This window comes from Ziziphus jujuba, chromosome 2 (assembly GCF_031755915.1).
Source record: "Ziziphus jujuba cultivar Dongzao chromosome 2, ASM3175591v1".
NCBI lineage: Eukaryota > Viridiplantae > Streptophyta > Magnoliopsida > Rosales > Rhamnaceae > Ziziphus > Ziziphus jujuba.
In genome coordinates, this window is record NC_083380.1 from 18,282,521 (window position 1) to 18,354,609 (window position 72,089).

General features: G+C 32.8%; 4 protein-coding genes and 1 pseudogene across 8 annotated transcripts; all 5 read left to right on the top strand.

Annotated features, from left to right (window-relative positions):
• The first annotated feature begins 12,598 nt into the window (after positions 1-12,598).
• LOC112491691 (uncharacterized) lies at positions 12,599-16,639 on the top strand. 3 transcript variants are annotated; one of them, XM_048474412.2, is made up of 6 exons: positions 12,599-13,617; positions 13,755-13,844; positions 13,957-14,124; positions 14,348-14,652; positions 15,293-15,419; positions 15,747-16,639. In XM_048474412.2, the coding sequence occupies exons 1-5, from the start codon at positions 12,880-12,882 to the stop codon at positions 15,405-15,407; spliced, it is 1,416 nt and encodes a 471-aa protein (XP_048330369.2). In that variant the 5' UTR covers positions 12,599-12,879; the 3' UTR covers positions 15,408-15,419; positions 15,747-16,639. The 3 variants fall into 3 exon arrangements, 2 of the variants coding, with proteins under 2 accessions (XP_048330369.2, XP_060670079.1); XR_009635551.1 differs by having other exon boundaries at positions 12,600-13,617; positions 15,208-15,419; XM_060814096.1 differs by having other exon boundaries at positions 12,601-13,617; positions 14,378-14,652.
• Positions 16,640-17,514: 875 nt separating this feature from the next.
• Positions 17,515-24,395, top strand: LOC107418898 (phenylacetaldehyde reductase). 3 transcript variants are annotated; one of them, XM_060814097.1, is made up of 6 exons: positions 17,515-17,697; positions 18,194-18,369; positions 18,866-19,057; positions 19,623-19,785; positions 19,972-20,158; positions 21,229-24,395. In XM_060814097.1, the coding sequence occupies exons 1-6, from the start codon at positions 17,580-17,582 to the stop codon at positions 21,281-21,283; spliced, it is 891 nt and encodes a 296-aa protein (XP_060670080.1). In that variant the 5' UTR covers positions 17,515-17,579; the 3' UTR covers positions 21,284-24,395. The 3 variants fall into 3 exon arrangements, with proteins under 3 accessions (XP_060670080.1, XP_015883079.3, XP_024929679.3); XM_016027593.4 differs by lacking the exon at positions 21,229-24,395 and adding an exon at positions 20,453-20,799 and having other exon boundaries at positions 17,518-17,697; XM_025073911.3 differs by lacking the exon at positions 21,229-24,395 and adding an exon at positions 20,453-20,799 and having other exon boundaries at positions 17,519-17,684.
• Positions 24,396-27,293: 2,898 nt separating this feature from the next.
• On the top strand, positions 27,294-32,163 carry LOC125422279 (receptor-like protein EIX2; annotated as a pseudogene).
• Positions 32,164-35,823: 3,660 nt separating this feature from the next.
• Positions 35,824-36,701, top strand: LOC107418901 (cysteine and histidine-rich domain-containing protein RAR1-like). The gene has a single exon (XM_016027595.4). The coding sequence runs from the start codon at positions 36,017-36,019 to the stop codon at positions 36,689-36,691; it is 675 nt and encodes a 224-aa protein (XP_015883081.4). The 5' UTR covers positions 35,824-36,016; the 3' UTR covers positions 36,692-36,701.
• An 11,583-nt stretch (positions 36,702-48,284) lies between these two features.
• On the top strand, positions 48,285-54,389 carry LOC107418895 (uncharacterized). The gene is made up of 7 exons (XM_016027590.4): positions 48,285-49,075; positions 50,485-50,619; positions 51,165-51,523; positions 52,465-53,209; positions 53,296-53,392; positions 53,483-53,537; positions 54,144-54,389. The coding sequence occupies exons 1-7, from the start codon at positions 48,517-48,519 to the stop codon at positions 54,204-54,206; spliced, it is 2,013 nt and encodes a 670-aa protein (XP_015883076.3). The 5' UTR covers positions 48,285-48,516; the 3' UTR covers positions 54,207-54,389.
• The last annotated feature ends 17,700 nt before the right edge of the window (positions 54,390-72,089 follow it).

Below are 72,089 nucleotides of genomic sequence, written 5' to 3' on the forward strand. Positions count from 1 at the left end.
TGCATGGTGGTGAAGTACTCGTCAATACAAGTTCATAGACTAGCAGTACGTCCAATTTGAACATGTGGTTTGAAAGTTATGGACCTGTAGAGTTTTTCAAATACAGTATTATTTTAATAGTATTTTTAAATATGTGAACAGTGTGTCACGTGTGACTTAATCAAAGGTGCCATGTGTCACAACGGTGAGATGCCACATGTCAACTATGATTAAATACCATCTTATTTTATTATTATTCTATACAATAATATTATTTTAATATTATTTAATTATTTCTTTTATTTTCTTTTTATTTCTTTTTCTTTTTTTCTTTTTTATTTTTTTCCCTTCCCCCACATGGGAAAAACACCCCAGCCCCCACCCCCAGCCTTTCTTCTTCTTTCTTTTCCTTTTCTTTTTCTTCCTCTTAGGTCCTTGCTGTTTATTAAATTCCTGCCACCGGACGGCCACACGCGCTGGCCAGGGAAGGAGCCCATTCCCCGGCGATGCCACCCTCCAAATTTCCAGGCCAAATACCGCCGAACACGCCCAAATCAGGCCGGTGAAGTTGGCGGCGGTGGGTTGAGTTTTCCTGCTATTCTCGCCGTTTCCGACCAACCAGTCCGATCTTCCACGCCTTTCCCCCTATTTTGGGTCTTCTGAGTTCAAATATGGTCTCCAATTGTTTAAATTCGAAGTGGTTCGCGAGTTATGAGGAGGTGAAGTTCGGCCGATACTTCCCGGGTAAATTCCGACCACCACATGCGGAATTGGGGTCAATGGAGGCCGGTAATGCGATCCTCGTTCCATAAGCTTCGATTCGATATATTACTCGCAAATTTTGGTTAACGTTTGTATTAAACCCCCCGGGTACCGAGTATTATTTACCCGAATAAAATATTAATTGATTTGAGTTGTATGATATTGTTGTTCTAGGAGCACGTGTGCGTCATGGAATTGACCCCATGGAGGACCTTGATTGGATTGCTTGCTCGAAGTGCACCACTTTCGAAATTAATTTTGGGAGTCAAATTAATTATATCGTGATATTTTAATATTTGAATGTTTTTATTTTATGTTAATTGTTAGATAAATTGCGAATTAAATTTTGATGCCCATATTTGAATAAATTGAAATATATGATTTTGATAAATTATGGTAATCTAGATTTTATGACAATTTGATATTTAAAGGAATTGTAAAAGTAATATTATTTGATTTATTACGGAATTTATTTGTGAATTTATTTTGATTAATAAAAAATGCATTTATATAAATTTATGCATTGTGGAAATTATTTTATGGTATTGAGGATTTGTGGAATTAAATTATATATGAAATTCATGTGGTTTTAATATTATTTTTGGGCATGAGTTGATTTTTAGTATTTCAAGAAAAATATTGTTGAGTTTGGTGGTTTCAAATTATATAATTATGCCTTTGGAATATTATTTGATTGATTTTATGATTTGGGGAAAAATTATTTTTATATTATTATCGGTGGATTTATGCTGGAAATATTAAGGAAAAATGTGGGAATGTGAGTTTGAAAAATGGTATAATTCCTACGGTGAATTTTGGAAAAATTGGGTATTTTAATAATAAACTTAGTTATTTGTTTTAGACGCACTCATACAGTACTGGGTTCTGTACTGTATATGTGGATGAGCGCGCAAGTTATAATGTCTTTCGTGAGTTGCCATCGGACCGAAGGCAGGCAAGTTTTATATAGTGCACATAAGCCGCCCCTCTCCATGGCTGGATTAATGGTTTAAGCAGTGGCGGTGTCGGGACGCCGAACCGACCGTATGCAAGTTTCTCTCTTTAACCTCCCGCCAAATGGTGCTCGGGACACTGGGTATCATAGGGCATCACTGGTATATAGTGTGGTGCGTCAAATATTATTTTTCTGATATAAATTTCAAATCCTAAAGTTTTAAAGCAGTATTTAAATTAGAATGTATTTAATATTATTTTTATTATTTATTTCAATTGAAGATTCTAATACAAATTTTATGAAATTTTATTATGTTTTTAATTACCTATTTATATTAATGTTTTAACAATGCATTTTATCTTGATTTTACTATTTACATTGATTTGATGATTTTAAAGAGATCTTATTATGTTTTTACCATTTATTTTAAATGGAGGTTTTAATTTGGTTTAATTATTCCTTTATTTAATTGTTCAATTAATTAATTCATTATAATTATTTTAATTATTTCCTGAATTGTCTTAATGTAAGTTTCATTAATATTTTTGTATTATTTGTTTATAACATTATCAATCATTTAGTAATTGTTACAAAATTATTTTTATTCTGTTTCTATTTTATTTTCATTATAAATTTTGGATCTTTGATATATTATACTTTATTTGATATTTAGTTGACTAATTGTTTCCTTGATTTTTGGGGCATAAAAGATTGAGTTTTGGAAAAATGTTTTAAAAGGGAAACCTTTCCAACGGAGTGAATGGTGAGGGTTTTGAGAGAAAATATTATTTTCAATTAATTTTTATTTATTTATTTATTCTTAATTAATCAAATGTACTATAATTATCGTTGCTTTATAATTGTACAGTAGATAGGGTCACTCACTGAGATGATTAGCATATCATATTTCTAAATTCCATTCCCCTAGGTACAAGGATTGGGAGACGTTGATCGTCCGGGGCAAGCTCGACGTCTCAGTTCATTGCCGAAAATCCAAAAAGCATTTCCTCCCTTTTTCCTCTTTATTTTGTATTGCTTCTTTATCTGACATTGTATTAATTTCATATTTATTTGTATAATGCTCTGTATACTGTATTGGACACATTTTATTAAATACTGCATTAATTCCCTGTTATTATTTTGGAGTGCTGTAAATTTGTGGAAACAAATTGTAGTAAGATGGGAGGAATAAGGTGGTGTTTGTAGAAGTGTGTTTTCAGTGCAGGAAATTTGTGGTAAGTCCAACCCTTAGGGGAGGTTCTGATAAATTTTCCATTGGAAGGTCCGGTAGGGTTTCCCTAGGATCAGGGCTTGTCTAGGGTTTCGGTGAGGAATTTTAGACAGGTCCTGACACCATCAGAATCGTTAAGCTAAATATGGCCATATATTTTGAGGATATTTCAATTTTTGTGAGAGCTAAGGTCCAAATGTGCTATTTTTTAGAAAGGAAAGTGTATTGATTCCTACTGTTGACGTTCCTATCAAAGATACTGTTGAGATTATAGTTGTGCAACTAGTAGTCAATCAAGACTAAACCCATTGAGATAGAATAAAATATTTTGGTTGTAGCTGATACTGATGTGTGTCTTTTGAGCAGGTCACAAAGGGTTCAAAGATCTATTATGTAACAGCCCAGTCCACCCACATGCAATATTATCCGCTTTGGGCCCAGCCCGCAAGGTTTTGTCAAAATGCGTCTCAAGGGAAAGGTATCCACACCCTCTTTTAAGGCATGCTTCGTTCCCCTTTCCAATCGATGTGGGATCTCACAATCCTCCCCCCTTGGAGCCCAGCGTCCTCGCTGGCACACTGATCTGAGTACTGGCTCTGATACCATCTGTAACAGCCCAATCCACCCGCATGCAATATTGTCCACTTTGGGCCCAAACCACACGGTTTTGTCAAAACGCGTCGCAAAGGAAAGGCATCCACATCCTTTTCTAAGGCATGCTTCATTCCCCTTTCCACCCGATGTAGGATCTCACATATTATACCTGATGACTATTAGGTTTATTTGCAAGACATGAGTTTGATATAAGTGATAGTTGAATCTAGTCACTTATAGGAAGCCATAAGTTGGTTAGTGTCTAATTTTTTGTTAGATGCCATGGAAGATGATATAATGTCAAATGATATGTGGATTTTGGTTTAGTTACCTGAATATAGCAAACCTATCGGATGCAGATGAGTCTATAAGACCAAAGAGACTACAATGGTCAAATGAACAAGTACAAGCCTAGACTTATTACCTAAAATATTAGCTAGAAGGAAGGGATTGACTATAAAGAAACATTCTCTTATGTATCCACAAAGGATTTTTTTTGAATCATTGATATGATTGTGGTTAATTATGATTTAGAGTTACATTATGTGGATGTTAGAACTGCTTTCTTGAATGGAGTTTTGTTTAAGGATGTGTATATGGTCTAACTATGGCTTCCAATGAGTAAGGAATGAATTTGTAAGCTTAAGATGTCTGTTTATGGTCTTAAGTAAGCGTCAAGCAGTGGTATCTCAATTTTTGATGAAGTTGTCACCTAAAATGGTTTTAAGGGGAATGTTATCGATTTATACATGTATTTTAGGGTATATGGGAGCAATTTAATGGTATGTTGAAGATATACTGTCGGCTTTCGTTGATACTGATCTAATGACTAACATAAAAAAAACTATTGTTGTATAGCAATTTTCATATGAAAGATCTAGAAGAGATTTCATTCGTATTAAAAACAAAGATTTTTCAAGACAAGATTAGTTGTTTATTATAGTTGTCTTAGTTAGAGATCATGGTAATAGGATTGTGAAAAGTTTTAATATGCACAATATTGTCCTAACATGGTATCTATGGTAAAGGTGATAAACTCTTTAGAAATCCATGTTCTAAGAATGAATGAGTAATAAACGGGACAAATAAGTATAGTCCAGTATTTTTTTGTATTTAGTAGTTTAATGTTTACTCATGAATGCACACCACCTGATATTTTTTATGTTGTGGGTGTGTTTTAATGAATATTTAAGTAGTCTCAAATATGTATTATGTGATAACTATATTTGCTTTCAGAACAATACTCCACTATTTTGTTATAATGGGGTTTTATAAGCTGATTATCGTGGCTGTATGGCCATGTTTATTGTAAGATCAACACACTATTACTTTGACGTAATGGGTTTCGTGAGTTAATTATAATAGCTATATAGATGTTTAGAACGTTTAATATTGGAAATGTTATTTATCATGGCAGTAAAAGCTATTTTATGAATTAGTACTGGATAAACACTTATAGTTTCATTTATTGTAAAGCTAGAGTGTATGACGTGTTTTAAAGCTATGATACATGTTTTTGGATGCACTTGTGTTATCAAACCCAACCGTTTATTTAAATATTCTAAAATTTCAAATCACGATTTCATGCCAAAATATAAATACTAATAGTGAAATATATATATTTATACATCACGACAAACCATTTTTAAGCACTTTGCAATTCCAAAAGTATCAAAACATTTTAAATACTAAGATATTTAATAACTAGAACCGTAGATTTATTATGAACTCATTAGAATCTGAAACAATTTAAAATCCTGTCAAAGTAACATAAAATGATAACACTTATATGTAAAAGCAGGTATTCATATATGTATAAAATAAACATTTAACTCAAGCCATATATATAAATTATTAAAACCATATATATTTTTATATATGTATATATTACACTAATATGTCTAAAATCATTTAAAAGTATAAATCACTCACATATACCATTGGTACACTTCTACTTCTCCATAGGGTAGCTTCTAGATAGAGTATGGGTGCCTATAATATAATAAAATAATTTTTAAGCTCCAAAAATCAAACCAAAGACACTGATATATATCAAATGTTTTTAAATAATTTATTCATTATAAAATTACATAAATTTGACATTTAATGGTCCAATTATATTACAAACCGTTAAAATTTGGTATCCAAAATGGGGATTTTTTATCCAAAGGCTAATTTTATGAAAATGGACTTTCCAATAGATCCTATTAATATCTAATTACATAACACCGGCTCTAATTTGGTCCTAACTTGTCTAAACACAGTCCAAATTTATCTAATATTAAAATAATTGATCCAAAAATGAAAATGATTAACGATATCCAAAATTCCTAAATTATATGTTAATGGAAAGCCCATTAGATGAGGAATGCATTGGTGTACTGACCTTGGTCCAAAAGTCTTGCTAGTGGCTAGAAAAACCTTCTAAAAATTTCGGCCGAACTTAATGTTGATGGATCTGCTAACTATGCTGAATTTGGACAAATAGAAATGAAATTCAAGTTCAGATGGTAGAAATTAGGTGGGAAGGACTTATGGCATGGATTGAAATGGCCCAAATCTAGCCAACTCATTAACGACACATGGCAATGCCATCACGGCTTTACATGCCCGATCTGGGCATGTCATTGGCAAGATTGCTGTGAAATTGCACAACGAAGGTCCCTGGAATGTGGGTAATCTTAAAGGCTAGTGTGTGTAGCTTTATAGTGTTCGGAAAATGAGAAATCTAGCTGACCTAGTTGGTGCTTAAATGGTTCCAGCATGCTTGGTTTTTTAGAGATTTTGAGACTTTTTAGATATTTTTCAAATTGTTTAATGAAGCCACAATTCCCCATATATATATAGGCCCTCAGGTTTATTACAGAGAAAGATCTAAGACTAATTTGAATATTAATTGATACTTAAAATTTTTCAGAACCATAACTTTTTTACTGTAACTCCAATTTAGGCATTCCACCAATCTATGAACTTGTATCAATGAGCTTTATGCAATGGTATACTAATTAAATCCAAAATTTGACCATACAAAAAGTCAAACCTATGACTCATAAATGATCCAGTTGGTCAAACTGAGCCAAAGTTTCAAAAGTTTAGGGTGTTACAACTTATGGTTCTAAAAAGTTTTAAATATTTTATTTGTATCAAAACCAATCCAAATTTTTTATTTTAAGTGTATCCAAAGACTATAAATACAATAGAAACATGCCCTCATTAAAGGAATTTGAAAATATTCAAAAAGTTTCTAGAAATCCCATTAGACCTGCAAAACTTGATGGACCCTTCCTGACTTGTCTGACCACTAAATCAAGTCAAGTTGATTTTCATCATTTTACAGCTAGCAAAAAGCTACACACATTGACCACCTCTTAAGCCCACTCACCTACAACTAAAACTATGGACGTGCACCAATCAAACCAGATCAAACCGAGCTAGTTCGGTTCTGTTTGCTCTGGTTCAATTTGGAAGTTTTGAATCCAAACCAAACCGACCATAAATGTATAAAAAATAATTTGCATTTTTTTATATATTATTTTATTTTTAAATTCTTTAATTTAAAATACTAATGATGTTAAAATAGAATTACTAAAAAAAAAATATTTTTAAAAAATATGAAAAAATAAAATAAAATAAAAAATCCTATATTGGGCCAAAGCCTAAATCAACCAAACTAAACTAAACCGAACTAATGTTGGTTGGTTCAGTTTAAGTTGGGTTTCCAAAATAGTTTAGTTTGGTTCTATTTGCACAAAAAAAAGAAAAAAAAATGCGAAGAATCGACTGAACCAAACCAATGTCACTTCTAACCAAAACCCCAAAATCCTAACCCCATCCATCCCCAAATGTGCCTAGATTGGGTCATTAGAGTTTGGCCATTTCAAGCCACCCTATAACCATGTCCTCCTTATTCTGGACCTCTTGAATCCATTTCTGACCTTTGTTTGTTAAGATTCCTAAATGTTTGAGAAATCCATCAATATTAAATTTGATCGGAATTTTGAAGGGATTTTTCCATCATTGGTAATGTTTTTGAACCACTATGGGTATACCAATGTGATCATTATCTCATGGCCTTTCTATTGATATATAATTTGTAAATTTTGTGTATCGTTTGATTAATTTTCTATTTTTAAATAAATTAGTTAATATCAGATAAAATTAAATTGTGTTCATATAGTACGGACTTTTACACTTTCTTAACATATAGATATTTGTAAATATTATGATTTTCAGAGAAGCTATCATCTTTATCAACATCCATATAATAAAAAAAATATAGAAATTCATACCATAGAATAATTATTCATTAATATAATAAAAGAGGAATTTAGTTTCTTTTCTTTTCTTTTCTTTTTTTTTCTTTTTTCTTTTTTGGGGAAAAAGGGGATTATAGTTTCACATAATTCTAGATACCTAATCGAAGATTGAGACATGTTTGCTTACTAGTTAGTCTATGGCTAGCTATAAGTTTCCACCGTAGAAGAGAAGGTCGAAGGGGTCTTGGACAAAGAGTTTTAAATGGTTCAAGGAAAGGTGCTCAGGTAGATATGGAGAAGCCAGACGTCAAAGCCATGAGGGAAGGAATGGCGCTCGAAAACATTTCACCTTTCGAGAAAATTAATAATAATGATTTTTATTTATTTTTTATTTTGCAGAAATAAACAATAAAATAATAATCAAGATGATCTAATATGCAATTTGTAAAATAAAAATAAAAAAATTATTAAAACTTTAACAGATGGCATGTTTTAATTGGGATACTTCAAAAGGAAAACAGTGTCATTCGAGGCTTCTTCAACCTCTAGCCAGGTCATGGGTACGACCCTGTTTCAGTTCAAACAGGTCTTAGACCCGTTTTCGTCAACCTGGATAGAAAATGCCATTCAAGCCACCGTTTCCAACAAAATCAGTGTCATTTTCTTTGACTCGTTGTAGGCAACAAAAACCTCACATAAACTTCTCTAAAACACGTTGGAAAACTAGTGCTGAAATAAGAAAAGGAGCGGCCACGGGGTTTCAAGAGTTCAAGTAAAATCTGCGGTTCCAATCTAAATCAAATGCTTGAAATTGTTCCATTCCACCCGAAATATAATTTAGAGCAAAACCTAAGTCTCGTATCTGTGCGAAAACAAGTTTCACAAAAATTTGCATAAATTGGTTTAACAGCATGTTGAAAAACTCAGTACTGTTATTTCAAGAACACATCTTTTTGCCCAATGTTTAATTATTCTCTTTGCCAACTTTTTTTTATTATTATTTTCATTATCTATTTTTCCACAAAAATTATGATGATCAAATGGCTTTAAGTGTTCAATAAAAAAAAAAAAAACAGAAGGTTCAATTGAGAAGAAAGTAATGAGTGAGAGAAATGAGGTTAAAAGACTAAAATAACCCTATTTCAGTTAATGGGAAGGCACATACACGGCAAATGAGCAAGAAAACAACGAAATTAAATGAAGATTTACGTAATGGGGTACTGGCCCAATGTTTCACCGTATATATAGGCATCGTGGTTAATTTCATAGGTTAGAAAATAACTTGTAACAAACGCCTAAAATTGGGGCATCAATATTTATAAATCTTTATTTTAAACATCAGGTTTTTATTGGGGTCGATAAAACTAAGCTTTTGAGCGTCAATGGAAATAAATGACATTTTCTGAATGATTGGGAATTCTAGTTCCTCATTCATGTTTTGGTTTCTTACAAAGAAATATCAAAAAGTATTAAAGATGCAACAACTTCCAACTATACGCCAAACCAAATTTCATTATTAAAGGTAAGCCTTTTCTGGAATAAATTGCAACAAGTTTTTAAAAGTGAATCTGATGTTCACTCTTACATATATTAATTTAATGGAGTGATATGTATGAATGGTTATGGTCATTGCTTGTAGCCATTTTATTATAGTCTATTATTTTTTGCATGAATATGGTAGCAGAGACTTCTCACCAAGAGAGCTAAGAAAAAAATGGAGACATTTTCTTGCTTCCTCGACTTGAAGAAATTAAAATCTACTTGTCCCCCAAGTCAGTAATGAGTCTATCATCTATACTAGTTGTCATCACCATGGCACAACAATGGAGAAATTGGTTCTTACAGGTTTTTACTGGGGTCCATAAAAGCTATGCTTTTGACAATATCCTCTTAGATTAAGCAAGATCCTTCCCTCGTAGTTGGCATGGATCTCTGGGAAATAATTTGAGTTGAGATCTTCCAGGAGAAAGAGCAAAACTGTTGGGTTTGGCATTTCTAAACTTGTCTAGAAATCTTATCAATGGGCCATATTCCCGACAGCATTTCAAAGTTGAAGCAATTGCCATCACTTGGTCTCTCAAGCAATAAGTTGTCATGTGCTATTCCTCAAAGTTTTGGCACCACTCTCCGTTTTCGGATAAGCAGAGGACTAGAGAGATCACCAAATGTCTGTTTTCTTCCTTCAATCCAACTTTGAAATGCATACACTGCTTCTTTTACTTAGTTCATGTTGCTTTTTTCACATTCCCTTCTCCCAAATAGTTCTAATGTTTCGTTCCAAAAAGTACTCTGTTTCTTTGACATTGTGATTCTCTTCTGTTCCCCCTCTCTCATAGGAAATCTTCGATGAACAGTTTATTTTTTCTTGGTGACCACACAGAATGAAAAACAAGAATACTAGACTAAGAAGCCTAAATAAGTTTTCTCTGTAGATTTTCTTGGGTAAGAAAAGCTATGTAGATATTTCTAGCTGGTATTAACTAAATGGGATTCTAGTATACACTTTTGGCTACTAACTTATTGAAATAAATTTTACATATATAATGGTGCTCAAGTGAGGTTATCCTTAAGTTTTTAAACTAAGAATAAATGAGCCTAATTATTTAGAACCGTTGTATCATATGTATTAATGTGCAGGTTTGATATGACATATACTACCATTGGTTCTAAATGATTAAGCTACTGCTCATTTGAGTTGGACTGATTATGTATATTATTTAGAAATTATAAAAAGGAAATTTTAGTTTTTTTCTTGTTAGAATTTGGATTTTAATTTGAAAAGTAAATAATTAATGTGAGAAAATTTAAAGGAAAATGTTGTAAAATTTAAATGGGTTATGGTGATGATGCATACCTTTTACTTGTTTATATGTTATATCTAAGTTCCGAACAGCTTATTCCTCTATTGCTATATATTTCTTCCACCGTCGAGTAAAAAGTCCAATACTACTAATTTCAGTTTGAGCTACAACATTTTCTGGCAGTAAATAATAATAATAATGATAATAATAATAAAAGAAGATAATCTGATCTTTGAACATGTTAATATTTGGTAATTCCATTGTACACATTGAGCTTGAACCCCTAATTGAATTATAAGTGTTGGTATGTAATTAGCGTACATTAATGTTGGTGATGTAAGAACTTTTGAGCTTGACATGTAGGTTTTATTATTCATACATGCTGCTGATATGTTATGGATTTTCTAGCTTGAAATTGTTATGTATTTTCTTATAAAGATCATAGAGGGATTGTAAAGCCTTAAACATAAACATTGCTTATAAGAAACAAGCTATCCTTATTCCAGTCTTAAATGTTTCTGGTTAATATAACTCTCAGATTAAGTCTATTAAAATGATACATTAACTTGTTATCTTGCTTACCAAAATAAAGAGTATTATCTCAATCTGACCTTGCTTCCACCAAATCTGATTTGGCGATCAAATTCCCAACCAGTAGATCATACTTTTATCTGGTAATGCTAATTTTAAGTAGGTTGAATCTTATAAGAAGCAGCATTTTTCCAGAGCTCTGTGTAATCAAAATTTTACTAGTCAAATACCATTGAAGATTAAAGGTTGGTCTATTTGACCCATTTTTAAAGCATATTAAAGTTATTATATTGATGGAACAAGAGACACATATGAAACTCCTAAAAGAAACATTATAATAAGATAACCAATGGGCCAATCAACGAGAAAACAAATCCAAGCTAAATTAGTAAAAATGAGTAATTAACAAATGGCATAGGTTAGGAATTAGTATTAAGTTGTTACTTTTTATGCGTGTGCATGCCAAGGAGAAATACCAGAAAACAGAATTTCCAAAGAAACGAAGAGATAGAAGACCAAGCTCTCTTCACCACTTTAAAAGACTTATCAGAAAAGGGAACTTTCAACTCAAGACATAACTCCAACAAATAAATAAAGGGGAAGAAGAAGTACGAGGTATTAGAGAAACATTGTTGAGAAAGTTTACACTTCCTTAACAACTAGAATTCAGGCAAAAATATCAAACCAGACCCACCCACTTTAACGAAAAGAATAATATTATACCAAGTTTTACCCTCTTCAGACAACATGTTTAACATAAGGGGCAACCACATTTTACCTCCTTTTGGCTATCTTGCCATTTTCATTTTGTCCTCCAAATTACAAAATTCTTCACATTACCCCGCTAAACTACTTTCTAAAGTCAAATCTTGGAATTTTGCTTTGTAAATTTGGAAAACATAGTTATGGATATTATTGATAGAGTAAAATAAAGTATGATAAAATTGTTTTCAGACATAGTTATATAAGTGCCATTTATTAATGTATTCAGTTTTTATTTTTTTCTTCTAAATTGTGAGTAATTTATTTACTTTAATAAACTATTTATTAACGTGTTCAGTCTTTATTTTTCATTTTTATTTTTTTTTTCTTATAAATCGTTAGTAATTTGTTTACTTTAACAATTTATGAATAGTTGCCAATAGCAGTTAGACATTTCTATTTATTGGTTTTTAATTTTCATCTTTATTTTTGTTTTTGATTTTGGTTTTATTTTTTTTTATCACATTCATAATTAATTGATATATTTAATAAATTTTAAATATCATTAACCAATTCGTTTCTATATGGTTGTCTATATTTTATTAAAATATGGATATGTTTTAAATGACAATTTAAAAAAAAAAAAAACTGTTATTAATAATGACATTTTAAACCATAATTATTAATAATTAAAATAAACAAACTATAAATAATTAGATAAAAAACAAAAACTTAATACGTTAATAAAACCCACCATCCAATCTGTAGTCAAATCCTTTCCTAAATTAGGTCGGTGAGTAGTCAAAGTCTTACGCTAAATTTCAGATATTTTTGCCTGGAAACCCTGGCTCTCTACCTTCTCAGCTTTTTTCCATCCGTTTCTTCCATTTCTCTCTAATCTATATCTTCCAAACCCCAAACAAGTTCTCTTTGCTTCAAGCTCTCTCTCCAGTGGTGCTGACCAAGGTTAGTGAACCCCTGCTCTTTGAGCTTCTATGAAGGAAGGGATTTTTGACTATATTTATCTCCGTAAAACAAGGTCAGCGAGTACAGTTTCATAAAATCATTATGGAACAGCGACCGCGACGAAAATCAAAACAAATTGATTTTTTGAGCGAGCTTGCGGATCACATTTTTCATAAAATTATTTCTCTGTTAAATATTGATGACGTTGCACGTGTTTCTACGTTGTCTAAGAGATGCAGAAAGAATTGCTTGTCATCTCCATTCTTGACCCTTAGTTTAGAAAAGATCTATAATGATAAATTTTTTTATAGGTTTTGCTTATTTCTACAGCGGTTTTTGTACTTGCGTAATGGGATTGATATTCATACTTTTAAAGTAAAAATTTATAGTCACTTTTTTTATGATGATATTGGATTTCACATTGGTGACTGGGTACTCGAGGCAAGCAGGCTCCATGTTAAAAAGATTTGTTTGAACTTGATTAACTTTAACATCTTTACTTTGCCTAGTGGTGTCTTGAATTCTGCTTGTTTAAGAGATTTGGAGGTGTGCTTGGGTCTCAATGGCTTGCGTGCCCACCTCTTCATCTGGGGGCTTCAGAATTTGAAGTTGGTAGCTTTGCGTGTTTCACTTAAGTTTGATGAGTGGATTTCGAGCTGCAAGTCGCTGAAGAAGCTATGCCTTGATGTAGTTTCTGTTCAAAATGGGCTCAACATTAGTTCTTCATCACTTGAAGACTTAATACTTGAGGATATTGTTTCCAGTGCCCGTGATTTCAATATCAAAGTTTCAGCGAGGAGACTTAAAAATCTGCGTATATTTTGTCCGCCTGATTTCAAAGTTTTACAGTCGCTTACATTACATGCTCCAAAACTTGAATGGCTTTTTTGGGATGGGCCTGCTTCTAATTACGCTTGTGAAGTAATTTAGAATCTTTGTGCTCTGCTGATATATCTGTAGTTTTTACTCCAATCCAGCATGAGGCCTTGGATAATGGAATTATTGGTAAAGTTCTTCGATCAATGCACCGGGTTTCATCAATGTCTATACATGACTGTTCTATTAAGGTTTGCTTGTAATCATCAACAAAATTGTATTTGTGTTTCCAATTCTTCTTTCAGCTATTTGAATTTATTCCTCTCCGTGTAAATCGGGCATTTAACATTCTTAACCTTGTAGGGAATTTCTTCGCAAGCATTGCTGCCGGAATTTTATGACTTGCATTCGTTGACTATTATTGGCACTGATTTTGGCAACAAAACACCTTCTATAGCGTCCTTACTCAATTCAATGCCACATTTAAATACTCTGAAAATACAGGAAACTCACAATGGCCTTTTTGAAGGGGTAAGCAATACCATGTCTTATGAGAATTTTCATCACAAATTGATTATCTTGATATTATATTCATATGTCATTTAGAAACAGTGATTTTTAATTTAGTCATATTTGGTATTTTTTTCCTTGTTTAAAATTTACCTTTAAGCTCATGGGTGTACATAGACCGGTATTCCTAGCTGCTAATCTGCACATTTGTTATTATCCATGTTGTGGTTTTCTTTCTTTCCAGCATTTCATGTCTTTCTCAACATCATCACAGGAGAAGATATGTTATACTGCAGAGTATTGGGAGTCTCAAAATCTGAAATTTGTCCACTCATTGAAAGAATTAGAAGTGGAGATTAATGGAGAGCAGAATGAGATAGAGCTGATCAAGTACCTGCTCAAAAATGCAAAAGCAATGAAAACAATTTCCATTCATTATTCACGTTATGCATGTTCTGTACCTCGTAGACTGTCTGAGATTAGTAGAAAGATCCAGCAGTTTGAAATAGCTTCTTCCTCTGTTACCATATATTTCTTCTACAGAGACGAGTAAGAAGTCTAGTATTTCTGATTTCAGTCTGAGTTGTAACATTTTGTGACAATAAAAACCCAGAAATTGTGTTGTTTAAACATGGTAACTTTTGGTAGTAGCATTCTAGCTTGAACTTCTTATAGGTTTGTAGCTGTAGGCTTGTAATTGTATGTTAATATTGTTATAGAAATTGGCGATGAGAACTTTTGTAGCTTCACATGTGGTAACCTCATGAACCGGAAAAAAGGCAGCCTAACTCAAGTCATTAATGACTCCATACTTGACTTGCTCATTGAATTCAAATTTTTCTATTTTTATCTTTTTGTTGGTTGGAATTTGTTCTGATATTCTACCCTGCAATAACTATTAATTCCCTGTCGTATAGTACGAAAGTAAAGCCTTCTTCTTCTACTTCTTCACCATAAATATATTGGAATTCAACTGATAGTTTCTTGCTTAAATATTATATTGAGCGAGTTGAGGTGATGGAGAAATTATTGGTTTAACTGATTCTATGCATTTTTTCTTTTTTCTTTTGCTAACTTTACCAATTCTATGCTTTATGACAATAGGACTGATTCCCAACACTGATGCTTATTTGATGAATTGCTTGGATTTAGAAAAAGAAGCTTTTATTGACTTCAAGAATGATAACAGGCTTTCTTCATGGAATGGAAGAAACTTCTGTAAATGGTGGGGAATAAGCTGCGAAAGCAATGCAGGAGCTGTTATTGCAGTTAACCCCCATAACCCTTATCCACAAAATTTTTGAATCTTCTGATAGGTATGGATTCTGGAACCTCAAGTGGAGAAATTGGACCTTCACTGGAAAAAATGAAGTTCTTGAGGCATTTGGACTTGAGTTTGAACACACTCAATGGAAAACAATGCCTGAATTTTTTGGATTTTGAAAATTTTGCTGTATCTAAACCTCTCAAATGCTGTGTTTTATGCTGCTGTTCCTCCAAATTAGAAAACTCTCTAGTTTGCAGAATTTCGATTTGAAGTACTCTTAGAGTTTACATGTTGATAATCTAGGGCAGGATCAGACTGGATTAGGACACTTAAGTAAGCTCCCATCATTAATTGAGTTGCATCTTTCTTATTGTAGGTTATCTGGTTCTTTCCACCTAAGCACTAGACCTCAAGTAAGAACAATTTGTCAGGAAAAATTCCCTGGTTCCTTGGATCAACTAAGTATGTTTTAGACATTGCACCTAAATTACAAAAAGCTCTCTGGAGAGCTTCCATCATCTTTCCGGAACTCATGGCTTGGAAACACGGGATCTTGGAAACAACAGATTCCACCTTGGATTGGAGAAGGTTTTGAAAGTCTGAAGATTCTTAGCTTGAGGGGCAAGGCATTCTCCAAAGATCTTCTACCAGTTCTATCAAATTATAGTTCAATACAAGTCCTGGAACTAGCAGCAAATCAGTTTTCTACTTTTAATTACGAGTCCAAAATATAAAACCATTATCTGGTTGAATCCCATGTGAAGCTCATATGTCTACATTTGATGCATCTTCTTTTTTCTAGAAATCCAGGTCTTTTTGGTTTTCCACTTGCTGTAAAATATTGGGGTAAGGATTCAGATAAGTAGGCCCCTAGGTAAGGATTCAGATAAGTAAGCCCCTAAGGATAATAGTAGTGGTGATAGCTTTTATTTACAAGTTGTTTTACTTGTGTTGGATCAGGAATTACAGCAGGAATTATAGTTCCTTGTTTCATATTGGCATTTAGAAAAATCTTGGAAGCCTACCTTGATGTTGTGGATGATGTTCTAGAAAGAATACTATTTATTTTGTTGAAATATAGAACCATGTAGCAGAGAACTAGAAGGCAACACCAGAGAACATAAGAGTGTTTTCTTTCTTCAGTTTGTTTCCTCTATCATAGATTACTTGTAAAAATTATATTTCACACTTCGAAAATGCATGCCTCATGTACTTATTTTTATTTTGACAGAAACCCTTTTAATCGGAAAGGAAGAAAAAGTTTGTGAAGAGCAATTGACCCCTGATGTTAGCTTTTTCTTCACCTTTTATCAAGTTTGTCTGATAAGAAAAGTAATGCTTTCATTAAGTTTACAAAATCATATCCCCCAGTCTTCCTCTCAAGATTTAAGAATTCATAGAACAAAAATCTTAACTTCCAAGAACTTTTATTTGATATTTCTGAATGGATTACAACTCCTCTGTAGCCACGGCTAGATATTGTATTAAGCTGACTAAACTGAAAAAGGAATTTACATAACATCTAACAGAAAGCCAGCAAACTAACTATCAAAAGAATAGCTAAAACAATGTGTTTTCCATCCACGTTGTTACATTGAGAGATGATTATTTAAAGGTTCCTAAAGTACTCATGCAAAATCTGAGAGGAAAAGGAAGCCCACTGCTTTCAAAGATATCAATTTGAATTAGATGTACAATTTATGTTGGTAGAAGCACTTTTGAAGACGTTTGTGCTTTTTTACATATTATGAAACTTTGGAAAAAAAAATTAAATTAAATTAAATTTCCAGCATATTTTATGTATGTTAGTGGAAGAAAAAATCTTTATCCAAAGATATTTTCAACGTAATTAATCATATAAACACTCTTCATTGCTAATGATTTGATAAGAAAAGGTTAAACCATTAGAAGGTAGCTCTGTGTTGTCAAGTTCCAATTTAATACTGACAGTTGGAATTTTTTTGTTTTTTTCCCCTCTTTTGGGCTTCAATTATTAGTCTTTTGGGCCTCAATTTTCAAAATAAATAAATAAATAAATAAGAGCAGTAAAAAAAATAAATAAATAAATAAAAATAAAAATAAAAAAAGAAAGAAAGAAAGAAAGAAAGAAAAAAGTCCAATTTAGTAATTTATATTTTAAAAAGAACAAATTTTTGTGAAGCTCCTCAGCCTGCGGGCAGAGAGAGAGAGAGAGAGAGAGAGAAAGAGGATGAGTGGAGAAGGAAAGGTGGTGTGTGTAACAGGAGCTTCTGGGTACATAGCGTCATGGCTGGTGAAGCTCTTATTACAAAGGGGATACACTGTCAAAGCCTCTGTTCGTGACCCAAGTTACTCCTTTTACTCTCCTTTTTAACAAAAAATTGTATGGAATAGTTCTGTGTGGATAGTTTTGAATTCCAAGTTCTGGGTTTTGATTGTTGTTAAATTGCTGAAAGAAATATGTAAATCCCAGAATCTTAATCCGAGTAGCAACATTCGGAATTCGGGTAATGCTGATGTTGCAATTTTGTTGATAAATCCTTGTTTGTGTTGATTATAATGAGCAAAACCTACCACTTAAGCTGCAGATAAAACTGCAAAACACCATAGCACTGTGAAATAAATCTGGCGTTTGCTAAATACTTTTAGAAGTTTAATCCAATTAGAAGATGAAATTAGGGCTTGGATTCAGTGAGGTTTGTGGATTTTGATATTTTATAGAAAATGTTTGATGTTCTATATGTTAAAGCAGAAGGAAAGCATATGTTAAGTGTAGGTTCCATTGTTTTTTTTAGCTTTACGAATTCTCAGGTGAAATGTTAGTTCTGTTTATGTATGTGATAGATAATCCGAAGAAAACAGAACACTTGCTTTCACTGGATGGAGCTAGGGAAAGACTCCATTTGTTTAAAGCAAATTTATTGGATGAAGGAGGTTTTGATGCTGTGGTTGATGGCTGTAGAGGTGTTTTCCACACTGCATCCCCTGTATTTAGTTCAACTTTAGCCACTGATCCACAGGTTAGTAGTTATACTGTTAAACCTGTCCTGAAATTTTCCATACATGGACAATTCCAATTTTAACCAAAATTGCAATGACTTGCTCTTTCTTTATGTTGATTATTCAAATTCCCTAATCAAATCATTGATTTCCATTGACGTGAAGATGGTGGGAATGAGAGGAAATGACAAGACAGAATCGGAATTAGTTGGAAATACAGCCTTCGTTTGTTGAGAAAAATCATCAATTAGAATAAAAAACAAAAATGGAAGAAGAAAAGAAAAGAAAAGAAGACGGTGTCATTATTGTCATATTTCCATCGCCATCTGTGTCATTTTTAGATTATTCCTAATCATAGTTGTTTACTATGTTTCTCTTAATTCACTAGAAAGCATGTGGATGCATAAAAAAATGTAAGATAAATTAACAGGCTCTACTTAAGAAAGGATAGTGCTTCATATTTTCTTGTACAGAATTAATATGCAAACTGCAATTACTATTTTCTCCATATTTCAGGCACAGCTAATTGACCCTGCGGTGAAGGGGACACTTAATGTTCTCAGATCATGCGCAAAAACTCCTTCTGTAAAGAGGGTCATTCTAACATCTTCCATTGCTTCAGTTTCCTTCAATGGAAAACCTCTGACACCTGATGTGGTAGTTGATGAGACTTGGTTTTCAGATCCAGCTTTTTGTGAGGAGTTGAAGGTGCACATTTATGTGATAATTTATCCGTACTTGAATCTCTTTTCTATTTTCTTTTCGGCAAAATTATCAATGATATTTTTAGAAGAAAGAAGATAGAACAAATTTGAAATGGCACCTAGCCATTGCCTAAATCTGATTGTATAGGAGTTCATTGAATGTGTAAAGTGTAAATTCATTTTTTCTTCAACAATATACTGTTCTCCCGTTCTGCTTTCTGATAGAAAGTTTCTTTGAAGTTGTCATGCATCTTCTGGTGTTCAATATGTCTCTCTTGTCGCCTTTTCTTCTTAATGATAATTTTGAAGCTTCTGTAGCTCCGCTTGTGGTGTTCTTTGCTGATATTATAATGATTTTGCTTTCCTGAATATCACTACTCCCAAGTTTCCATGGTTTCCATTCTCCGTTATAAGACCAAAATGATTTTTATATATATATATATTTTTCCATGGTTGCTTATGCATTTCAGCTTTCACTATTGAATGCTGTAGCTGTTACGACTATGTCAATTTAATTCTGCACTACTGTACTCCAATTCCAACTATAATTGTTTCTTTTCCTTTTCCAGTTGTGGTATATGCTTTCAAAAACTTTAGCTGAAGAGGCTGCATGGAAATTTGCAAAAGAAAATGGGATTGACTTAGTGACTCTAAATCCAGGACTTGTGATTGGTCCTCTCTTACAGCCAACTCTTAATTTCTCTATAGAATTAGTTCTGGATCATATAACTGGTATAGTTCGGAAACTCTTTTTCCTAAACTAAGTTCTGTTATTAAATATGTTTCTGTTGTTATAGGTAACTAGTAATTTAAGTAGTCTGTTGAAACTGTAGCCTAATGAAGTGACTTTCTGGCATATGTTAACTAGATAAAATGTGGTGCGTATAATTTTTATATATGCTTGTAATTGTACTGCAGGAGCTCAAACCTTCCCCACCGGAGTGTATAGATTTGTGGATGTCAGAGATGTTGCAATTGCACATATTCTGGCATTTGAAGTTCCATCTGCAAGTGGAAGATACATTTTAGTTGGAGATGTTATGCATATCTATGAGGCTTTGAAGATTGTACAAAAACATTACCCTGCTTTGAGACTTCCAGAAAAGTAAGTTTTCATCTGCTCAAGAAAAGTTCAATTTACATTTCTTACTGGTTATTTCAGGTCTTGTTACTTGTTGATTTCCCTTTTTACCTACCTAATAATAGTTCTTCTAAACTTTCATTTCTAAATAGTAATATGTTTCTTTGACAATGTGTTTCTCATCTATTAACTATACTATTCTATTATATACTTTCCAAGATTCAAAACCATGACATAATTTTTATAGAAGAAAAAATTTGATGATATATAGTGATATGATTGAGTGTTAAGAATGTTTCTGTTTTTCATGATTTCAAGATGGGAAAGTGGGAAGCCTCACCAAGTATCCAAGGAGAAAGCAAAAGGTTTGGGTGTGAACTTCATTCCTCTGGAAGTGAGTCTTAGGGACACTATTGAAAGCCTGAAGGACATGGGGTTCCTTAACATTTAGATTATTATATAACCACAAATAGACTATGAGATTCACTATCCCTAGCTTGTCTAACTAATTATTTATGTAAAAGTAGTTTTCAAATCAACATTGTTGGAAATGACAAGTTTCTACAAGTTCTGTAGCCTTATGGAAATTATAGTTACTTGTTAACTGATCAGAGGCATGTAATGTCAAACATTAATTAAAAGGTGGGTCTGTTAGTCATGATTCAGTAGTAGTCTGATGATGGGTGTTTATTTTTTTATTTTTTATTTTATTTTATTTTTTTAATTTTTTAAGAATTAATGTTGTCAAGTGGGTTAGAAGAAATTGGCTATGGAGGAGATTTTCTTCAGAAGTCTTCTTGTCTACAAGGACATACAACTCCAGATGTAGCATGTTAAATCCTTTACCAGTAATATGATCTCTTTCCATTTCATTGACGCCTTTGTGACGATTCAGTAGTCCGCAACTGTTCCTCATTGAATTCAATCATTCAAATATTTCATTGCTCTTATTTTCAATAACCATTCCTCTTATCTTTGTAATGTATTATGTATAAATAAAGTTCTTCCTTCTCTTTACCAAAACAAAGTTTAGATTGAAATTCCATCGATAGTTTCATGCATAAAGATTACACCTCTGATCATAACAATTACAGGGCTTCCATTAATGATACTGATTCTCTGCTGTCTGACAAGACAATTTCTTCCTAATGCTGATGACGAATTACTTGGAGGTAGACCAAGAAGCTCTTATCAACTTCAAGAATGGTCTTCATGATCCTGAAAACCAGCTTTCTTCATGGAAGGGAAGCAACTGTTGTCAATAGCGGGGAATAAGCTGCGAGAGCAGTACTGGGACTGTTATTGCAGTTGATTTTCATAATCCATGTCGAGATGGTTTTGATTCTTTTGACAGGTATTCATTCTAGAACCTCAGTGGGGAGATTAGACTTTCATTGACATAGCTGAAGTCTTTTGAGCCATTTGGACTTGAGTTTTAAGCTCAACACATTCAATGACAATCCAATTCCTGAATTTTTTGCCGATCTTTGAAAAATTTGCAGTACCTAAACCTCTCAAAAGCTGGGTTTACATGTGCACTTCCTCCAAATTTAGGAAACCTCTGTAAGTTGCAATATTTTGGTGTCAAGATCCTGGGTTCTACATCAATAATTTTACTAGTTGATAATCTTGAATGGGTAAACGGTCTGGTCTCTCTAATGCATCTTTAATGAATAAAGTTATTTTTCAGTGGTAGGATTAGACTGGCTTAAGACACTAAAATCAGCTCCCTTACTTGTTTGAGTTGCATCTGTCTGATTGCAGTTTATCTGGTTTCTTTCGATCTCTTACCTTATGTAAATTTAACTTCACTTGTTATCCTTAATCTTAGTTTTGACAATTTCAATTCAAAAATGCCTCATTGGCTATTAAATATTAGTACCCTCGTTCCTTTGGACATAAGCAATAGTGAATTGCGTAGCAGCATTCCACTTGGTTTTAATGACCTGCCAGATTTGATGTTTTTATACCTTGATAGAAATTATGATCTAATAGCAAGTTGCCATCAATTGTTGGTTGGGCAACAGAAGAAGATACTAGTCCTTGACTTTACATACAATAGTCTACATGGGAAACTTCCTGCTTCCATTTCTCAGTCACTAAGATTTTTGGTCAAATAATGTCGAGGGTGGGATTCCAAGCTCTATTGGAAACTTTGCAACCTGAAATATTTTTCTTATGGTAAGAAATTACTTGACTGGATCTTTACCTAAATTCGTTGAGGGAACAAAAAATTGCCTTTGTAGGACGCCATTGCCTGGTTTGCAATATTTGGACTTGTCAGGCAATCACTTGGTTGGTAAATTACCAGAATGGCTAGGTCAGCTGAAGAATCTTGTTCAGCTTGGTTTGGATTATAACTTTCTATATGCTTCCATTCCATCCTAGCTTCTTGAGGATTATTGCAAAATCTTACTGATCTGAGACTAGTAGGAAATGAACTAAATGGGACTCTCCCTGAATGTTTGGCTTTCTAAGTTGTCTTCATTTGATGTTTCTCTCAACCACTTGATGGGCAATGTTACTATCTTTAAACTCTTTCACCTTGAATGTCAGTTCCAATTGGGTTCCTGCATTCCAAGTCTAGGAACTTCATATGGGTTCATGTCATTTGGGTCCTCCATTTCCTGCTTGACTAAAGTCACAAAAGGAAGTTTACTATGTGGATTTTTCAAACGCAAGCATTTCTGGTTCCATACCCTATTGATTTTGGGAATATTCATCTATCTTAACATGGTTGAATGTTTCCTTTCATCAATTAGTAGATCGTCTATCAAGTACACTAAAGTTTCCTTCATGTGGATTTGTTAATTTTGGTTCTGGTGCAGTGGTTGATTTCAGCTCAGACAACTTCAGTGGGTACACTTCTATTCCAAATGGCAATGTTGTATCACTTGATCTACTGAAAAATAAACTTTCTGGTACTATTCCAAATTACATAAGTGATTCCTTGAATTTCCTCTCTATTTCTGAAAACCAGATAAAAGGAGAAATCCCAAATTCTACAGGTCACAATCCTGATCTTGAAGTTGTTGATCTTTTTTCAATAACAACTTAACAGGAAGTCTTCCATCAAGCATTGGAATTGTTTCCATCTCAAAGTACTAGATGTCACCATGAATCATTTGTCCGGAAGAATTCTTGCCTCTTTGAGTCGGTTAGGTAGGCTTGAAACATTGCACCAAAATGACAGAAAGCTCTACGGAGAGCTCCCATCATCTTTCCAGAACTTCTCAGGTTTGGAGACACTAATGGAAACAACAGATATGGGTAGAATTCCTCCATGGATTGGAAAGGATTTTGAACAACTAAGAATTCTTAGCTTGAGGTCCAATTCATTTTCTGGAGAACTTCCACCTGGTCTATCAAATTTAACTTCAGTTTAAGTTCTGGACCCATTGGAAAATCAGTTGAATAGGAGTATTCCTGCTAGGTTTGGAGAATTCAAAGCTATGTTACAAGTGCAAAACATTAACTGTTATCTGTTATATGTGGCTTTCCGAAGTTCCATATATATATGCTACTCTGAAAGCTTTGTTGTGAATGCAAAAGGCCAGCCTCCAACATACACCAAGACCCTTTCCCTTGTAATCAGTCTAGACCTCTCAAGTAATAATTTAAGTGGAGATATTCCTAGCTAGACCGATAGCAAATTTGTTGGGTTTTGTGGTCCTTAACTTGTCAAATAACCATATCAGTGGACACATTGCTGAAAGCATTTTGAAGTTGAAGCAAGTGTCGTCCCTTGATATCTCGAGTAATCGGTCCTCCAGTGCTATTCCTCAAAGCTTGGCAACACTCTCAATCCTGGGGTATCTGCATTCTTTTTTGCTGGAAACCTTAGCCTCTATGGTAGTCCACTTTCTGTAAAATGTCCAGGTGATTATGGTGATGATCCAAGTAAGTGATGGACTACTCCCAGTGATAATACTAATGGTGACAGCTTCATTGATACAAGGTTTTACAATGTTTTACCTGAGTGTTGTATTGTGGATTTGCGGCAGGAATTCTTGTTCCTTTTCTGATAATGGCAATTGAAATCTTGGAGTGTTGCCTACTTTGATGTAGTGGATGGTGTTTTAGACAAAATATTATATATATCGTTGAAGTATAGAACCATGAAGTAGAGGACTAGAGGGCATCAACAGAGAAGATGGTATCTGTTTTCTTTCTTTAATTTGATACCCTTATCACAGACTACTTGTAGGACTAATTGTCAATCCTTTCATTATGGAGAAATGAAGAAATTTGGTTCTTGACATCTCCAGTTAATTTTCTCATATTTTAATTTTCCAGTTTAAGCATTTATTTATTAGCATGTGGTGTTCACTGTCTTAGTAATCAGCATGGACATGAGTCTAAAGCCACAATCTTAAGAACTCTCTTGTTTTGTTTTTCGTGTTTGTTATTTTTCTCTTATAAATTCATTTTTAGTTTAGAACTTCGTTCAATCCCTCACTTTTTAGGTGGGCTTCACAACTTTGTCATATTCACATAATGGCTTGTCGAATTTGTTAAAAAATTTAGTAAACAAATTTGATAATTGTAGTAGTGCTCTCTTATGTTGTTATTTAATGATTTAAATCATCTGCCTAGCTTATTATTATTATTTTTTTGTTTCTAAATCAAAGTGATAGAACTTCTACAGCTAATATAGAAGAAGATAAACAACTTTTATGATGTTTTTTCTACCAAATTTTGACCAGGTGAAAGTAGAAGTTAGAGTGGTAATTTAAATTGGATATAATATAGCTGTGGATCACTCATTTTCAGTAAAAAATTGCAGAGACGTTGATTATGACCCAACTCCTGAAATACGCTTCAGATATCATTCTATGAACTATGGAATGCTTTTTAAAGGAACCATCTATATTTACTCATTATTTTAATCAAATTTTCTACCTGTTTTCTACCGTAAATCACTCTGTGGGGCTTTCCAAATCTCTTCTATTTGAATAGGGATTCTCTGTTTTATCTTTTTCTTTATTTTCTAATGTGTACCATAAAGAAAACTTGTATGAAGTATGATTGGTGTTAAAACAAATACATATGTATATTTGTATATATATGTATGTATTTATATCAAGAAGAAGGGAAAAAAAAAAAAAAGAATATTTTAATATATTTGCAGGGAAAGAAGCGAGAGAAAGCAAGATTGAAGATTCAATTGGTATGAAGCTAGGATGCATAAAGTTCAAACAATATGACAAATGTCATTAATAAAGTAAGCCTTTTGTGTAATAAATGCAACAAATTTGGAAAAGTGACGGTGATGATCATTATATCCATATTAAAACAACTATATACATAAATTTATGTATATGTATGATTTTCTTCATACATATATATAAGACAATATCTACAGGGCTTCCATTAATGTTACTTATTCTCTGCATTATGACAAGAGAATTTCTTCCCAGCATTGATGCTGAGTTGATGAATTGCTTGAAGTTAGACCGAGAAGCTCTTACTGAATTCAAAATGGTCTTCATGATCCTGAAAACCGTCTTTATTCATGGAAGGGAAGCAAATGTTGTCAATGGCGAGGAATAAGTTGTGACAGCAGTTCAGTAGCTGTTATAGCAGTTGATCTCCATTATCCACATCCCGATGATTTAGATTCTTCGCGCAGATACACGTTTTGGAACATTAGTAGGATATAAGACCTTCATTGACAAAACTCAAGTGCTTGAGACATTTGGACTTGAGTTTCAACACATTCAATGACAGCCCAGTTCCTGTATTTTTTGGGTCTTTGGAAAATTTGCAATATTTAAACCTATTAAATGCTGGGTTTAATGGTGCAATTCCTCCTAATTTAGGAATCCTTTCTAGCTTGCAATGTTTTGATGTTGAGGCTTTGAGTTTAATTGTTGATAATCTTGATGGGCAATGGGTCTTTGTCTCTTTGAAGCAACTTGTAATGAATGAAGTTTTACTTTCTATGGTAGGATCGGAGTGGATTAGGACACTGAATAAGCTCCCATATCCTTAACTGAGTTGCATCTATCTAATTGTCTCTTATCCGGTTCCATTCCAACTCTTACCTTTGTTAATACAACTTCTCTTGATGTCCTAGATCTTAGTTTTAACTACTTCAATTCAAAAGTACCTGATTGGCTTGTCAATATCAGTAGCTTCATTTCTTTAGAGATAACCAATAGTGCCTTCTTTTGGAAGGATTCCTCTTGGTTTAGGCGAGCTGCCGAAAGATTTAAGTTGGTGACGTTTCTCACCAACTTAAATCTTTTTTGGAATAATATTGAAGGTGAAATTCCTAGCACTATTGCAAAACTTTGCAATCTGAGTTCTTTGTTGATATCAAGTAATAACTTGACTGGAAGTTCACCCGAATTTCTAGAAGAAACAGAAAATTGCATTCTAGAATGCCAATGCCCATCTTACAATTCTTGGAACTTGTCAAGCAATCACTTGGTTGGTAAATTACCCGAATGGCTAAGTCAGCCTAAGAATCTTGTTCTTCTTGATTTGTCCTATAACTTTTTGTATGGTCCTATACCAGATTCTTCAAAATAATAATAATAAAATAAAATTTATTAGTTTTATTAGTTTTTTATAGATTAGTTTTAAACTAATTCGGTATTTATTAGTTTTGTTTATTTAAAAAAATAAAATTTAACATCATTTATTAGACAACGTAACTCATAAATTCAATATTTTTTTCCTCCTTTATCTTTATCAATCTACAACATTTTCTTTCTTCTTTCTCCTCTCATTATTACTCTCAACATAGTAATTTATTTTATTTAAAATTCTAAACATATGATTGATTAAAAATAAATAAATAAATAAACATTGTGCCATCCAAGCTTTTTTTTATTATTATTATTATTTGCATATAGTATTTTGTAAAATAAGGAAGAAAAATATCTATAAAAAGATAAAATGGTATTATCTTACTTATATGTATTACTATTTTATGCAAACATTCATTATTTTAATATTAGTATTTATTAAAATTTTGGCATTTTGTTTGTAAATGTTTGTTTTCTAGTTTATTGATCTGTTTGTTTCGTGTTTTTTTTTTTTTATAATTATTATTAATATTAATATTATTGTTTATCAGTGTACTTTTTAATTTGAATAAATATACATTTTTCTTGAGCTGCTTGAACGTGGCTAAATAAATTCATCATCTATCGTTATAAACCAAAACCGTCACAACTGCTTTGGAGGTCACCAAAATGGCCACCACACGACTATCTAGTCTTCTTCTCCAAAGTTTTTGTTGCTCGTATGGTGGGGCTTTCTCTCTTCGCATCTCTATTTTATGGAACAAACTTCGTCCCAAGTTTCCATTGTCATTACTTGCCTTCGCGCCAATGGGTATATATAAATACTATTTGGCTTCTGTTCCTTGACGCAATTTCGAAGCTTCAAAGCTTCAAAAACTCCATAAAGCTTGAAATATGCTTGCTTAGATTCTTATTTGCCTGACCAACCCAACCCAAATGCGCTTTTTCAGTTTGATTTTGTGGGGTTTGAGTTTCTTTCAAGTTGATTTGGGAATCTGAATGGCTCTAAATTGTAGCTTATCTGAATGTTTCTATATTAAGCTTACTGTCTATTTCATTTTTGTGCAGAGAAGAAGATCGCCGTGGATGCCACTCATGCTGGTATCAGTTGTGGCATGTATCTCGGTTTGTGAGTTATTTAAATTATTTTATTTTATTATTATTTTTTTTTAAGTCCTAAATTCAAAAGGGTATATTTTCATTCAGTCGTCTATTGGTGTCGGTGGGGGCATGAAATAAAATTGCTTTCAGGTTTGCAACAATTAAGCTGATTATCAGACATTCCAAAATTGTCTGTATTACAAGGTCACATGACTTGCAGGGGAACCAAACTGACATGTAATTGGAAAATGGAAAAATATATTTACATTATCATGATGGCTCTCATTGAACTCTCATTTTTCTAGTTTTTCTTTCTTTTTGTTGGGTTACTCCTAGTGGTGTAGATAAGAACCAAATTGACATGTAATTGGAAAATTTCGTAACTAATTGATCAAATAATTAATTAACCTATGCGAAAATTATGTAATTATTTTGCAGTCTTGCAGATATTTTTGCAGACTTGCAGATAGCTGGACAACCTCCATTATCTTCCTTGAAAGTCTACCACTTTAAACATGGGTAGGTAAAACTTCCTTATATGTGACAGTACTTCAAGGTTGGTAGGACAACGGAACTTTCGTAGTGATAAGGAATAATTATGCAAAACAATGTTGATGGCCCAGCCCTCACTGTTTAATTGGGTCTGTCTTGGTCTTTCAATTCATTCACGCAATTTTAAACCTTTTGACAATTCAATGCTTGCTTGGAAAACTTTTCCTGGATAGAAATAGTACACTTGGAATAATGCTGTCTCTGTGGGAATAATACTACTTGGAATAATGTGGCTGTCAACATCATATACAGAGACTTCTTGGTTACATCATTTTCAAGTAACAGATATTTACGTTCTTATGACTTTCTGATTGTTGTTTCCTCAACGACTTGGAAAAATGGCACAGTTGCTGGAAGTTGTTGTTCTTTATCTTCTCCAAGTCTTTATTAAAAGAAAGTTGAAGTTTCTTCTCACAAAAGCACAGTATCATTTGAATTTTGTTTACGCTTTGATGGAAACAATTAAAGGGCTTCATTAAAGTTAGTGATTCTCTGTTCTATAATAATAGGAGATTTGCTTCGCCACGCTGATGCTGAGTTGATGAACTGCTTGGAGTCAGATCGAGAAGCTCTTATTGACTTCAAGAATGGACTTCATGATCCTGAAAACCGGCTTTCTTCATGGAAGGGACGCAACTGCTGTGATTGGTGGGGAATAAGCTGTGAGAACAGTACTGGAGCTGTTATTGCAGTTGATCTCCATAATCCATATCCAAAAGCTGGTTTTGATTCTCCTGGCAGGTATGGATTCTGGAACATTAGCGGGGAAATTAGACCTTCATTGACAAAACTCAAGTCCTTGAGACATTTGGACTTGAGTTTCAACACATTCAATGATAACCCAATTCCTGAATTTTTTGGATTGTTGAAAAATTTGCAATAACTAAGTCTTTCAAGTGCTGGGTTTAGTGGCACCGTTCCTTCAAATTTAGGAAACCTCTCTAGCTTGGAGTATTTAGATTTGAAAGACTCTTGGAATTTACATATTGAGAATTTTGAATGGCTACCTGGTCTTGTCTCTCTAAAGCATCTTGTGATGAATATGGTTGATCTTTCAATGGTAGGATCAGACTGGATTTGGACACTAACTAAGCTCCCTTCTTTAACTGAGCTACACATATCTACTTGTAGCTTATCTGGTTCCATTCCACCTCTTCCCTTTGTCAATAGATCCTCACTTGCTGTCCTTGATCTTAGTTTCAACCTCTTTGACTCAAAAATTCCAGATTGGCTTGTAAATATTAGCAGCCTCGTTTCTTTGAATATAAGCAACTGTGGCTGGTTTGGAAGAGTTCCACTTGCTTTTAGTGAGCTGCCTAATTTGCAGGTTCTAAATCTTCTTGGTAATGAAGATCTTAGGGCAAGCTGCTATCAGTTGTTGAGTGGAAGATGGGAGAAGATACGAGTCCTTGATTTAGCATCCCTTCAACTACATGGGAAACTTCCTGGTTCCATTGGAAATTTGACATCTCTCATTTATTTCGATATTTTTTCCAATAATGTTGAGGGTGGGATTCCAAGGTCTATTGGAAAACTCTGTAACTTGGTGTTTTTTAGTTTGTCACGTAACAACGTGACAGGAACTATACCTGAATTCCTTGAAGGAACAGAAAATTGCCTTTCTAGGAGGCCATTGCCTAGCCTGCAGAACTTGGACTTGTCAGACAATTACTTGGTTGGTGAATTACCAGAGTGGCTGTCTCAGCTCGAGAATCTTGTACAGCTTGATTTGTCAGAAAACTCTCTATATGGTCATATCCCAGCTTCTTTGGGATTACTATAAAATCTTTCCGTCCTTCGGCTAGATGGGAATGAATTGAATGGTACACTCCCAGAAAGTTTGGGACAACTTTCCGAGTTGTCTTCATTCCATGTTTCTTCGAATCATTTGACGGGTGTCCTTACTGAAACCAATTTTTTAAAGCATTCTAAGCTAAAAGATTTATATCTGTCTTCAAACTCTTTCACCTTTGATGTCAGTTCCAATTGGGTTCCCCCATTCCAAGTCGAGGATCTTCAATTAGGTTCATGCCATTTGGGTCCTTCATTTCCAGCTTGGCTTAAGTCACAAGAGCAGCTTCGATATTTGGATTTATCAAATGCTAGCATTTCTGGCTCCATACCCGACTGGTTTTGGGAACATTCCTCTAATCTATCACTGTTGAATGTTTCCTACAATCAAATGGAAGGACAACTACCAAGTCCAATAAACTTAGTTGTGCGTGCAATGGTTGATTTCAGCTCAAATCTTTTCAATGGGTCCATTCCTATTCCAAGTGGCAATGTTGAGTCACTTGATCTATCCAAAAATAAATTTTCTGGTACTCTTCCAAACAACTTAAATGGAGATTCATTGAGTTTCCTCTCTATTTCTAACAACCAGATAAATGGTGAAATCCCAGCTTCTATAGGTAACAATCCTCATCTGAAAGTCATTAATCTAGCGAATAACGAGTTAAGTGGAAGCATTCCATCAAGCATTGGAAATTGTTCTATCCTATTGGTATTAGACCTTAGTAAGAACAGTTTGTCTGGAAAAATCCCTGGCTCCTTGGGTCAACTAGGCATGCTTCAAACATTGCATCTTAGCGGCAACAAGTTATCAGGAGAGCTGCCATCATCTTTGCTAAACTTATCGAGTTTGGAGACAATGGATCTCGGAAACAACAGATTAATGGGTCAAATTCCACCATGGATTGGAGAAGGTTTTGCAAGCCTAAGGATTCTTTGCTTGAGGTTGAACGCATTTTCTGGAGAACTTCCAACAGTTCTATCAAATTTAAGTTCAATTCAAGTCCTGGACTTGGCGGGAAATCAATTCCATGGCAGCATACCTTCTAGTTTTGGGTATCTCAAAGCTATGACCCAAGTTCAAAACAATAACAGTAATCTGTTGTATGGTAGTTATCCTGGCTATTATGAAGAAAACTTGGCTGTGACTATGAAAAACCAGTCTCTGATATTCAGCAAGACCCTCTACCTTGTAGTCAGCTTAGATCTCTCTGGAAATAATTTGAGTGGATATCTTCCAGCAGAGATAACAAAATTGCTAGGCTTGGTGTTTCTGAACTTGTCCAGAAACCATATCAGTGGACACATTCCAGGGAGTATTTCAAAGTTGAAGCAATTGTCGTCACTTGATCTGTCAAGTAATAAGTTGTCAGGTGCTATTCCTCAAAGTTTGGCAACACTCTCATTTTTAGGTTACATGGATTTGTCAAACAATGACTTAACTGGTAGGATCCCTTATAAATCTCATTTGACAACATTTGAAGCATCCTCCTTTACTGGAAACCCAGGTCTTTGTGGTAGTCCACTTGCTGTAAAATGTCCAGGTGATGAAGATGATGATGATCCAGATAAGGGATGGACAACTCCCAAGGATAATGGTAACGGTGGCAGCTTCATTGATAAGTGGTTTTACCTGAGTGTTGGATTGGGATTTGCAGCTGGAATTATTGTTCCTTTTCTGGTAATGGCAATGAGAAAGTCTTGGAGTGTCGCCTACTTTGATGCTGTGGATGATGTTTTAGACAGAATATTATATTTGTGGTTGAAATATAGAACCATAAAGCAGAGGACTAGAAGGCATCACCAAAGAAGATAAAGAGTGTTTCTTTCTTCAATTTGTTATCTTGAAATGCATACTCTGCTTTCTTATAGTTCATGTCAGGTCTAGTTCCCCTCTTGTCTAAATAGTTCTTCTAAAGTTTCGTTCTAATTAGTTTATCGTTTATTTGACGACAATGTGTTCTGCATTGCTATCTGTACTAAGTTTATGATCTACTTTCGAAGCTTCAAAACTATTTGCATTTTATTTGATTTTATTGTTATTATTTATGTTTTTTTTCTGTTGGAGGGAGGGAAGTTATCTATATTTCTACAAACAAAAACTGATTAGATTTAGCGATGTGATAGAGCTCTAAGCAAAACATTTCTGTTTTATCTAATTACTCATAAAACATACATATCTGTTACTCTGTTATATAAAAGTTATGTTCAATGAACATTTGTAGGAAACTATAAGCTGCTATAACTTTTTAGCCTTAAGTTGTAGTTCCTGGTTAACTAAACAGAAGAATATTGACACTGCAATTGCTTTCCTCATTTGAATTTTCTTTTTATCTCTATATAGAAATGCTATGTATACTCATTTTACATTCAAAGGAGAAATTCAACCAATTGTCCAAAACTCAGCCTTTCCAAAAATATTGAAGTTGATCCATTCAATTACCATTTCGTTGCAAGTTTATTAATAATAAGATATGCTTTCAACCAAAAAAGGATAAGCTCATATTAAAACAAATAATGCAATAAATGCTACAGTAACATCACACTTTGTACAGTGGCCTAGCCATATTAAGATAGAAAAAGTAAAAAAATAAAGAAAAACCTTATTTGTCCGTGTTAGAGACTATCTCATTGATGATATATCAAATATTTCATTATATATAGGATCTATATATATATATATATATATGTACACATATATTCAATAACAGGGATAAATTATGCTTTGTTTTTCCTTTTTGGTCATCTGTAATTGGTTCTTACATTTCAAATAGGGGATTAGAAAATGAGACAAACCCCACTCTTCAGTCTATCCAGTCATGATTTTCAAACACTCTACCTGTTTTTAGTTTCTATTGCATTCTCTCATGGATTCTACGCTTCATAGACGGGATTAGAACAAAAGAAAGAAGTGTACATGAAACCGATTGAGGTGGGTTTGTTTTTTCATGATACAGTCATCTGATTATTATAGTTGATAAAAATATTCGGCTATAAAAACAAAATTTGAAGATCTGTTGTCAATCAATATTCATCAGATCAATAATTTCCAACTGTACGCCAAACTTTCAATGTTGTATACAGAGATTTCTCAGCGATTACATCATTATCAAGTAAATATATTTACATTGTCATGACTTTCTGATATGTAGCTTCCTCAATGACTTGGAGAAATGCATACTTGTCTGCCTCAGTAATCTGTAACTAGTTGAATCATGTAATTTGTTCTTATCTTACTACAATTTTTAAAAGTATATGATGTTTTAGCTTGATAATACATATTTTTGCTAGTTCCTATTAGCTTAAGATTTTGGAATCGGCAGTAACTTAGAAATACTGTCAATAACGCATTATTTACAGCTATCCTTGTAGTAGGCAGATAGTTGGTTTTCTGCTAGCGAGTTGTGCAGAGGGTATTCATGTAAGTTCCAATGCAAGCTTAGCACTATATATAGCCAACGGTTATAGATGTCACCTTCTAAACTCACAATGCTTAAAAGCTTTACTAATTGGTCAACACTCACTTGAAATTCCTTTGATGGTTTTTGGTATAAAGGTTGGACCTTTGATGGAAACAATTATAGACAGTCCATTTAGTATTACTGACTGATGCTATGCTTTGTGACAAGAGAATTTCTTCCCAATAATGATTCTCAGAAGATGAATCGCTTGGAGTCAACTTTAGACCTTCGACGTGCTCCACTTGTTTTAAAATGTCCAGGTGAAGAAAGCCATTTACCAGGATCATGAAGGTGGTTTTACATGATCGTTAAATTGGGATTTTCAGTACGAGTTCTAATTCCTTATTTCATATCTACGATGAGAAGGTCTTGGAATCATTCTTACTTTGGTTTTGTAGATGCTGTAATAGAATTTGGATTAGGACATAGAAGAACAATAAATCAGAGGACTAGTTAGATTCTCCAGTTTGGACAGTTTTATTTTGTTTTATCTCCTGATCAAATCTTGTCTTCATTGCTTTTGAGTGTAGTATTTTTCTTTTCTTTAGCCAGCACCATTATATCAGAAGCTTTAAAAATATATATATATATATATATAAAGGGTGGCAAATCATTAAGCTGATGTTGTTTACTTTCATATAATGTGATTATTACTATATATTTTTATTTTCCCTTTCTGCATATCCTGGTGGAACCATTTTTTATATTTTTTAAGTTGCTTATTTTTGATTTTGTGTTTCTATGAAAGTATGGAAGATGCAAAAGGAAAAGAATAAAAAGGAAGATCACTACTTTTATGGCCGCAAACAGTGCAAATAATATTTTTTTTTTTTTTTTTTTTTTTTGGGGCCATAAAAGAATTTGCATAGAACAAGAAAACAGAGAATCAAAAAGAAAAACACCAGCTCAGGGACTACTACACCGGAGCATTAGAAACTGGAAAAAGTTGCCTTTCATTGTCCATTAAATCACAGGGAAAGGGACAAGAAAGCAATTTAGTCAAGGTTCCATAGACTTACCGAAGGCAAACCAATCAAGCTACATTATCTGCAAGAAAAGATAAACAGATTTTGGAACAGTAGAAGATATGTAGCATTTTGCTACATTATCTATCTCCATTGATTTCTTATATTTGGCTTTTGTTTTTGCTTTCATTTGGTTGTTTTACGGTTGCTTTTTTTATTGCTTTATCTATTTTATTCAAAATTACATCTATAGTACTCCAACCGTAAACAGATATTTTTACATTATCATAACATTCTCAGTGGTTACCTCAACAACCAGGAAAAAAGACACTCCTAGCCTGACTCAAAAACTCATTCATGAACGCCTATTAAATTCAACTTTTTTTTCTATTTTTATCTTTTTGTTGGTCGGAAGTTGTTCTGTTCTTTTTCTTTTCTCTTATTTCCAATAAAATATTAATTCCTCGTCTTATTGTATGAAAGCGAAGCCTTCTTCTTCGTGACCATAACACTCTATATATTGGAACTCAATTGATGGTTTCTGGCTTAAAAGATTGTATCTTGTCAGTTGAGGTGATGGAGAATGTAGCTGGGCTTCCATTAATGTCACTGATTCTCTGCTTTATGATAAAAGAAATTTCTTCTCCACACTGTTGGTCAGCTAACGAAAAGCTTGAATCAGACAAAGAATGGTCTTCTTGATTTAAGATTTAATAATCGACATGGGAAGCTACCTTCTTCAGTTGGAAGCATGATATTTCTCACTCGCTTAGACCTTTTTGTCAATAATGCTGGGTGGGATTCCGATGTCTGTTGGAAAACTTTGCAGCCTGATATATATATATATATATATATATATCAAGTAATAACTTGACATGAAAGTTACCTGAAGTCATTGAAGGAACAGAAAGTTGTTGTCAGTCTAAGAGGCCACTAACTAGTCTGCAGTACATGGAAACTGTCACACGATCACTTGGTTGGCACATTACCAGATTCTTTAATTAGGGACAACTTTCTGAGTTGTCTTCATAACAACAATATTATAATAAAATGTATAGAAATTTTAGTACTCAAATATTAAAATATAATTTTTAATGTTTTTCACAATTTTTAAATAAACTAATTAACTTAAAAAAAAAAAAAAAAAAAAAAAAAAAAAAAAGGAGATTCATATTTATAGAGGGGGGGAAAAAAAATAAAAAAACATTCACTTGCAAAGTCTTTTCTTTTATATATTTTTCCAATAATTTACATTTATTCTTTGGTAGTAAATTTTGACATTATTAATGAATGTACAGACTTGTGTACTCCTTATCCTAAGTGGGCTGGGAAACCTACTATAAATTTAAGAAGTATAAAACCTCCTATAATTGACGTAGTATAAAAAAGTTAACCTTAAAAGTCATCCTTGTTATTCTACCTCTATAAGGGAGAGAGAGAGAGAGAGAGAGAGAGAGAGAGAGAGGGAGAGAAAGAATGGCGGACCAGGAGGCTGGTAGGGTTCGATGCCAGCGAATTGGATGCACAGCAATCTTCTCGGAGGACGATAATCCTGAAGGTTGCTGTCAATACCATGACGGTGCGCCAATATTTCATGACGGGATGAAAGAGTGGAGCTGTTGCATGAGAAGGAGTCATGATTTCAGCTTATTTTTAGAAATTCCAGGATGTAAGAAGGGTAAGCACACACCAGAAAAGCCAGTGCTTCTGGCTAATCCCAAGAAGGTTGTGTCTCCAACACAATTAGCAACTAATTCAATATCATCATCCAAAGATTATTCTTGTACTAGGTGCCGACAAGGATTTTTCTGCTCGGATCATGGTTCTCAAGCCAAACAAATAAATGCGACGCCTGCAAACTCCGTCGCAAACAATAATATACAAGTCGTTGAAGACATAGCTTCTGCTCCACATAAAAAGTATATCGTCGATATAAACCAGACCCAGACATGTAGAAATAAGGGATGTCGCCAAACATTCAAAGAAAAAGATAATCACGCGACTGCCTGCAATTACCATCCAGGGCCTGCTGTTTTCCATGACCGAATGAAAAGGTGGAATTGTTGCAACATTCATGTAAAGGAATTCGATGAGTTTATGAGCATTCCTCCTTGCACCGAGGGATGGCACAATGCTGATGCGCTATCTTGAACAACAAAAGGAAGAACAATATTTTTATTTAACTTCTTTTCATTTTTTTCTTTTTTTTTCTTTTTTTTTTTTTTTTTTTGATATTGGGTATGAGGTCCGGGATCATTGCAACTAATGCTGTAATTGTTGTTGTTGTCTCTCTCTCCCTTTTTTTTTTTTATGTGAAACTTTTTTTTTAAAACTTTGCCTCCAAAAATGTTGGAACTTGCCTTTGTTAATTATGAAGGGAAAATTTGGACCAATAAATAAATAAATAAATAAAGTCTAGACTAAGGTTTTGATTCAATCGTTCAAGTGGTACTCAGATCAAGTATCATTCAACCTCCGATGCATGGAAGCAAACCATAATTATATTTTTCTCTAACAAACAAAAGGTTCTCTAAAGAATGTATAAGGACAAAAAATCCTTTATTTATTTATTTGTTTTTGTAAATAAAAATCAAGAATCCTTAATAATATGATCTCTTTCACAGTTTCAAATATATATATATATATATATATATATAAAAGCTCTTAAATACAGGAATTTAATTTTAACCTTTATATATCATAGATGGTCAAAATTAATTTTGGATTTAAAAATGTGACTTTTATTTCCCCTTCTCTCATTATCCTTCTCTACCGCTTGTGTTCCTCTGGTGTAAAAGGTGAAACGAGCACAATGACTTCCGCAGCCTTTCTCCTGTCAAAACTCCATAGCCATTTCCATTGATCGAATCGGCCCAAAAAAAAAAAAAATCCCATCTTTTTTCTTTTGCACATTTATATAGTTTTCACCTGACTTTACTAGATTTGAAACCACTTTATTCCTCCCAACCATGGGTTCGCTGCACTAAGTAAACAACTCGTCTTATCGTCCCTTAATTGGAAAAGCACACCACTTTTGAAGTTGATCTTAACCATATATTTTTTTAACTGGTATTTTTGTATAATAAGTGTTTCAATTTTTGAATTTTTCTTTGTTGGGAGGGAATGTTGTTTCCTCTTGTTGACCATGGAAACCCCTTAAGACATGGTTATACCATCGCTCAATCTCTTTTTGCTGGAAAAGTCTCAATCTTTTCATATATCAATAAGTTTCATGTGTCAAGTGATTTTGAATTTGAGTTTTGGGCATATAAGAAAAGTAAATTTTTGTAAATTATAAGCTTGAAAAGGAAGATTTAGAATATCAATTTTAGTTGAGAAGGATCTTATTTATGAACACAGGACTATATTTACTTTGTGAAACAGGTAAGAAAAAAAGAAAAGCGTATTGGGAGGTCGAAGAGCCTGAGAGTGAAGTGGGAGGGCACGTGAGTATTTTAAAGTTGGAAGTTAATTTAAAAGGCCATGATTAAATTTTTCGATTTTAATAAAGTCCAAAAATCTTTAATAGAAGCCTTTTATATCATCTCTTTCACAATCACACACATCTATATATTAAAAAAATAAATAATAATAAAATTATTTGCGTCTCCCAATAAAAAAAAAGGATCGTTTCTAAAATGCTTTTGGAAATTGTTCTTTTATCGTTTAAAACCAATTTTTGAAGCCAAATGGCTTAGAAAACATATTTATATTTGCAAAAAATAAAAAAATATATATAATTATACTTTGGTATCCTCTAAAATCATATAATTTCATTTTAGAGCTTTAAAATTAATTTTGTTATATTGATATTTTTTATCTTCAAAATTCATTCAAATTAGTCTAGTTTAGTTAAAATTGACAGAAACCATCAAATAGGAATTATATACAGTGCATATGGCTTCCAATTATGATTTTTTTTAATTTACTTTTCAAATTTTCCCATTGAAAATTTTTCAAAAAACTTCAAAAACCAAAAAAAAAAAAAAAAAAAATCAGATGGTAAAATAAAATTTCGATTGTACAATTAAAAATACTAGATATTCAAAAAAAATTAAAGAACTTATTAGGAAAAAAAATAGAAAATTAAAAAATTTTTGAGAGCCCAAAAAAAATAGATATTTAAGAAAAAAATTTCAAAGCCCAAAAATAAATAATATGTTTAAATAAAAAAATCAGAGAGTCCGAAAAATTATCACATATTTAAAAAAAAAATTGAGAACCTAAAAAAAATAGTAGATGGTCAAAAAAATTTTGAATATTCCAAAAAAATACCAGATGATAAAAAAATTTTTAGAGCTTCACAAAAATTCAAGATGTTTGAAAAAATTCAGAGAGCCCCAAAAAATAGCATATGATTAAAAGAATTTTGAGTACGCAAAAAAAAAAAAATCATATGGTAAAAAATAATTCTAAAAGCTTGAAAAAAAAAATTAGACATTCAAAAAAATTTTAAAAGCCTAAAAAACATACCTGAAGATTAAAAAAAATTTCAAGTGTAAAAAAAAAACAAATGGTAAAAAAAAAAAAAAAAAAAAAAAACTCCACAAGAATTTAAAAAAAAAAAAAAAAAAACTGAGAGTCCAAAAACATTTGGTATTTTATCAAGCGCTAGGAATTGTTTTAACTACCTCTTTTTTTTTTTTTTTTTTTTTAATTGTACTCTTGAAAATTTTTTTAACCATTTAGTTCTATGTTAGGCCGCCAGAATTTTTTACTATATTGTAATGTTATCATGCTCTCAATTTTTTTAACTATCTAATATTTTAAATATCAAGTATTTTTTTGGGGCTCTCAAATATTTTTTGAATATTTGGTATTTTTTTGGCCATTTGGAATTTGTTTTAACCATCTAGTATTTTTTTATATTCTTTAAACTTTTTTTACCATCTGATATTTTTGTAAGCTCTTAAATATTTTTTTTTTTCAATATTTGATATTTTTTTGTAGGCCTTAAGAATTTTTTTACCATCTAGTATTTTTATCGTGCTTTTGGAATTTTTTAGCAACTGATTTTTTTTGACTTTCAGATTTTTTTGTTTTTACATCTGATAGTTTTTTGGACTTTTATAAATTTTTTTTTAATATTTGGTATTTTTTTTAGGCACTCAAAATTATTTTTAATCGTCTATTATTTATCTGTGATCCCGGAATTTTGTTAAACATCTAGTATTTTTTTCGTGCCACTAGAATTTGTTTTACTACATGCCTTTTTTTTTTTTTTTGAACACTAGGTTTTTTTTGGACTCTTGGAATTTTTTAAAACTTTTTTAATGGGAAAATCCAAAAAATAAGTTAAAAAATCAAATTTGTAGGTCGCATGAGCCGTACATAACCCATATTTGACGGTTTTTGTTAATCTTAACTAAATTGATCAACTTTCAAGAATTTTAAAAATACAGAATCTCAATATAATAAAATTGATTTTAGAGTCCAAAATGAAATTAGGTAATTATACACGTACCAAAGTACAATTATCTCAACAAAAAAAAAAATTATAATTAACAGTTGAATATATAACACCTTTTTATTGTTCTATCTTTGTTACTGTATTACGATCATGGCTTTCTGACTTGGTTGGAATTCAAATTCTTGTCTTCTCCATTATAACTATGGTATAATACATGATGAAAGAAAATCCCATCAAGAAAGAGAATCAAAAGAAAGTTATACATAATAAAATAAATGACAATGTTTTCCTTTTGCACAGAAAGATAATCCATGTCCTTATGACATTAATAGTGGAAAGAGACAATCCATGTCCTTATTGTATTTTGGAGTTGAATTAACTAAAATAATAATTCAGTAATAAAGAAATATGATTGTTACAAATTAAAAATAAATTTAGTATTGAATTGATAGATAAAAGTTTGAATCCTTAGATGGATCATGTATCCACTTTCTACCGTCCATTTTTATTTTTTTATTTCATTATCTATTTATTTTTATCTAAAACTTTTATGGAGTCTAAACTTTTAGGAACAAATTCTACAAGGTTTTTTGTTAAGTGGACTAAGTTTAGATATACCATATTTCACAGTTTGTTGATCAATATTTAATTGTAGCTTTGATTTCGATATACAATAATGCAATTGTGAATCATTGTCATGAATTACAATATTTTTTAAGAAGTGTGTATATGTCAGAAATTTAAATTTTATTATCATCTTTTTAATTTTCTTTTTCCCCCCTTAAGCACTAGGTTTCTTCACCAAATCTTAATGAGCTGAATTACAGTGCCATATTTTTTAAAAGTAAAGTTCCCATGAATAATGAGTGAGATGACATTGTGCATTACCATAATATAAGTTATATGAAAGAAGATATTCAAATGAAGTACCGGCTACACGCCTTGGACATATGACGTAGCCATTCGAAGACAAGCACTCTCAGGCGTTTCCCATTAGCGCGACCTTGACACGATACCTCAGTGAGACCAAGAAAAAGGCTTGGTTAATTCGAGGGAGAGATTCAGGAAGTCTGATCCTCATGCTCGAATTCGATCAAATGATTCCTCATCCATTACTGAGACATATGTCCATGATACCAGCAAAGCTCTAGCAATGGCCCGACGTATAGCTCGACCACATCCATTTAGTCGGTTACTTTCGGATGATAATGTAGGAATTCTATGAATAGAAATTATAAATAATATTTATTTATTTGGTTGTTAAATTATTTAAAATATTTGGAATTCCATTTAAAAAAATAATAGGAATAAATAAAAAACAGTATTTTAGTGAAATAATACAATTTCAAAATGGAAAAACACTTATTAATAAAAATGCGATAACTTTTAACCTTTATATATTTTGAAGAGTATCTTTATAATAGGTGTTATCTTTTTTATAAATAATAATGATTTTGTACGATCAAGAGAAAATAAGAAAAAGAAAAAATATTCTTTGTTTTATTTTTACCATTCATTTATATAGAATAAAAAGAGAGTAACACAAAAATTATTGATTGTTTTTGAAAATTTGAAATGCTCTATTATTATAAAATAATCGTTGTAGTATGGAAAACATTCATCATATTTAGATAGGTGAGCACTAGTGCAAGGTGAAATTAGTTTAAGGCCAAAGAATTAAATTCTTACATAGACTAAAACTAAAAAAAAATATTTATCATTTTCTTTTTATATGTGTTTATGTATTTTTGCAGTGAAAACCTTTGTTTCATAACAATCTTAAGACCCTTTTTTTAGTTTATATTGTGATTATTTTTCTTTAAATTAATTCGGTTGGAAATTCTATTGATTTTAAATTCCTTTTATCTGTTATTCAATTTTCTATGTTGTTATACTGTTTCAGTTGAGTATACAATTCTGTTTAATCTACTATTCACATCTAAAACTTTATGGGTCATAATTTTTATGGTTATCGGATAATTGGTTTTCGATTTCATAAACAATATACTGATTCAATTCTATTATTCATTGTTTTATAAGTTGGGCAATTGCATTTTTAATTTTCAAAGCATCAGTGTTTCCATATATATAGATTTACATATACTGCTTTTAAATTGATTAATTTATTCATAAAGTTTTTCTTTCTTTATTAATTTATTCATACAATTTATTCAATTCTTTCTTTACTGTTCGACTTTACCTATAAAGTTTTAAATTGATTAATCTATTCAAGATTTATGCTTTCTTTCCGTAAATCAAGTCTTATTTGTACTCTATTTTTCTTTAAATTGCCATTTAGTGGTCAATTGAAACGTGTTATATATACATTATTAAAGTTTTTTGTTTCTGTTTCATTTAGTCCGATTCATTTATCATAAATAGTTATATATTTTTAAAAAATTTAAATAATTTCTTTACTTGTTCTGATTTCGATTTTTTATATACATATATTTATATGACCCTGTATCTAGTATGATGAGAATTCACCTCTATCCATACAACTGACTACCCATTAGAGTGCTGATCCTTTACGAATGAAGACGAGACCAATCATTAGAGCACAAGATAGAAAATTTAAGGACAATCCGGTTAGCTTTATCCGAGGAGTGATTCCATCTCAAGAGGGCATGATATTTTCCGAAGACCCAACACCCGCTTTAGTACATTTTTGGACCCCAGGTAGCAAGGAATGGATTCAATACTTTGTGAACTCAATTAATATCACCAAGAGGCCATAGAATCATGTCAAACCGAAGCAAAAGCATTTAAATTCCACTTGTGCGCATGACTCCTCTTGTTGGCCGAAAATGCTTATTTTAGTACTGGCTTTGACTTATTTTGTTGTTCAAGTAAGTTTGACTTATTCCAATCAATGGACAATGCATAGGAATAATTATTAATCCTATTTGGCATCCTACATGGCATGGGAGTTGATTTGGAGCCTAAACTAGTTAGTGATTGAATAAAGACAGCTTAGTTGTCAACTAGTCAACTACTTTCCTAATTTGAGTTTGACTTTTTGTTTTAGGATACTATCTTTTATTTTGGTTTTTATTTGTTTATTTGATGGACAAATTGACTTAGAAAACTTGATATTTTATTATTTCAATTGTAAATTAATTAACTCCTAACTCAAAATAAAAGAATTAATTAAGATTAGGAAATGATTGAAATTCGGCCAACACCATTATTTCCTTATCTCTATGGCCGATTTTAACCTACTGTTTTAGGATATCATTTTGTGAAACTTAGCCTATTTAAAAGCTTATTTTCTCAACAAAATTCAGTACATTATTTATACAGAAAAATACTTGTGAGAAATAATTCTCTTTGTTATCTTTGAACACCTAAAATGCTTTGTAGAAATCAAGTATTTTAGTTTGAGTTATCAATAGAACATCCATCACCTATTGTGGCGTCTTCATCATATATCAAGGTTTCTAATCACAAGTTGATTAAGGGTTAAGGTTTCCATTAAAGTTTGAACATAATTAAGACATGGACTAATATAATATGAGTTTAGGAGCAAATTGACTTAGGTTGTATATGAGTACCATTTGATTTTGTCTGTTATAGAATTTTCTCATAGTTATTTTTTTTTTCTTTTATGCACACACACACACACACATATATATATATATATATATTATTAATATCTGTTGCAATATATTATAAATTGCAATTTCATTTAGTTTTATTTGTATCCTCTACAGACTTCATTTTGTTCAAAAATATTGATTTTGGTTCATAGACAAAGGATAAGTATCATTCTATGTATATACAATATACCTTTTTTCCTATTACAATTAGTTTATATAATTCATTATTGTTATGGATATTAATATCTGTAGGTGATTTTGGTTTTTATCCAATTCTTATGTTTATATATATATATATATACACATTGATTTGGGCCTTTGCTCAATGCTTATATTTATATGTAACTATGGTTTTTGATTACTTAATCCTTATTACATTCAGTTAATTCAATTGTATATGTGGATTGAGTTATTTTATTCTTGTCTGACTTTCATACTGTCAACGTAAAGACATATATTAAAATTTTAGAATAGTTGAAGATATATATTAAATTTTTAGAATAATTTCTTGCTCTGGATTTGATATTTTATATATGTATCAGTTATTTATGCAAAGACCAATATTATTCTTGATTCTAATTTTGTTATTAACGGTGTTTGTTTCAAACTTTGTTTATTAAACAAAGTTTGATTAAAGATTATTTTTTATAGTAGCTGGTCTGTAACTTAAATTAAAGGACAAATGACAAATACAAGCCAAAAATCTATCCCTGCTTATGTGAATCATAGAGAGAAGTTCGCAAAGTTCAATGGTGCAGATTTTAAAAGATGGAAATAAAAGATGCTCTTTTATCTCAGAACTCTGAATTTGGCAAAGTCTTTGAATGAGAAGGTTTCCATCCTTAATGAGAATGAAACAAATACGACATTTGTAGCAGCCGTGGATGCATGAAAACATGGAGATTTTCTATGCAAGAACTAAATCCTCAGTGATTTGGACAACACATTATATAATGTGTATAGTTCAATTGAGACTTCTAAAGAGTTTTGGGAATGCTTGGATAAGAAGTATAAAAATAAGGATGTTGGCATGAAGAAATTTGTGGTTGGAAGGTTTCTTGATTTCAAAATGGTGGACTCTAAAACTGTTATGAACCAAGGACAAGAACTCTAATTGATTATTCATGAAATACATGGTAAAAAGATGACTTTGGGTGAATTCTTTCAAGTTGCTGTTGTTATAAAAAGTTGTCTTCTTCTTCGAAAGATTTTAAGAACTATTTAAAGCACAAACATAAGGAAATGAGTCTTGAAGATCTGATTGTTCGTCTAAGAATTGAAGAAGATAATAGAAGCTCTGAAAAGAAGATTAAAACTCATTACCTAGAAGTCAAAACCAATGTGATTGAGAATGGACTGAAAGATGGTAAAAAGAAAAAGTATTCTAGGTAAAATAATAGCCAAGGAAATGCAAAGAAATTTAAAGGAAAATACTTTGTGTGCAACAAGTAAGGTCATCGTGCAAATGAATGTAGAAATTGGAAAGCACAAAATGACAACAAGAAGAATAATCCTCAAGCATATATGACAAAGGAAAATAAATTGTCAAGAACCTTGCTACGGTGATTTCTGAACTGAATTTGGTTTGTAATAACAAAAAGTAGTGGGTAAATACAGGTGCTACTAAACACATATGTTCTAATAAGAATATGTTTACTATTTATCATAGTGTGGACATAGGAGAACATTTTCATATGGAAAATTCCTCAACATCTAAGGTTGAAGGCTAAGAGAAAATAGTTTTGAAGGTGACATCCAGTAAGGAACTTACTCTTAACAATGCTTTTCATGTACCTGAAATAAGAAAGAATCTAATTTCTGGATCTTTACTTAGCAAAAATGGATTTGAGTTAGTTTTGTGGTTGGCAAATTTGTATCCATTAAAAATTGGATGTATGTGCGAAAGGAGTATTTAACTGATGGTCTATTTAAAATGAATGTACTAACTATTGTACCTGCTATTAATAATAATAAAGTTAATTTTTCTACTTATATTATTGAGTCATTTAATTTATGGCATGGTAGGTTGGGATAAGTAAATTATGATGCATCACACAAATTAATTAACATGGACTTATTATCTAAATTTGAGATCAACTTTAATCATAAATGTGAAACGTGTGTAGAATCTAAATTAATTAGAAACTAAACACAAAAATTGTTCACTTTTTCTAAGAATCTGGAATGCCATTATTCTCAAAAAATAATCGTTGTAGCTTGAGAAACATTCACCATTTATTAGACCATTAAACACCAGTACAGGGTGAAAATTGTCTCTAAAGAATCAAATTTTTGTTTCCACTAAAATTAAAAAAAATTTCTATCATCTTCTTCTTATATGTATTTATTTATTTTTATAGTAAAAACCTTTGTTTCATAACATATAATTCATCAATGTAAATGAATCATCCTCTCTAGTTCAAAATTTTCATTATAACTTTTGTTTCATTTTAGCGTTTTTACATGTTATTTATCCCTAGTCAAACTTATTAGTCAACTCATATATTCAACTTAAACAATACTTTTAGCCTTTTACTATAGATATAAAATCAATCCATTTATTATTCTATTTTCTATATATATATATATATATATATCTTTTTTATTTTCTTTCAAATAATAATCATAATTTCATTCATAATTTTTTTTCAGACGTAAATGCTTTAAGAAATTAAGGGTAGTTAGTAACTAAAAAAAACTATGTTTGATCTTTGTGTATATATATATATATATTGTATATTTGAATATAAAAAGGGTTAAACAAATTGTTCCTCTTTTATTAAAATATATTAGTTGACTAGAATTTAACAAGGAAAAAAGGGATTAAATTGAAACAAAAATGAAATGTGAAGGAATTATAGTGAAAATTTTCAAAATAGAGATGTATTTGTGAAATAGATATCTATATATATACAGGGCCAAAAGCACTTATCCATTAAAAAATACATTATATAAATATATCTACTAGTAAGATAATTATAATTTAATTTATTAAAAATATAAATAATTAACAATTAAAAGAGTACAAAATAAAAAGCTTTTTTATACGTATTTTCTTATGTTATTGAAAAAATGAAAAAATAATTAAAAGAAATATATATTTAAAAAATGTATTTCTTTTACTTGTATAATTTGATAATATATTTAATACATATTTTAAACTTTTATTAAAAAAAAATCATTTTTTTTTCCATATAGTTGGATTTGACATAATGGAAAATGATGTATATATATATATTTTCTTTTTTTGAAATGCAAAGAATTCGATTCAAAATTTTATGAATTTTAAAGAAATATTATGAATTTTGAAGAAATTATATATTTTAAAGAAACTTATAAATTGTTCTAAAATTTCATAAAGTCTACATAGATTTTATAGAAATATTGAGAAAATTCAATTAAATCTTTGTTTAATGTGATATAGACATCTTATTACATATTTGTCCATCGACAATTCCATTAAATCTAGTAAAATTTATAATTTTCTATTTAAACTCAATAACTTTTTAAATACTATAAATTATTTTAATTTTTCAAAAATAATTAATTTTTTTGGTAGAAAAAAGTCATATTAATATGTTGGCACTGATTACTGATAATAAACCTTTAATGATAAAAATTTCCCTTTTCCAGCCTAAAAAAGAAAAAAATTGAATACTAAATTTTAATAACCTTTAATATAGAATCTATTTAAATCAAAATTGAATATTTTAAACTTTTATAAGTTTTATTAGAATCTTAATTAAATTTATGAATTTTAAATTCTTTTAAAATTCCTTGAACTCTTAATTTTTATAATAAAAAACACTCTTACTTTTTAATTTTTTTTAATAAAGTAACTCTTAATTTTTATTTGAGTAAAATACATATGCATGCTCAATTAATTTTTTTTTATTTTTTATTTTTTGATTACAAGGGAGAAAGGAAAGAAACTACAAAAGGGCTTCATGGGAAGATAATCTTCCCATACAATCTAAAGGGACAAGATTATCAATGCCTTTCGGAGCAGTAACAAAAATATGCATATCAATACTATAAGTATGACTAAAGTTAGTAAGTCTATCAGCAACAACATTATTTTCTCTGTAAATATGACGAATTGAAAATCCTGGATTGTTGTTAAAAAAACTTGTCAGTTATTGACAATAGCATAGTAGAGATGATTAGCCTGAACACTCTTGAAAATAATAGCATAGTAGAGATGATCATCCTTAAGAATCCAAAAGACAACCAAAGTAGAATCCATTTCGACAAGCACATTACGATCATTTTCATCCTCGATAAATTTAAGTCTATACTATAGATCCTAGATTTCAGCTAAAATAATTAATAGAGGCTACGCTCCACTCAAAAATATAAAATAACATAAAATATAAAACTGACGTTACATACTTTCAACAATAATAATAATAATAATAATAATAATAATGCCACATCAGGTTATATTGAAACCTTTTGGAACAAGTAATGTTATTACAAAGCAGTAAATGAAAAAAAAAGAAAAAAAGAAAAAAAATAAAGATTATTCAAATTTCATATTTTTTGGGGACTCAAGAAAGTCAATATGGTGATTATTAGTAATCGGATTAAAAAAAATAAATTTTCATAATTAATTTTAAAATGCCGAACGAAATGAAAAAAAGAAAAAAAAGAAAATTAATTCTTAGGGGAAAAAATTAATAAATAAATAAAAAAGAGTAGAGGAAAAAATTTGGAAAAGTATGTTGGAAATGTCCAAGAGACCGCCAACAAGCCGTAGAAAAATCGTATATGTCTCTCACGTTCGCTCGTCACTGTCTGCGACTCCCAAAAATCTTGCATACAAAACGCTAATAATAACAAAATGGAAACCCATTCCGAACCCTAAAATATTTACTGAAACCCTCTCATGGACTTCGAGCTTCTTGTTCTTCACTCGCGGAAGAATCAACCCTACCAGCAACTCTAGCGATTGACTACCACGCTTCATGGACGCGCGTCGCGGTTCCCGCGCCGTCATCGACCCCAAGGTCCGCCATGTCGGTTTCTTCACCGCCGCACCTCATCCAGGTAGAACACAGTCCAGTCCTGCCGTCCCCTTTTCACCTCCTTTAGCTGACTCTCCGGCTAGGAGCTCGCTATCTCCGGTCATGATCCCGCCTCCGCGTCACCTCTCCGACCTCGCTTCTCGTACGGCCGCCTTGCCGGTGCCGGAATCGGGGTTTAGACGGCAGGTTGCAGGAGAACAAGTGCCTGTCGGGAGCTACAACCCGTCTGAGTCGCTGCTGGGGACCTCGCCCGTTCCCTCTCCTTCGAGTGGGGTTGGGGATGGAGAGTTGGATTTCTCGGAGGAGTCTTCGGCCGGTTGTTATCGACGGAGTAATTCGGCGAAGTTTGCTTCGAGCTTTCCAGGCAGCGGTTTCGAAACGACGATGGTGAAGTCGTCCGAGAATTTAGCAGCGAAAGCAGGAAAGGCAGAATCAGAAGCTAAAAAGCACAGAAATGTTGCCGCCGGATCAGAATCTAGAAAGCACGCTGAAGTAGCTGGTAATGATTGCTACTATCATCATATCTCTTTTTTTGTTTCAATTGCTGTGGAATGATAGGAATTGTAATAAATTAGTTCTTTCTATTTTGCTACTTGGATTGCAATGCAAATAAGGATGACTTGCTATATATAGTTTCATGACGAAGATATACTAGAAATATAATGAAGGATTGTACGTAGGTTTAGGAATCGGTGAATTATATGTTAAGCTATAGAAAATGTTTGAAATTTTCGTTCTGCTTTAAAGACTATGAAAGGAAGGATTTGGACGTGTTTGGATTGGGAGACTAGATTTTTCTCTTTTTTATATTTTTGAAACTGTAAATACATGAACTTAAGAGCTAAACCAATCTCACCTAATTGGCTACTTCCTTTACTACATGAGTAATGGAACTCTGGGATAGAATCCTATATAGAAATTGCATTTTTTTTTTTTTAATTCATAATAAAAAATCTGAAGCCTGCTCCGTACTACACTCTTTTTTTTTTTTTGGAGAAAGAAATCTAAAGTGATAAAAAATGGAAACAAATAATAGAAACTTCTATTTTAGAAAAAAAGGGGAACGCAATTTGCCCGACTGAAAATAATTCAAGAAATCCTGTAGCTGGCCCTGATGCCCTGATGGTGCTTTTGAGGCCTATAGTTTAGAAGCAATGCATTCAATGAATTAGGTCCTCTAAGAGAATGCACAACATCTACTGGATGGAATTTGACCAACAGAAATCAATTTCTATATTTAGGCTGCAGTTCTTGTTTTCACCACTTGCCACGTATATGATCTAGACACAAAAAAAAAGTTGAAATGCATATTTACATTTGACACGAAGTAGTTGTATGCCACCACATTATTGCATTTTGGGGCTTTCAGCTTTTTCATTGTTGGAATATTATTAAATGCTGACAACAAAGTAATTTTCCATTCTGAAGTATTTTCAACATGTTATGTAAGCAGAAATCTGTTTAGCATTTAAGATACTTTATGTTAATCTACAGTGACATGTGACTATTGTGTAAAGGATATAACTTTTAGCTACTTGTAGCAATAATTTTAACTCGTGGAAGTAGACGATCATTAGGAGCTGAGCTCTGGTTATCTATGGGTGTAAATATCTAAATAACAGGAGTGATGACTGTTGGCTTCAGTTATCTGAGCTATGCAGTGGCCTTTCTCTAATTCAATTTTTAGTTAGATTGACTAAAAAATATATTTTGTTTTAAAAGAATGAGTATGCGACTTGTGAAACTGCTGTTCTATGGTTAGACCAGCCTTTATTCATAATGAGTTTGACAGGCATTTGCCGCATATGCATAAGATAATTTGTGTGTTATTTAGTCAGGTTGGTGAATTTTATGCTGTACCATACCATATGTCTCTCAAGTTGTTTGATCATATGTTTAAACTTGCAGAAAAGAGTGCGGGAAATGTTTCAGAGGTTCAAAGTGTTCTCCAACCTAGTTCAAAGCCTTTGAAGGCTAAAACAACAAAAGCTGAAAGACGTGCTTTACAGGACGCTCAACGTGCTGCTAAAGCTGCCACAAAAGGTTCGAGCTGTATACGCTGTTATCATTGTGTTTGTGTGTGTTTTATCAGTCAGAACCATGTTGACTGCTTAATATTTTTTAATTTGTGGTTTGACTTGCTTTTTATTTCTGTTACTGCTTATTTCTGGTTTCAGCTTTGGCTCAATTGTTGGATGTGTTTATTTAGTTTGTACGACATACTTTAAAAAAATTTCCTTGCTTAATTTCAAGAGATCAAGTAATATGTTATGTAATCATAGCAATATTGAGTTTCTGAATATGTAGATGACCATAATTAACTGTGGTTTAGGCAAAGTTGGACGAGCTTATTAACTTTTAGAAATGGCTTATTTGCTGCCAAAGTCTTCATTTGCTATACTTTCTACTTATTAGTTTTACATAATTTCTCGTGTAACAAGTTTCGTCTTTTTAGTAAAATTAAATGATGTCTGTGCTAAGGTGAGGTGTAGTTATCTATAGTTTTGAACTCGTCATGTTTGCATACTTTCATGACACTCCTTTGTTACTCATTGTTCTTATGATTTCCTTCCTCATATCTGTTATAGCTGAGGGAAGTAAATCTGTTGCTGTATCTGGAGCAGTGGCTCCTAGTAAACCTGTGAAGCAGCCACCACAGAAGAAGAATGCTCCTCTTGTTGCATCTTCTGTGGCTGCTTCTGACAAGAAAGGAGGTGATCGTCCATCAGAGAAAGAGAGGAAGAAAGATGTTCCTCCTCCTCGCATGCAATTTGACGATAAGGGCCGAGTGGAGAAGGCTAAAAGGCGTGCAATGGTTAATCAAACTGAAGCTAGAAATAGGGTTGAATTATTTCGGCATTTGCCTCAATATGAGCGTGGATCTCAGCTTCCCGATCTTGAGTCAAAGTTTTTCCAACTGGAGTCGATGCATCCTGCTATTTACAAGGTATCTAGAAACCTGCAAAATCAGTCCATTGGTGGACTATTTTTTATTTTTTATTTTTTATTTTTGGGTTAAATGTGATTGTAGTTTAAAACACGAAAAGCACTAGGTTAAATTTTGAGTAATTTGACTTTTCTTTATGGAACATTCAAACAGATAAAATTATGGACATAACTCACAATGGGGAATATGAACTTGGTTTATTTACTTAATTCTAGTCTTGGAAATGACATAACTATGCATCTACTTGATTGAAATTATTGTTCTCATGTGACAGTTGCTCAAACATTTAAAGGAATGTGAAATGGTTGTTTTATATGGTTAAATTGCTTAATATAAATATTTGACTTTAAATCAAACACAGGCATTGACATGTACAAGTGGATAAGCAATACATATATTTCAATTTGGTTTTATGCAAGTTTTCTGTTTATTAATGTGCTCACAGTTAGAGATTCTTAAATATAGACACATGTAACGCTTCTGACCATCTCCAAACATATCAAGGTAGGTTGCCATTTAACAGCTGTCCATGAAACCTTGGCTTCTTTCTACAATATAACAGTTTGATGTAAATATTTCCTAATTTTCTTTCCAGTTCTATAACCAGCATGCATGTATTGGCCTATTGTTCCAAGCAGATCTGTCTAAGCTTGTATCAATGTATAGTTATCATCTTGAGCTGGATTTCTATGGAGTATTCCCTTCCGCCCGCCCCCCCCCCCCCCCCCCCTCCTTTTTTTTTTTTTTTTGGTTCTTTTATGCAATTTGTTTGAAGACTCTGCATTGAATAACGTAAGGTATGAATGCAATAGTTCTCTGAACAATGATTCTGCGTATGTTGAACACTTAATGAATTGGAAGAACAAAAAAGAAATATAAAGAAAAATAGAACATAGTTTATGATCTGCTTGTTTGATGATGTATGTATGGATTTTTGTCAGGTTGGATTGCAATATTTGGCTGGGGATATTGCAGGGGGTAATGCCCGATGTATTGCAATGCTTCAAGCATTTCAGAATGCCATTAGAGACTACTCCACACCCCAAGATAAAACTCTTTCTAGGGATCTAACTGCAAAAATCAATAGTTATGTTTCATTTTTCACTGAATGCAGGCCTCTTTCTATTAGCATGGGAAATGCAATTAGATTTCTAAAGACTCGAATTGCCAAATTATCTTTAACTCTCTCTCAATCAGAAGCAAAGGCAGCACTCTGTGCAGATATTGACTTCTTCGTAAATGAGAAGATAATACTTGCTGACAAGGTGATTGTTAGGCATGCTGCTACGAAGGTCAGGGATGGAGATGTTCTTCTCACATATGGATCATCATGTGTTGTTGAGATGATTGTATTATATGCCCATAAGCTTGGAAAACAGTTCCGTGTTGTCATAGTAGACTCACGTCCAAAGTTTGAAGGCCGAGCATTACTCAGGAGGCTGGTGGAAAAAGGCCTGAGTTGTACATACACTCACATAAATGCTGTTTCTTATATTATGCATGAAGTAACACGTGTGTTTTTGGGGGCTGCCTCAGTGTTGTCAAACGGGACTGTGTATTCCAGGGTTGGGACTGCATGTGTTGCTATGGTTGCTCAAGCATTCCATGTTCCTGTCTTAATCTGTTGTGAAGCTTATAAATTTCATGAAAGGGTACAGCTTGACTCTATTTGCTCCAACGAACTGGGTATGTTTGCTCTTTAGAAGACTATAAAGCTGTGTTTGGTTTTACTTTCCTCCTGTTGCATAATCTTCAAATTTTTTTTTTTGCAGGTGACCCAGATGCCATAGCAAAGGTTCCTGGACGAGCAGATGTGAATTACCTGGATACTTTGACGAAGAAGGAGAACCTGCAACTACTAAATTTAATGTGAGTTTTTTATTATTTCATGGAGAGAGGAAAACAAAAATTAACATTGAAATTGTTCTAACTACGCTATACTGTCTTGCATTGTAACAGGTATGATGCTACTCCAGCAGATTATATATCTATGATTGTCACAGATTATGGCATGGTAATTCATTTAGTGATATAAACATCCAAAATCTATTTGTAGTTTTGCTTGAAAGCTTGACTAGGGATATTAAGTGCTCCTTTTAATTTTGAGTAAATATAAATATATAGATATAGATATAGATATTTTTACAAGAATTTGAATTATTTCAAGTTGCATGATTGTCAACACTATTCTAGGTGAGATATGAGTGTGTTTTTGTAGAATATCAAATTAGTTTATCCAATACGTTAAAAGATTCCCTGCATCTAGAAAATTTTTGTGAAAATTTTGAAGCACCAGAACATATCAGGACCTGTCGCTCAAAACACTCGAATCATATACCTATCATGTGTAAAACGGAATAAACTATTTAGGTACTTCCAGATATGGAGGTCAAATTATAACGAGGGTTTTTTCTTGCAGGTCATTTACAGAAATGTAAAGTAGATTTATTTTACAGAAAATACACAAAATATTGATTGCCACTTAACTTGGAGTTGGAGATGCACTATTGCTTTGAAAACTGGTCTTCTAGCTTAGAGAGTGGTGCTAATTTATTTATAATTACGTGAGGGTTCATAATACACTAAAGTTACACAATTTTCTATTTGTTGTTTGATGTAGATTCCACCCACAAGCGTGCCTGTTATTGTCCGCGAGTATCGAAGAGATCACTCTTGGATTTAGGAAAACTATTCAGAGTACAAATAATTTGATGAATAAAGGAGGAATTCAAGGTACAGAATGATGACTGCAAGCAGGGCATAATAGCAGAAGAAGCTTTGTTTTCTACATTTGGTTGGGTGCTGTATTAACTATTCTTTACGTAGAAATTATGCAATATCAAAGTAATCAACTCTTTTATTTTTATTTCTCCTTAGCGAAGAGTGCACTTAGATAGCCTCTCCTGACGATTTGTTGAGGTGCTTTCTTGCATATATTTTGCCGCCTTCCTTTTTTTTTTTTTTTTTTTGGGTAATTATATTTTGCCTTCTTTTTGGTTTGCAAATTTTCTAGATAAATTGTAGAAATGGTTATGCAGAGGTTAAATCATTTTTTTGGCAAAAATTTTTTTTTGCCCTTGATTCTGTCATTTGCTTTTTATTCCTTTTGGTGAGGTTTGTTCCACTTCACGTAACATGAAATGTTTTTATTTTTATTGTGTTTGGTAAGTCGAATGCATTTAGAGCACAAAAAAGGCTGAAAACAGAGGCCACTGGGGGGAACAAGCCCCAACCAAATCATCTAAAAAGCATAAGCCTAAAATAGAGGGGAGACCCTCCATGTTAGAGTTTTCAAAGACCAAAAAAGATTGCTCCCTAATATGGAGCATCTACCGCTTTATTTGTTTCTCTTCCTGTCCATTCTAAAATCCAGAGACTACAATTGAACCTTTGTCTGGTAGGGAGGAGCTCCTCTCTTGAGAAAGATTATGTTTGGTCTGCAGAATGCTAATAGATATTACTGGGAATGAAAATAGAATAGAATAGTTATTTCGGTTTCATGGAATAGAATGCTGAATCCTTATTCTAGTGTTTGGTATTGACTTAGGAATACGGAAATGGACACCTGTTATTAACATTTTTTTTTTCAAGAAAATAATTTTTAAATTTGACATATGTTAGAATATTACATATTTCATTTTATACTTAAAATTATATTTAGTTATTCAAAAGATAAAAATACTTGGTTCTATCTCATATTATATCATTTTTATTTGATATTATCTATTATTATATTGGATATTGATTCTAACAAACCAAAATTTCGTTTTTTCATTTTTTTATCCGAAGAAAAATAGTTTATTTTATCAAAATGTTAAACTGATATCAACAGAAAAAAAAAGAGAGATATTTAAAAAATTATATAAAAATTATTCATTATGCTTTTAAATAAATCATTAAACACATTCAATATCTTAAAATAAAATAGTAAAAAGTCATAAAACCTATAACAAGTTTTTATTCGTTTTTCAAATTATTTTAGAAATAGTAATTATTAATTATTCATAGTTCATCATTGATAAGAGCTTTTACCCATTCTTCTTTTTCCCAATCTGCACTACTGAAAAAAAAAAAAAAAAAAAAAAAACCAACAATACGCTCTTCTTGACAAGGTATCAAGCTTGTTGCTTTATGACGTTCTTTAATGTTTTTATTTCTTGATCTATTTTCAAATGTAGTCCCAGTAACTGCCTTGTTAAGATTGTCAGATGCATCCTTAAGCTGAGATCCAAGCAAACTTGCAACTTCTTTCATTCTTTCTACCATGGTTTTTTCAACACTTTTAGCCTTTTTTTCCCCCTTTTTTTAGAAGAAAGTATCTCGCCTTTACTTCCACCAAGAAGTCTGTCATCTTCAAGAATGTCATCTAATCCATCCTCTCCATTTTCTCTCTATTCTTTCTCTAATTCTTTAACAACATTAATAGGTGATTCAGCATCTTTTCCATTTACATGGTCTTTTGCATATACAATGCTAAGCATATAGAATAGAAACGATTTGTTTCCTGTTTTGGGATGACTCTACAAAATCATAAATAGTATTAAAATTAATAAATATAATTTAATTAACGTAATTCTTTTTTTTTTCTCTTTTTTTTTTTTTTTTACCTGTATATTTACCTTCTATACAGGATCTTCTACAATGACACACTTTCTCCCTTTATCCCACAAATCCACTTGTATTAGAACAAATCAATATATCATGAACAATGTTAAAATCATTTCTCAACATCTTCAATTTTGGTTTAATATGTGGTTTAGTTTTTAATCCAGCATTATTTAGCTAAAAGCTTTCTCTCCAACACTCTATAGTATCCATTTTATTTTTTATTTTTTTGGGTTTCGTTTTATTTCACTATGTAATTCAAGTAAAGCATCGGAAACTTTGACATCTTCAAAAGGTGTCCACTTCCATATGGAAGAATCTTGAGTTTGTGTTGTTTTTATACCTAGCAAATAACCATATATAATACAATAATTATAAAATAAACTATCATGCATCTATATTTAATTAAATGACAAAACAAATAAGATATCATTTCAATAAAAAAAAAATATTACAAACATTCCTTAGTCCCTAAGGTTAAGAAATGTTCAACAAAAGTAAATAAAAAGCGTTGCCTTGCTTTTTTCATTGAACAGTCCATTTCTCCAAGAGAGCTCTCTGCAACTGCAATTGTGCATAGAAAGGTGTAGCAAGGTGAGTAGGAGTAGCGTGGTTGTTTAAGCATTTTTGTTTATGTGAAATGATCGCTGGACCCCCAACCTAGTTCAAAAAGTTTAGATCCTTTGAGCAATCTTCCAGATTCGATATTTCAACAAATTATTTCTCAACTTAACATCAGTGACATTTCACAGCTTTCCACTTTGTCTAGGAAATGCAGAAAATTTTGCTTGTCTTTGCCATCTCTGATCATTTCTTTCAATAATCCCGACTATGATTTTTACCTATTTAGCCAATTTCTTTACCGGTTTCTGTCGATGCGTTTCTTTGCCGCAACTTGAATTAAACATTTCTTGTGATAATCTTTCTATTTCTAGCCATGAAATTGGGTTTTGCATAGGTACTTGGATTCTTCAGGCCACTAAGTGTAATGTTGTCAAATTCATTCAGAGATTGACACTATTGAATCCTTTACTCTTCCTAGTTGTCTCTTGAATTGTGCATCTTTGAGAGATTTGGTGCTGAATTTGCATAATGTTACTCTGAAGTTGCCAACCACTTCATTTTGTCCTCTTGAGACTTTGATCCTGTCTCAACATAAGATTTCGAATGAGTCGCTTGATAAATGGATTTTGAGGTTTGAGTCACTTAAGAAGCCAGTCCTTTTTGTTGTTTCTGGTTTTATTTGGCTCAATATTAGTTCATCATCGCTTGAATACCTAAGGATTGAGAATATAACTGTCACTAAGTTCTTAGATATCAAAATCTCGACAGAGAGACTTGAATGTCTCTATATATTGTGGTAGATTTTAAGTCTACTAAATACTCACTTAGATTAAATGCTCCGAAACTTCAAAAGTTTACCTGGAAGGGATGCGTTTCTCATTACTCTCATGAAGGAGATTTTGAGTCTCTGCAGTCTGCTGATATAGTAATACTTCCTGCCCATTCTCAGAACGAAGCCATTGTTAATGGAACCATGGCTAAAGTTCTTGAAACAGTACTCCAGGTTTTATGGTTTCCTGTAGATATGTTTTTTTTTTTTTTTTTTAAATAAATTTTTTTATTTTCCTCTCTTTCTTTCGACTATGTGAATTTCTTTATTTCTTTTTTCTGTATTGATGAACACTAAACATTCTTAATCCTGTAGGTGGTAGAGTTGATGGAAGAGTTTCACAGCTTGGGTGCATTGACTCTGTTATTGGATGATTTGGCTAGCAAAGTCCCAACTATAGCTTCCTTTCTTAAGTTGAAGCCATGTTTGAATTCGCTAAAAATAAGTAGTTATTCAAGTAATGTAAGTCATACCGCATATATCTGAGAGTTGTTAGCCGACATGAACAGTCATGTCATTATGTTCAATTGTCATTGAGAAACAGTTACAACCATGACTAAATAATCTCATTCTTATCTGAAATTAGAAATACACCCATTGTCCTAGTTGTTAATCTGCAATCTTTTTCTTCCATCATCCTCAATGTGCATTTTGTTTATAAGTTTCTAAGTCTTAATTAATATGATCGCAGGAAAACAAATCTAATTATGATGCTGACTATTGGGAGTCTCAAAATCTGAAGTTCGTTGAATCATTGAAGGAAGTTGAAATGGAAATTCATGGAAAGCATAATGAAATATAAATGATCAAGTACTTACTCAAACATGCAAAAGAATAGCAGAATATGACTGTTCTTTATTCATCTAAAGTATTTCCAAGACATGTTGCATCAAGACTCATCCAAGATCTCTTATCGAAATCCTAGATAAGTCTTGATCCCAGGGAAAACTCTACCGGACCATCCTATGGAAAATCCGACAGTATCTCCTTAAAGGTAGGACATGTCCTAAAAATTACCTGCATGAAAACGCATTATTATATGGTACCACCTTATCACTCTCACCTTACTACAATAATTTTCACAATATACAACACTTCGATATCAAACTATCTATAGATACATGTATTATAAATAATTTAAAAATACGAAATACATTTAATTATTCACGTCCGTCCACACCACCCACTTAGAGCTGTACATTTCAAATACATTTTAAATATTGTTTTACAAATATACCAATGTGTAATATAGAAAGAAAAATAAAACAATCACCACATCAACAATAATAATAATAGCAATCATTTAAACGATAATAATAATATTAATATAACTTGCCTGAGGATAACCATATTACCATATATGCTCGAAGGCTATCATACTTATCCGAAGGCGATCATCTGTCCAAGGGCTATCTCATTTGTCTAAAGGCTACCACTTGTCTAAGGACTTATACTTGCCCAATAATTATCTCTCTTGCTCGTAGGTTGTGATACTTGTCTGAATGTACCATATAATAATAGCAATAATGAATAAATAAATAATAAAAACATCAATACTCATATTAACAACATTAATGATAGTAATTGTAATTACAACAATTAATAATAGCGACTATAATAATGATTGATCATATTAATGATAAATAATAATAATAATAATAATAATAATAATAATAATAATAATAATAGTGACAATAAAAATACAAATAGTAATAATAATAATAAGGAAAATAATTGAAAATGAAATCACAATAAATAATAATAATAATAATAATAATAATAACAAGAATAATATTAATAATAGTAGTAATAATAATAAAAAATAATTAAGTATGATGTTGGAAAATCAGATTATGAATAGATAAAATAATACAAGGTAAAATAATATTTAAAATTCCAAACATATTATGAAATATACACTTGTATCAGGGTACGAACGATACCTTCTAAAATGCTCCGTGATCCACGATTCTAGCTGTTGCCGGTACCCTGCTACTAATATAATTCGGAATGGGTACCCTGGACTTGTAGGCAATATAGTTACGAGACTAGCTATTTATGGACCACATCGGATCTTCGTCCCCGTACGGTGTGATACATGCAAACATAATATAATATAACACACACACACACACACACACACACACACACATATATATATATATATATATCCAGAAAAATACTTGATGCACCATAATATATACCAGTGGTGCCCGATAGTACTTAGTGTCCTGAGTACTACCTGACAGGAAGGTTAAAAAGAGAACCTACATCTGGTCACCTTGGCGTTCCAACGGCATGAAGTTATGGTAGTTCAATCTATAAAAGAAGGACAATCGATCGCACTTGGTGCAGAACCACCTAATGGTGGCTCTTTACTCCCTCAAGACTTGCTTCTTATTTTTCTTTCACCCTTCACCCCCTTTTATATCAATAGGGAGCTACGAGCTCGGCTCCGGAAAGAAAAGAAGCCAGCAGGTCCGGTCCGCTTGATCGCTAACGATGCTTATAATTTGCCATGGCTAAATAGTCGGTTGAGGGTGCAACTGATGCTTACTGTGCATGGAACCTACCATACCTCAAACTCATAGCTTCCACAGGATGGCCATGGCCATATGAACACAAATCTGCAATAACATGCATCATGCGGACAAGCGAGAGACGGCTAATGCTAACTTGGCATTATATCCTACCTACCCTTATGGGGATAACCCTGAATATAACCTACGTGCTGATACATAATAGCCACCTGTAACCATGGAGGGGGGCAACTAATACTCACAATGCAATACACTTGCCAGCCCTCAAGTTCATGACACCTATAGGATAGCCATAACAATCAATAGTCATCCTAACCATGGAGGGGGTGGCTAATGCTCACTTTGTATTATACCTACCTTCCCTCAAGTCCATGGCTCCCTCAGGAAGACCCTATAAACTTGCGTGTTAATCACAAACACATATACAATACAAAACATCGGTATGTGCATGGTGCATTGAAAATCGATAAAATTTTATAATATTATAAAATTTGAATTTTTATAAAATATAATTAAATTTATACACTTTTATCAAATCCATAAAATTTCATATTCTCTTTTAATCCGTTATCACAAATCCATCAATTTACATAATCCATCTCTACCATCAAAAAATCAAGTTTATGAATAAATAAATAAATTAATTAATAAATGCATAACTATATTTTTGAAACATACTAAATTTTAAATAAATATTTTTCTTCAAATCCATGAAATCAATTTACACCAAAACAATATTAAAAAAAATTCATGCATAATTAAAATCACATAAATGCATTATTTATGTATCAAAATTTAACCATATTGGGTCAACGACGGTCAAACTTGGTCAAACTCCGTCAATGTCAGAAAATTTCTGGTGTATTTCGAAACGGGATGTTACAATCTTCCCCCCTTATAAAAATTTTGTCCACGAAATTTCACACGTCACTGGAACAAATATGGGTACTACTCACGCATCTGTGCCTCAGGTTCCTATGTTGCCTCATTGCGATCTAGGATCTACACTGGTTGTTCCACATATGATAGGTCTTCTCTCAATTCGATGTCCAGAGTCTCCAGCACTTGTGATGGACCTACTATGTACTCTTGCAATATCAAAACATGAAACACATTGTATACGCTAGCTAACTCCTCCGGTAATGCTAGTCTGTGCGCCATTGATCCAATCCTCTCAATTATCTTATAAGGACCTATATAATGAGGGCTTATCTTCCCTCGTCGGCCCAAGCACATGATTCCATTTCATGGAGACAACTTGAAGATTACCAAGTCTCTGACGTCAAATTCTTGATCCTTCCTATGCATGTTGACATGACTTTTCTGTCAATCCTGGGTAGCTTTTAACCTCTCCCGGATGACCTTCACCTTTTCAGGATCTACATAGCATACCTTCGACCAACATAATATGCTCGAGAAACCCTACTTAGTTCAACCAAAACTCACACTTGTTGAATTTGGCATAAAGTTGATGCTACCTCAAGCCTGGAACACTCTCCTTAAATGCTTCACATCCTCCCTTTGGCTTTTCTAATAGACCAAAATGTCATCTAACCATGATGAAGCGATCTAAATTCGGACGAAATACCCGATTCATCAAATCCATAAAGGCTGCTGGGGTATTGGTAAGCCTAAATAACATTACTAAGAACTCATAGTGCCCGTCCCTTGTCCTAGAGGCAGCCTTATAGATGTTTAACTATTGGATCCTTACTTGATCATACACCGACCTCAAGTCGATCTTAGAAAGCACCTTGGCACCTTGGAGTTGATCAAATAGGTCATATATTCTTGGCAACGAATAACAATTAAGGATGGTCATCTTGTTAAGTTGTTGGTAGTCGATGCACAACCTTAAACTACCATCATTCTTCTTCACAAACAACAGGTGCTTAATTCGGACTCTTTTAAGCAGATTGTCAATGCATTTAACTTGTGTAAGATCCACACACAAGTTATTCCTTGCAGCTTTAACATCAAGAAAATAATGAAGTTCTCCCAAGTCCTTTAAAGTAAACAACCTTTCGAGTTCTTCAGTAAATCTATGGAATCCCTCTAGTATTATTTTCAATCATCAAGGTATCATTCACATAAATTAGCATAAAGATAATTATGGAACCTAAAGAAGAGAAATTTCTCTACTCATGAATTTCTAAACCCTTAATCCTAAAAAGATCCTTTAACCTATCTTGCCATGCTTTTTGATGCTTACCTCAATCCATATAACACTTTATGTAGTTTACATATACGATGAGGTTTGGCTGAACCAATTTAGCCCTATGTTAAGCCATATGTCATGGCGGTAAGGAAATAGGTCGATATCCAAAGCTAATTCAATGGCGAAGTAAATCTTTTTTTCCGTTAGTAGCCAGGTAACTTGTCGAGAAACACATTCGAACAGTCTCTCACTACGAGTATGTCTTACAACCCTTCACCATCTACTCGTACTACTCGATCACAACATCCCCTGACCGACCATAACCATATTGATGTGAATCCGCCCGAGGCTGCACAATCGACAACCGGCTGGGGTATTGACCCGATATGTATGAAGACCGGGTCAATCACTAGAGCTCAAGCTAAAAGGTTTAGAGATCAACTTTCTGCCTTTATCTAGGGAATAATCCATTCTCAAGAGGGCGTGTCTATTCTCGAAGAACCAAGAATTGGTTTGAGCATGCAAGTGGTGAAAGCCGATACGGGCCCGGGTAGCGATTTTGGTATTTATATGGAGTCCGGGCAGCATAAAATGGGTCCAATGCTTCATGGATTCAATTCATATTTCTAAGAGGATATGGAATCAAGTAAAAGCAGCTTCAAAACCATTCAAAAGAGGGGTGTGCGCATAAGGAGAAGTTTGGCCGGATTTTTGCTGTTTTTTTGCTGGCTTTACTGTATTTTGCTGAGTTGGGCTTTTCTCTGTCTTCTAAGAAAGGGAAATGTGTGGGACTTCATGGTCAGATTATTTGGCATCCTAAAAAGCATATTGAAGCTGATTTAGAGCTCAAAGTGGTCAAAGAATAGTCAAAGTCAACTTAGTCAAAAAGCTAGTATTTTAGTTTCCTAATTTGATTCTACTTTTTGTTTTAGGAAAGTACCATTACTTTTTGGTTTTTATTTATTTATTTTCTAGACAAATAAGTTTAGGAAAGTTATTATTTTCATTTAAATTAATTAATTCATAATTCAAAATAAAGGAACTAATTAATCCAAATAAATTAGGAAAGGAGTGAGAATTTCGGCCACCATAGCAAACCACTTTGTATCGCTGGTTTTCCCTTTTGATTTTTAAGGTTTTATTTTGTGGCTTTGTAGCCTATTTAAACGATTATTTTTCAATAAGAATTAAGCATGAATTTTATGCAGAAATTAATTTGTGAGATTGAATTCTCTTTGTTCTCTTTGAACACCTAAAACACCATTAGAGAGTGAGTGTTTTAGTTTGACTTATTAATAGGACTTCCATCATCTATTATGGCGTCTTCCTTATATAACAAGGTTTCTAATCACAGGTTGGTTAGGGATTAAGGTGACCAGTATAACTTGAACATAATTAAATTCAAGCTAATATAATACGGGTTTAGGAACAGGTCGTCCTATGTTCGTATCATTTGGTATTAAAGATGAATTTTGCTCAGGTTTGATCTATCTTTATTTGCTTTATTTGTTTTTGTGTTATTCTGCAATTTTAGCATTAGGTTAAGGTTGCATCCATCCCATACACGTTCTGCATCTTAAAAAAAAAAAGAAGAAAAGTTCATTCCTAGTTGAATTAGGATTTCCTAGTTTTATCGTATTTTTTTTGTTTCTTGTTAATTTTGGTTTTTGTTGATTTTCTTTGATGTTTTAGTCTTAAATATTTTCATTCATATATTAAAAAAAAAGAAAAAAGAAAAAAAGAAGAAGGGTTTGCGGCAACATATAAAAAAAAAAAAAAAAAACCACACTTTTGTTTTTGTTGGAGGCCACGGGTTTGGTGGACTTTTGGTGTGGAATTGTAATTTTTGTTATTGATCTTTGCTACTGCAGTTGTTTTATGTTCTGTGAGTGAAACAACCAAAAAAAAAAAAAAAAAAAGAAGAAGAAAAAGCCGAATAAAAAAAAAAATTTGGTTTGTTGAATTTGGTGTTTGCTGGAAATTTCTTTGAACTGCTGCATTGTTGACTCTTTGTTACATATTTGGAGTTTCTGAGGAATTTGTTTTGCTGCTGGATATTTGGATTTTGGGTACTTAAATTATTTGGATTAAAATTAGACAAAGGAATTGATATAAAACTAGAATTACGAGAACAACAACCAACACTATCCTATATTTTTGTTCGACTTGATTCTTATATGTGTTTGAAATTCTTTTTCCTAAATTTTATTCTTGAATCCTTAAACTCTTACCATCTGGTCCAGTTCTTAAAAATTCCAAAATTTTCTCATTGATTTGCCTTATTTTGCCTAGAAAAGCCGAAAACTAGGAATTGTTAATTCATTCGGTATTGCTTATATTTTTGCTACTGTTTTGTTGATAAGTTTAATTAAAACCTACTTGTGATCTAATTCCTGTTTTTTGGGTGTTTTAATTAGAACTTTGAGATAATTCATTGAGTGGAAAAAGGCAAGAGTGTGAGCTTAAAAGAGGGTAAAAGCCGAAACTAGTGTGAAAACACGAGTGTTGAGACCTTGTTTGAGTGAAACATGTGACAGACTGAATTTGGTGAGGTCTTATTTTATTTTTGCATTATTTACACTAACATGGCAGATTCAAGGGTGAGAAGAGGAGATCCACCTTTAAGAATTAATGAAGAAGAGTTCGTCGAATTCTATGGCGGTTCCCGAGCTTCGGGGAGTGGTAAGTAAACGGACATGAGGGCTATCTTGGAGAAACTACAGTGGATGAATACTCAATTTGACCACTTAAATCAAAGGATGGATAGGTTAGAAACATCCCAATGAGTGCCAAATATAAGGTTAGATGCTCATGGAGGATGATGTCGAGATCGAGGAGGCCGAGGGTGACCAAGAGAGGAATTCAGGGGAAGTAACTATAGAGATGACTTGGAAAAGGGGTTTGATGAAATTTTTGAACCTCAAGAAAGGCCAATCCGTGGGAGACCAGCAAGGAATGAAGATGATGATCTTGGGAACATCAAGGTAAACATTCCACCTTCCATGGAAAAAAGTGATCCGAAAGCTTATATGGAATGGGAGGAGAGAATGGAGATGATTTTTGATTGTCATAATTATTCGGAGGCCAAGAAGGTGAAGTTGGCAGCAATGGAGTTTGTTCATTATGCACTCCAATGGTGAACCAATGAGCAAAACAATGGTAATGACTTGATCACTACATGGCTACAAATGAAAGGAGCCATGAGGAAGCGGTTCATACCATCACATTATCATAGGTTGCTGCATTAAAGGCTTCAATCCCTGTCTCAAGGAAGTAGGTCCGTGGAAGATTATTACAAGGAGATGGAGATGCTCATGATGAAGTTGAGCATGAATGAAGATAGATAGGCAACCATGGCTAGGTTCCTTGGTGGTTTGAATTGTGAGATAGCTAACCAACTAGAATTGCAACAATATGTGGAATTGAAGGAGATGTTGCATGTGGCTATTAAATTGGAGCATCAATTCAAGAGGAGGGGTGTAGGTTCATGGTTTGGAGGAGTTTCCAACAGCGGAAGATCAATTCCAAGTGGCTGGAGAAACAATCCAACCTATGAAAGCAAGCCAAAGCCGAAGGTGGGAGAAGAAAGCAACAATCGGCCAAGAAAGGAGCTTGAGGCCAAATCTGTCCAAGCATATAAAAATGAGGTAAAATCTGATCCTAATCCTTCAAGATCAAGAGAAATTATTTGTTTTAAGTGCTAGGGATGAGGACACATCGCTAGCCAATGCCCGAATAGAAGGACCATGGTGTTAAAAGGCAATGGTGAGCTAGAGTTGGAAAGTGAAGAAAGTGAGTGTGAAACCGAGCAAGAGGAGGAGGAAGAGCTTGAAGGTGAGGCCAAAACGTTGAATGCTTCCCATGCTGAATTAAGCTTGGTTTCTAGGAGAGTGTTGGCTGTATACAAAGATGAGAATGAAATTCAAAGAGAGAATATCTTCCACACCCGATGTGAAATTCAAGGTAATATTTGTAGCATGATTATTGATAGTAGAAGTTGTACTAATGTAATTAGTAACATTGTGGTTGATAAATTAGGCTTAACAACTATTAAACATCCAGAACCATATAGATTACAATGGCTAAATTGTAGTGGTGAGATGAAAGTAAATAAACAAGCCAAAGTAAAATTCAGCCTTGATAAATATGTGGATGTGGTTTTGTGTGATGTTGTGCCTATGCATGCGGGACATATTTTACTTGGTAGACCTTGGCAATTTGATAGAGATGCTATTCATTATGGTAGAGAGAATAGTATTGTTTTTAGATTTAAAGGTAAAAAGGTCAAGATGGAGGCATTAACTCCTAAAGAGGTGTACAAAGATAAAATTCAAATACAACAAAGTAAGATGGCCGGACAACTCAAGGAAAGGACTAGTATGGCCTCCACGACAACAACACCCATAGAAGGAGTCCAAGCCATGCAAGACCAATCAGTAAGTGTTCTAAAACCCAACTTGATGGAAAAACCAAGAGAAGGCCAAAATTGGAGTGAAAAAAAATGAGAAAACCGAGAGCTATAGCAAGAAACCCGTGAGTGAGGAAAATTGTGTTGTGGCTAAGAGAGAGAGAGAAGAAAGGAAAGAAAGAAAGAATAAAAATTTTTATTTGAGTTTTGGAGATGTAAATAAAGCTATCTTGAGTAAGAAACCATTGCTGGTCATAATTTATAAAGATAATTATTTTAATGATCAAGCTAACCTTGAAGAACTTCAATTGCTAAGTTCAATTCTTTGTCTTTTGCAAGACTTTAAATATGTCTTTCCGGATGAAATTCCAAAGGGATTACTATCAATTAGAGGGATTGAACATCAAATTGACTTTGTTCTAGGGGCTGCCATACTAAAAAGACCTGCATATAGAAGCAATCCCAAAGAAACAAAGGAGCTACAAAAACAGGTAAGTGAGTTACTTGATAAAGGCTATATTCGTGAGAGTATGAGTCTATATGATGTTCCTGTTTTATTAGTGCCTAAAAAAGATGGTTCTTGGAGAATATGTGTTGATTGTAAGGCTATAAATAATATCACCATTAAATATAGATATCCAATTCCTAGATTAGATGATATGCTTGATGAATTGCATGGTGCTTGCATGTTTACTAAAATTGATCTTAGAAGTGGATACCATCAAATTAGGATGAAAGAAGGTGATGAATGGAAGAACGCATTTAAACTAAATATGGGCTATATGAATGGTTAGTCATGCCTTTTGGTTTAACTAATGCACCTAGTACTTTTATGAGGCTTATGAATCATGTTATGCGTCCATTTATTGGTAAATTTGTGGTTGTGTACTTTGATGACATTTTAGTGAGCATGTAGATCATCTTAGGCAAGTTTTAAATTTTCTTAGGAAAGAAAGGTTGTTTGCTAACATGAAAAAGTGTGACTTTTGCAAAGATGAGATTGTTTTCCTAGGATTTGTAGTAAGTGCTGTAGGAATCAAAGTGGATCAATCTAATTTATGCAATCAAGGAGTGGACGACACCATCATCTATCACTCAAGTAAGGAACTCTCATGGTTTGGCAAGCTTTTATTGAAGATTTGTCAAGGACTTTAGCACCATCGCAGCAACTTTGAATGAAGTTGCAAAGAAGAATATTGGCTTTAAATGGGGGGAAGTATAAGAAAAATCTTTTAATTTGTTGAAAGAAAAATTATGTAATGCACTTTTATTAGTTTTGCCAAATTTTTCTAAGACTTTTGAAATTGAATGTGATGCTTTGGGTGTATTGGAGCTGTAATAATGCAAGAAGGAAGGCCCATAGCCTACTTTAGTGAGAAATTAAATGGAGCTACACTAAACTACCCGACATATGATAAGGAGATGTATGCTTTGGTGAGGGCTTTGGAAACGTGGCAGTACTACCTCATGCCAAAAGAATTTGTGATTCATACGAATCATGAATCTTTGAAGAACATTAAAAGTCAAAGGAAGCTCAACCGAAGGCATGCCAAGTGGATTGAATTTATTGAGACCTTTCTATATGTGATCCGCTACGAAAAATGTAGGGAAAATGTGGTTGCCGATGCATTATCTCAAATGTATGTTCTCTTTTCTACCTTAGATGCTAGATTGCTTGGTTTTGAACAATTAAAGGAACTTTATGAGCATGATAGTGACTTTGGGGAAATATTTAGAACCTGTTTGAAACATGGATTTAATAAATTTTACATATTTAAGGGGTATTTGTTTAAGGAAAACAAACTTTATGTGCCTAATTGTAGCATTCTGAAGTTACTAGTTCGGGAAGGTGGTGTTTCTAAAACTTTATCCTTACTGCAAGAATATTTTTATTGGCCTAATATGAAGATCGATGTTGAGAAAATATGTGAAAGGTGCTTGAAATGCCAAAAGACCAAGTTCACATTTAAGTCGCACGGATTGTACCATCCTTTGCCGATTCCTTCACATCCTTGGATAGATTTGTCTATGGATTTTATTCTTGGTTTGCCTAGGTAAAGGATACGTAAGGATTCGATATTTGTTGTTATGGATAGATTTTCCAAGATAGCACATTTTATTGCATGTAATAAAACTAATGATGCATCTAATGTTGCTAATTTATTTTTCAAAGAAATTGTGAGGTTACATGGAATGTCTAGAACTATTGTTTCGGATAGGGATGCTAAGTTCTTAAGTTATTTTTGGAAAACTTTGTGGGCTAAGTTAGGTACTAAGCTGTTATTTTCAACTACTTGTCATCCACAAACTGATGGACAAACCGAAGTAGTGAATAAAACTTTGTCTATATTCTTGAGAGCATTAATTAGTAGAAATTTAAGAACTTGGGAAGATTGTTACCACATGTTGAATTTGTTTATAATAGGTCTTTGCATTTAGCAACTAAATTTACTCCTTTTGAAATTGTTTATGGTTTTAATCCTTTGACTCCATTAGATCTAACACCTTTACCTTTAAGTGAATATGCTAATCTAGATGGAAAACAAAAAGCAGATTCATGAGAAGACTAAGGCAAATATTGAAAGGAGGACCGAGCAATATGCAAGGAATGCTAACCAAGGCCGAAAATAGGTTGTCTTTGAACCTAGGGATTGGGTTTGGCTGTACTTGAAGAAGGAGAGATTTCCTGAACAGCGAAAATCAAAATTGATGCCGAGAGGCAATGGACCTTTCCAAGTTTTAGAGCGGATAAATGACAATGCTTACAAACTTGATTTACCGAATGAGTATAATGTTAGTGCTACATTCAATGTTGCTAATTTATCTCTTTTTTCTGCAGGTGATGACATTGATTTAAGGGCAAATCCTTTTCAAGAGGAGGGGAATGATACGAATCCGCCCGAGCCCGCACAACCGACAAGCCACTGGGGTACCGACCTGATACGGATGAAGACCGGGACAATAACTAGAGCTCAAGCTAAGAGATTTAGGGATAAAATTGATGCCTTTATCTAGGGAATAAGCCATTCTAAGGAGAGCATGTCTATTCTCGAAGAACCAAGACCTGTTTTGAGCATACAAGTGGTGGCAGCCGATACAGGCCCGGGTAGTAGTTTTGGTACTTTTAAGGAGTCCGGGCAACATGAAATGGGTTCAATGCTTCATGGATTTAATTCAAATTTCTAAGAGCATATGGAATCAATTAAAGGCATCTTTAAAACCATTCAAAAGAGGGGTGTGCGCATAAGGAGAAGTTTGGTCAGATTTTTGCTCTTTTCTTGCTGGCTTTATTATATTTTGCTAAGTTGGGTTTTTCTCTTTCTTTCAAGCAGGGGAAACATGTGGGGCTTCATAGTCAACTTATTGGCATCCTAAAAAGCATACTGAAGTTGATTTGAAGCTCAAAATAGTCAAAGAATGGTCAAAGTCAACCTAGTCAAAAAGCTAGTATTTTAGTTTCATAATTTAATGCTACTTTTTGTTTTAGGAAATTATCATTACTTTTTGGTTTTTATTTATTTATTTACTGGACAAATAAGTTTAGAAAAGTTATTATTTTATTACTTCATTGAAAATTAATTAATTCCTAATTCAAAATAAAGGAATTAATTAATCCAATTTAGATTAGGAAAGGAGTGAGAATTTCGGCCACCATAGGGAACTACTTTGTATGGCCGGTTTTCCCTTTTGATTTTTAGGATTTTATTTTGTGACTTTGTAGCCTATTTAAAGGATTATTTTTCAATAAGAATTAAGCTTGAATTTTATACATAAATTAATTTGTGAGATTGAATTCTCTTTATTCTCTTTGAACACTTAAAACACCATTAGGGAGTGAGTGTTTTAGTTTGACTTATCAATAGGATTTTCATCACCTATTGTGGTGTCTTTCTTATATACGAAGGTTTCTAATCATAGATTGGTTAGGGGTCAAAGTGACCATTAGAACTTGAACATAATTAGATCCGGGCTAATACAATACGGATTTAGGAGCAGACCGTCCTAGGTTCGTATCACATATGGCGATGACTAACCACCTACGGTGCACTAATATCTCAAAACTTCCTGGGGTAACGAAACCTAGCACTCTGAAACCAATCTGTTAGGACCCATTATAACAACCTGTTCCAAAATACGTATGTTTTAACAAGTTTGACCAAGTTTGACCAAGTGAACAATATGTTGGTCTAAGTTGATTTTTTCAATGGTCAATATTTCTGGTTTGATTGAAATACCATTGTGTTGATCTCGTTGATACGAGTTCATAAATTGGTGGCACGCCAAATTCTGAATTACAGATAAAAATTATGGTTTTGAGAAGTTTTAAGCATAAGTTTTATATCAGTGTCCAAATCAGTCCCCAGTTTTTGTTTATTAGTGAAAACCATGCCCAAAATAGCCATTTCATCCCTAAAACCCGAGAAATTCTCCCCCTAGACTTGTGAATCCGAACTGGTCATTTCAACCCATTTAACATCAAACCAATCATCGCTGTTTTTGCCTATTCCGACCAACCACAACTTACACGCGCTAGCCAAGGAGGAAGCCCATGTGGGAATGAGCTCGGCCATGAAATTTCATGGCGAATAACGACTGGACGCACCTAGATCTGGCCGGCGAAGGTGGTGGCGGCCAGTAAGGTGGGTCGCCAGATTTTCACATTTTCAATCATTTCAGGCCAACCGTACACTATCCTATCATTTTTGGACCCTTTGAGCTCATTTCCGTGATTATTTTGCCTAGATTCCTCACCGTTTAAGAGATACGACAATGGGGAATTCGGCCAAAGCTTCAACCGAGTTTTCAGGCCATTGGAGGATCGAGGTGAGCATACTGATGGGTTCTTTGTCTCTTGGGCTTTCTATTGATATAAAGTTTATGAATTTTTGGATAAATTTGGACTGTGTTTGGACAAAATTAGTCAAATTGGTTAAAATTGGAGTTGGATTAGTGAAATTAGATATTATTAGGACCCATTAGGAGGTTCGATTTTGAAAGATTAGTCTTTGGGCAAAAATCTCTAATTTTGGGTAACAGGTCCTAAGGATATGCGGTATAATTGGACCGTTCGTTGTCCAATTTACATAATTTTATAGTAGTATAAATCAATTTAAGACATTTAGGTCATACAAATGTCATTGGTTTAGTTATTTGCGGTATGAGAAATATTTTATTATATTACAGACACTTGTGTTGAGTCTGGAGGCGGTCCTGTAGGAGAGCAGGAGTGAGTATCTACAGTACAGTGAGTGGTTACAATTTTCCAAATGTTTTGGGGATATAGAATAATATATATGTGCAGTTGGATATTTTACGTATATATAAATTGAATAAAATGTTTGCGTTATGCGTATATAATATCTGCTTTCACTTATATGAGTTATCATTTTATGTGGATTTTATTAAGATTTTTAATGATTTCTGACTTTGATGAGTTCATAGTGAACTTATGAATTATGTTA

Bases quoted from the DNA above. Each gene is read 5' to 3' on its own strand.
- LOC107418901 (XM_016027595.4), top strand. From the start codon at position 36,017: ATGGCGGACCAGGAGGCTGGTAGGGTTCGATGCCAGCGAATTGGATGC.
- LOC107418895 (XM_016027590.4), top strand. From the start codon at position 48,517: ATGGACGCGCGTCGCGGTTCCCGCGCCGTCATCGACCCCAAGGTCCGC. The intron at 51,524-52,464 runs GTATCTAGAAAC...GATTTTTGTCAG, and splicing joins TGCATCCTGCTATTTACAAG to GTTGGATTGCAATATTTGGC. The intron at 53,393-53,482 runs GTGAGTTTTTTA...GCATTGTAACAG, and splicing joins CTGCAACTACTAAATTTAAT to GTATGATGCTACTCCAGCAG.
- LOC112491691 (XM_048474412.2), top strand. From the start codon at position 12,880: ATGGAACAGCGACCGCGACGAAAATCAAAACAAATTGATTTTTTGAGC. The intron at 13,845-13,956 runs GTTTGCTTGTAA...TTAACCTTGTAG, and splicing joins TACATGACTGTTCTATTAAG to GGAATTTCTTCGCAAGCATT. The intron at 14,653-15,292 runs GTAAGAAGTCTA...GAATGATAACAG, and splicing joins TATTTCTTCTACAGAGACGA to GCTTTCTTCATGGAATGGAA.
- LOC107418898 (XM_016027593.4), top strand. From the start codon at position 17,580: ATGAGTGGAGAAGGAAAGGTGGTGTGTGTAACAGGAGCTTCTGGGTAC. The intron at 18,370-18,865 runs GTTAGTAGTTAT...TCCATATTTCAG, and splicing joins CTTTAGCCACTGATCCACAG to GCACAGCTAATTGACCCTGC. The intron at 19,786-19,971 runs GTATAGTTCGGA...ATTGTACTGCAG, and splicing joins AGTTCTGGATCATATAACTG to GAGCTCAAACCTTCCCCACC.